General features: G+C 28.6%; 3 protein-coding genes and 1 long non-coding RNA gene across 4 annotated transcripts; 3 read left to right on the forward strand and 1 right to left on the reverse strand.

The window, feature by feature from the left end:
• Nucleotides 1–10,986: 10,986 nt before the first annotated feature.
• On the reverse strand, nucleotides 10,987–13,320 carry LOC126845674 (uncharacterized). The gene is made up of 2 exons (XM_050584488.1): nucleotides 11,996–13,320; nucleotides 10,987–11,200 (listed from the first exon to the last, which is right to left on the reverse strand). Exons 1-2 carry the CDS (start codon nucleotides 13,237–13,239, stop codon nucleotides 11,176–11,178), a joined length of 1,269 nt encoding a protein of 422 aa, XP_050440445.1. The 5' UTR covers nucleotides 13,240–13,320; the 3' UTR covers nucleotides 10,987–11,175.
• A 9,337-nt stretch (nucleotides 13,321–22,657) lies between these two features.
• LOC126845681 (uncharacterized) lies at nucleotides 22,658–24,248 on the forward strand. Its single transcript, XR_007686812.1, has 5 exons — nucleotides 22,658–22,710; nucleotides 22,875–23,043; nucleotides 23,351–23,409; nucleotides 23,581–23,755; nucleotides 24,142–24,248. It is a non-coding gene; the product is annotated as an uncharacterized LOC126845681 (long non-coding RNA).
• A 25,296-nt stretch (nucleotides 24,249–49,544) lies between these two features.
• LOC126845885 (uncharacterized) lies at nucleotides 49,545–51,318 on the forward strand. Its single transcript, XM_050584874.1, has 5 exons — nucleotides 49,545–49,621; nucleotides 49,737–49,911; nucleotides 50,012–50,070; nucleotides 50,242–50,419; nucleotides 51,215–51,318. The coding sequence occupies exons 1-5, from the start codon at nucleotides 49,619–49,621 to the stop codon at nucleotides 51,316–51,318; spliced, it is 519 nt and encodes a 172-aa protein (XP_050440831.1). The 5' UTR covers nucleotides 49,545–49,618.
• A 5,285-nt stretch (nucleotides 51,319–56,603) lies between these two features.
• LOC126845862 (uncharacterized) lies at nucleotides 56,604–60,466 on the forward strand. The gene is made up of 5 exons (XM_050584852.1): nucleotides 56,604–56,705; nucleotides 59,054–59,225; nucleotides 59,738–59,796; nucleotides 59,972–60,152; nucleotides 60,397–60,466. Exons 1-5 carry the CDS (start codon nucleotides 56,631–56,633, stop codon nucleotides 60,444–60,446), a joined length of 537 nt encoding a protein of 178 aa, XP_050440809.1. The 5' UTR covers nucleotides 56,604–56,630; the 3' UTR covers nucleotides 60,447–60,466.
• Nucleotides 60,467–69,149: the final 8,683 nt, after the last annotated feature.

A 69,149-nucleotide genomic window follows, 5' to 3' on the forward strand; every position in this document is an offset into this window, starting at 1 on the left:
TACAGAGTTCAGCTATAGGCTTATTTTTATTTATCACATAAAAAAAAATCTATATACTAAACAATATAATAATTTCAAAAAACAAAAAATGTGTTGGTAAGATGGTGAACGAATAACTTACCCAGAAAATAAAAAAGTTTAAATTCACCATCGGCTGCTAATGTAACGTATACATTATTCTCGGTTAATCATAATTTCTCTGAAACGTTCTTTTGACACAGGCAAAACTAGAAATCATTGCAAAAGTATTTACATTAAAATGTATTAAACTATGTTATGCTGTAACGAATTAATTGGTTGCAATTATTAATATTGCGCTGTTATGTACAATATTTAGGCCCAACGGGTAAAATAAAAAGCCATCTAAGTACTCCTCAGAAATGTGTTTAAAAAAAACACTACCCACCTTTCGATAGTAATTTAAGCACGAATGTGGTTGTAATTTATGTGATTATTAGTTATCCTCAGCTCACATACTATATATGTTACAATATCTATTATTAAATTATTATTATTCAACGTACTAGACAAGGATTTAGTTAACACTTTGATTTCGTCTTTAGTTAGTCTAGGAAAGTGATCAGTTAAATATGTTTTAACACTTTGCTTGCTAATTCTACTAGTAAAACAACTGGATAAACTGCTTGTTTGTTTACTATTTTGTATCTCATCAAAAATCCTGTTCAGTTCCTAAAATCATTAAATTTTTGTTTTTAATACATACTGTAAATAATATTATTAAATAAATAAAGTATCTCTAATTATTACTATTATATCATTTATTAAGTTTAAAGAGTTTTTTTAATAATTACCTTATCAGTAAGTTTTGCTTTCACTAACAGTTGAAATTGCCCCTCCGACATACCAACTTCTAGAAATCATTATAAAGGTATTAAACTTTACCAATCTATATTATACTTCAACGTATTAAACTTGTTGCAATTATTATTATTGCGAATTATGAACAATATTTAAAATACCTATTACATATCACCTAAAAACAAATTGAATTTAAACAATACTTGTGCACATTATTTTTCTACCTATTTACTACACATTTCAGCCTTTTAGACCTTTTAGACGCTTCTATCCTTAAGAGGATTTCAATTCCTGACAGTCTTTTAAATAGTTTTAAATAAAATTGATATTATTTTTTATAACTACAAAAAACGTTGATTCAAACGTTAAAATTGTATGACACACTAAAAGCTTAGTTGAGCTTGTAAAAAAATGTTAAATAAGAATATGTTGATGTTAAGTTAGCCATTTGGGACGATATTAAAAGTTACATGGTTTGGTATAGGTACATAGTTTGAAGTATATTTTTGGTTAAACATCAAAGGGCTTGCCCTGTGTACATATTTATAATATATATTATTTATCATATAACATTCAGCTCTCTAATTATTATTGTTGTACATAAATAAAATACATGGGTAAAACTGTTTTATTTATAAAACAACTATTTAGGAGTACTTGAATTTATTGATTTATTACACGTATGCAGTTTAAAATATAGCAATATTATATTCCGATACTTTAACAAGTCCTTATATTTTTAAAAATTATTATATCTAATAATACATAGTTGATGAATGAATAAATAATAATATATAATGACATTAATATTTAACAATAGTAATAGTAATATAATTTAAAAACTGATTTAGCCGGATTGTCGTTATGTGTACTAAAAAAAGTTATGTCAAACACTAATATCAAATTCCAAAACTCGGTTACGGTTCTCACTAACCACCTCATTCGTTTCGGTTGGTTCCTTCCTAAACAAACATAATATCGAATTTAAAACATAATTGTCATTAGTTTCATTGTTAGCTATCAAATATTTACAATTAATAAAAATAAATAGTTATAACAGTTAACCTGTTAGCTGTTATAACTATTTTGTTTAGTCCAATATTTTTTAACCAAAATTAAAGGAAAAGCCTATACAATTTTCTTATTCAATGTTTTAATTTTTTTTTTAATAATAACCCATTGTAACCACTTATTATTTAAAAAATACAAATATCAATCAATAGCTCTCGAGCCAACACAGCAATCGTTATGATGACAATTCTAACATACTATAATATATACCGGGTGATTCTTTTAACAACATTCTACTCTAGTTTACTCTTAAAATAATATAGAATGTTGTATTTATTTTTTTTTGAAAACATTTTTGTTTATAATGTACTACAATATTAGACAATATACACATTTTTATATTTTTTAGAGCTATATCAATTTTTGAAACCTAAATAGAAACATATATATTTGATTAACTTTATCAGTTCAGAAGTATTTGCTGAAAATTTTGACTAATCGATATCCAGCTCTGGATAATTACGTTTAAAGTTTAATAACTTTAAAACTATTTGTTAAAAACTGGTTGTCGATCGATCAAAATAGTCAGTCAATTATTTTTAATTCAAAAAGTAAACTAAATTTATATATCTATATATCTATATATATATATATATTTATATATATATATATATATATATATATATATATATATGTATTAACATGTTTAAATTCTAAAAGTTAGTATAGCTCTGGAAAATATTAGAAAAATTGTAAATATTTAATAATTGTATAATATTGTAGGATAATAACAATTTATGTTCCCTACAATTTTATTAGATATAGGCATAAATTATTTTCTGTTTTGTCGACGATCCGTACTATTGTTTTGGTTACAACTTTACATAATATCTTACATACTTAGTATCTACTTTTAAACTGTTAACCTGTCAATTTCCTGTTCTATAGTTACTTCTCCAGTTACATCTTTGTCTTCGGTTGATTCCGAACTAAACAAACATAATATGGAATTTTCAAAATAATTTTTATTAATACCATTGTTAAGTTATCTAAAATTTACAATTAATAAAAATAAAAAGTTATAACAGTTAACCTGTTATGACCTTTAGCTGTTATATCAATTTTGTCTTTTAGAGCTTTATCAACTTTTGAAACCTAATTTACTGAAAATATTGATTAGTCGGCAACAAAATTTCACCAGGATAATAACAATTTATTTTCTCTACAATATTATTGGAGATAGGCATAAATTATTATCTATTTTTTCGAAGACCCGTACTAATGTTGCTAATTTTCTATAATATCTTACATCCTTATTAGTACTTTTAAACTGTTCACCTGTCACTTTTCTGTCCTGTAGTTGCATTCGTTACTTTATCGTTTTCGGTGTACATTTTTCTTAAACTTGCTACAACGTCATCTTTAGTAGATGAAGTATAACGTTGTGGACAATTGTAAATATTTAGTTCATTGGCTGGCGGTTCCACGTCTTTCAACTCGCCTTCACCATATAAATGAATCAATTGTCTTAACCAGCCTATAATTGCGTCCAAGTGAAATTGGGATAAATCTTCATTTTTTCCGTTATCTAAATCGGATAAATACTCCGTAAATCCATCATCGACGTCTTGGAAGAATATTTCATATTTTTTAACAAAACTCCCTTTGTGATCGACACACTGATTGAATATTTCCTCGTCGACCATTTTCAACATTTCCTCTAAGACGCACACAACGTCGTTTATATGGTCATCGGTCATTAGGGAATCTGAATTTCCGGGACCAAAAATTACTTTGAACATTTCAAATTGGACAGCATAGTTGATCTGATATATCACTTGTTTTCGTAGTATTCTTGCCCACATAGATTCCGAAAAAAACAAAAAACGGATGAGTGAACCGTTTTGCGTTTATTTGATTGCTAGATCCTCCATCGTCTAGATCGGTATTTGATTTGATGCTGAACCGTTCTCCAAGTCTGTTGTATTCTGTTATATCGTGAATGATTACATCGTCATCGGGTTCAAACAAATCTGATCTTTCTTCCTCATAATAAATGTTATCAAAAAAATGTTCTCTACCTGCAACCTCTTCGCTGTCTTCTGTGGGTTCCGATTGAGTTGGTCCTTCATGATGTTCTTCACTTTCATCGGCGTTTTCCTTCAGAGACTCTAAATCGATTTTCAGTTTCTTCAAATCGTGCAACATTACGAACAAATATAAACTAGTCGCTTTCGAAACTGCACAGCCGAATCCTTGTCGAATTATATTTTGAACCTGACCGATACTTACTTTTTCCTTCATGAGGTCGTTAGTTATGATAAACTCTAGTGCTTCGTGAATATTGAACGTAGCATCTTCTTTTTTCCCGATCAAATCCAACAAAGGACGATTCTCGTCAATTATGTTCAGGTTTTGTTTAAGAATACTAAGCGTGTAATCATCATCATCATCATCAGCTAGAATCATTTTTATCGCATCTGTATCGAATTCTTCGATGTTATTTTTTATTTGAAGCTCTTCACCAAAAGTAGGCAAGCACAAAATAATAAGGGCACTTGATATACAAATGATTTTATACATTTTAAGAGCACGGGAAAAAACACAATAAATCACGACCACTGAAATGCTAGGAACGTTCCAAAATGATATGTGGTTTTGCGCTAGTGGTTTATTACAAAAAATAAAGTAAACATAATAGAATACAGGGTGGGGCGCGGTTACTTCCTTATTTGAAACTCGCACCACAAAGTGACTATTACTCCTAGAGTGTTGGTATCTAAAGTTTTTTTTATGACTAGTTTAATGTCAACAATGCAGTGGACAAAGGAGGAGCGCGCGTTCGCCGTGGAGGCCTACTTTTTCTTCGGCCGTTTGGTCATCACAACTCAACTTCAGAAAGCAATTCAACATCGCCCCTGTAGGTCGTGTGCCTGGTCGGAAATCGATTTGTTTATGGGATGACACGTTTAGGGATACTGTTAGTTATGAAAAAGAAATGTGATGGACCATCCAGAACCGTCAGGACGCCAGAAAACATCGGGAGGATAAGGGCGGCGCTTTTGAAATCCCCTAGGCAAACTGCACACAAACATTCGGCGGCTAAAGAGATTTCGGCCATCTCAGTGCATTGACGAGGACGGTGGCCACCTTCGAGATGTCGTTTTTAAAACCCAATGAAATGAAACTTTAAACGTACCCCTGTACAATGAAAAAAATATTAAATCGATATTTCCAATACTTTTTGCGTTATGATTTTTTAAAATAAGGAAGTAACCACGCCCCATCCTGTATTTTCAATAGTCACGTTGAATATTTTTTTACAAAAAAGGTGTATAAACATTGTATGATACTTGAATTGTCAATAGCCCTAAACACTTACGCACATTCATGTACAACTTGAACAAATAAAATATGTTTGCATCGGCATGATGTGACTATGCAATGTAAATCTGTAGATGTTTGGTATTTTTGTTAAAACTTGAATACCTATTGGTTAGAGTTGAGAATTTATTTATTATGTTTTACCAGAGTAGTTTTTAACTTAGAAAAAAATATGGTTCGACACTAGATAGGAATGATTTAAATATTTCAACTAAACAAAAAAAATTCTAATCACAAAATTCAACAATTGATAGGAAAATATATTTTTATCAAAAAAAAAACAATTAAGAGGACGCTACCCACCCGTAATTTATCCGCAAAAAATGGCTTTGCGGGGGACAAGAATGTGAAGGCGGTATTTACAGTAGCCGTATACAATTTTTACAATGGATAGAGAAGAACTTTATTTACGGGGTAGCGATTTTAGTTTTTTGATAACTTAATCACAATTAAAATTATTTCTTCGTGAAGATTCTATTTTTTTTTCAATATTCATTTGCTTATAAAAAAATATTTAGTATAGATATCAAACAAATAAAATCGCTACCCCGTAGATAAAGTTCTTCTCTATAGATTGTGAAAATTTGGTAAATCTACTGTTAATACTGCCCTCACATTCTTGTCCCGCGCAAAGCAGTTTTGATGGGGAAAAAATTGTAATTTATCCTATAGAAGTGACTGTGATAGTCTGACGAAAAAAATGGCAATCAATAAAGTATCCTCATTACTGTATTAATAAGTATATAATATAGTTCAAACTCTAATTTAAGATTTTTCGAAAAATTACATATACTTTACTCCTTAGAAATAGCCTGGGTATATTAATCCTCTTAATATACATTTGGATTTTTATGAAGCTTTGACCGTGCCAACTTATTTTTGGCGCAATTTATACAAAAGTCCTACATTTTTAAATACCTAATTTTTATAATGAATAATAGCCATTTCGGAAATGGAAAAAAATTTACTTCTTGGGGTAAACGATGACGTCTCGTATGGTGGCCAGATTTTGAATTGAAATTGTTTTCTTTAATTAAAAAAAATAAAACAAGACTTTTTTTCATTCGAAGTAGTGAGGATTATGGTCTGGAGCTTTCCAGCGGGCCTAAGCCTCTTCTATTCTAAATCTATGTTCTACTTGTATATATATATATAAAACAAATTATTTTCCTAATGACCTTTTGAGTGTACATATCAGAAGACACTAACATCATTACTGATTACCTCCTCAAACAATCCACCATGTCTAGTACTTGTAAACAATAATTTTACATGTTGTGTTATTGTATATTTTTATTCAATTGTATAATTAATTTTCTTTAAAAATTTTAAAAAAACACCATTTTTTTATGACAATATGATTTTTGTGCGTTGCAAATGCAACGGGACGCAATAAAAAAATCGATATTCTTACAGCTGAGAACTTCCTCAACAAATTGCATATTTTGGATAAAATTGAGTAAATTTTAACTGAAGTCTTTGAAAAAAAAAAACCTTAAATTTTTTTATGATTTATAACCGCTAGGGAATTAAATTAAAAAAAATATATTTTTATTTTATAATCTTTATATGTTACTTAAAAACCAAGCATTTTATTTTTTTTATTTTATATATTTCAATAGCCAAAACAAATTAATGAATTATCGGCATTTTTATTTTCAACATATTTTCAACTTAAGTATTTACTTTTCAAATACATAGCTATTCTATATAATAATAACAATAAGACATTGCATAGGATGAAATTCTGTTTTTATTAACAAAATTTGTTTTTATATTAAATGTCAAGAGAAATTGATAACAAAAAATAAAAATACCTTCTCAGCTCAGCCACAAAGTTAAAATATTTTTAAAAGAGATTTTCTTGTAAATCTATTTATATATATAAAATAATGACATCACAAGTTATGTATTTGGTGTTAAAGATGCCGAATTTGGTATCAGTTTTCAATTATTTTACCCTGTATTTTTGGTATAAGGTCATTTTGATACCTTTTCAGATCCGCACCGAAGAAACAGAACATACGATCATGTTTATTCGTTTAAATAAATGATTATTAAAATGATGTATACAATGACTATGAATTGTATTTATACAAGGTGATCATTTTAAAGTTATCCATTCAATAACTCATGGGGTTGAATCAAGTGCACCTGCTGGGAGTAGCAGGGGGGACAAAACTCCTCCCTAGCTTCTCTGCTAGTTAAAAACAATTTTATCCAATATCGCAAATTAGCAAAATGTATTACGAAATCATAAATATTCTCCTGCAGACAATTCTCTTGTGTTGAATAAGTTAATGCAATTTTTTATGTAAAACATAGTATGGCTTTTATAAAATGTGAATGTAAAACAAAAATTGTTGCTGTTTTTTCAAGCCGATATATTTTTTGCGTTTAATGTGAAAACATGTTTTTTTATTATTTGAACAATACTTATGCACATTATTTTTGTACTTATTTATGACACCTTTAGATTTTTAAAAGGCCTCTGTCTCTAGGAGTATTTCAATTCCTGACGAAGTCTATTTAAAATAAATCTAACATCTTCATTAATACATTTTAAATACAAGTAGTATATAAGAGTGGATTATTGGGGTATTTGGAAACAGATGAGGCAAATATAAATTTGTTCTATGCACATAAAAATGAATGTTACACAATTAAATGTAATTATTTATATTATATTGAATGAAAATTACAATTAAAAAAACACAAACATTAAAAAAAAAAATAAGTCGATGCTTAAAAGAATGCAAAAACAAACGACGTGTCATACTTGTCCTGTCATATTTTGGGGAAGGTATGAACGATAAGCGGGAAAGATAGATTTAACCGCGAAACAAGTAAAACTAACGTCCAAAACCGGCTCATCGTAACAGAAACTGTTATTATTACTAGTGTATTCTACTATTTTAAGTTTTTTTATTGTATAGATGAGAGAGGATCTCGTTTGTGAGATAATTCCAAATGTCAAAGTTTTAAATCAAGTTATTACCCGTTAAAAATCACGAGCTCTACTTTATATTAACTCGTATATTCAAATCAAATAATATGGTATAGTCTTTTATAAAATGTGTAGGCAAAATAATAATTTCTGTGGTTTTTTCAAACCGAAATATTTTTTTGCGTCGAGTACAAATAAAGGTGTTTTTCGTTAGAACAATTCTTATGCAAATAATTTATATGCTTATTTACTACACCTTTAGATCTTTAAAACGCCTCTATCTCTAAGAGGATTTTAATTCCTGATAGTCTTAAAAAAATTGAAATGAAATTTACTTTATTTTTGATAACTACAAAAAACGTTAAAATTGTATGGCATACTGAGAGCTTAACTGAGGTTGAGCTTGTAAAAAAAGTCAATTAAGACTATGTTGATGTTAAGTTAGCCATTTGGGATGATATTTAAAATTAAATAGTTTGGTTTACATAGTTTGAAATATATTTTTGGTGTTAAGTAAAAACACGTTTATTTGTTATAAGCAACGCTATAATAAAATGTACAAGATTTATCTGTTGTTTGTTTTTTTTAATACGATAAATTCGTACTTAGGTCACCATTATATTCGTTTAGTTTAACATGAAAACATGTTATTATTTAAACAATACAAGTGCAAAATATTTTTCTGCTCGTGTACTACAACTTTAGATCTATGAGAGGCCTCTGCCTCTTGGAATTTCCAACATAAATTCGTCCCATACATTTTTATTTATCAAAAAAAAAAGGCCAGTACAATTTATTACAAAGAAACGAAAAATTTGTTGGTAAAAGGGTGAACAATTACTTGCCTAAAGGCTACAAATGTTTAAGTCCATTACCGGCTCTATTATAGAAAACTATTTCCAAAAATCTATAAATTTCTATAATTTTTTATTTTGTTTAATTTTAAAAAAAAAAATTGAATATAGCCATTGTATTACGAATAGTTTGCTGAAATATTTGACTGACCGATAACCAGATTTGAATAATTACTTTTTAAGTAATTACAGGTTAAAGAGTAGGATGGGAGGGGGAGTGCGGCAGATTAATGCATGCAGATAAAAAAATAGCTCTACGCGCTTACTCTGCCGTACTTCACCTACCATTTTACCATTTACCTTATCATATTGGTAGTTCACGAACCCGGTTTCTTAAATTTTTTTTCGGTCTATAGTAAAATACGAATCTATGTATTTTGTATTGCATGTGTTAATGTATGACTAACATACACGTGTTATATTGTTACAAGTATTGTAGCAAATACAAATGGTGTATAAAAACCAATCACAATACTTAAACAAATGTTTTTTCACCAACGTATGTAAAAAAATATTACACATATGTTGTATTTTAATGTACAAAAATGTTATTCGCTATAATTGTTGGAACACTAGGGTTCTCAGGGCCACGAAAGAACATAGTGCAAACATTTAAATAGGTATCCATACAAACAATAACACAAAATACGCTAAAAAAAACACTTGCTTTTGATAAACAACATCCGTAAAATTTTGTATGGTATTATTTGTAAATTTAGCTATGGACTATCAAAAAAACTAACATTTGAATATTTTACTTTCAAACTTGTACACCTAGCTAATAAAAAAAGCCCAGTTTTAAAAAAGCCTATATTTGTATAAAGAAAAGCTACTAAGGGGTCAGGCCATAATGGGGATGGAGCATCTTAGGGCTGGGAGGTCACACGTATGAATTATTACAACTGAAAGTGATAAAATCACATTTAATTAAACCCTACGATGCGAATCTGTAATGTCGGTGGTCTGACGAAAGAAATAATTTTGGTAACGACAGAAGCCTCAAAACCATATTGAGTACCGAGAATGTTCCCAAATTGTTCAATTATTTAAAAAAAATCAACATGTATAATAATTTGTAAATGTATTGTATTGTAAAAGTTCAATTATATTGTAAGTAATTAACCAATGTCTGGCTAATAGCCTAGCTGCTGAAGCCATAATAAAAATCAAAAAAAAAATCTGTAATGGTATAAATACAATTATCGATCGAAGTATTGTACCTAATGACAATAATGTGCTTAAAAAATGTAATTTTATTATTTGGATCAATACGATTATGGTTTATCATCTGCCTTTAATACAAATTTTGATAGTTTTAATTAATTTTATATCTACACATTGAATGTATAATTTTAAATTATTACAAAGTAACCCCCCCCCCATTCGATTCGTAAAAAAATTTAAGCCAACTTTGAACTTTCTATTCCGATCCTAATCATTCCCTGTAACAAGGAGAAGTTTTCCATTTAAAATACATGCAATTTCCCTATTTTAACTTGATTATTGTATTACAAGGGCAAAAAATTAATGACGAAAAAAATTTAATTTTATGAAACTGTCGAGTATTAGTGATACTTTTAATCATGAATAAATAAATTATATTAATTCGTGCTTTTAGGTAAAAAAAATATTGACGTCTGCTTAGTACCGTATAGTTCAATAACAACAAAGAATGAGGATCACAATCCATAGCTGAAACTGATTGTGTCGAAATTTCATAGGGTATTTACTGATACCAAAAAAGAAACGATTATAAAGAATTTTTAAAATGAGCACTCAATAAATTTCAATAACTTTATAATTCTACTAAAAATTTATCGTGCTAGATTTTTTATTGTTACCTGTTTAGTTCAGAGTTTTAGATATGAATAGAAATAAATATATTTTTGTCTGTAAATGAATTATGAATTTATTGATTTATAACATGTATACAGTTAAAAATATAACAATATTATATAGGTACTTTAACAATTCCTGATGTATTTATAATTGATGGATGATTAATAAATAATATTATTAAATGATATTAACATTAAACAATAATAATAGTGATAAGATTTTAAAACTGATTTAGCTGGATTGTCGTTATGTGTACTAAAAAAACGTATGTCAAACACTTATATCAATTTCCAAAACTCGGGGACAATTCCCATTGACTGCCTAATTCGTTTCGGTTGGTTCCTTCCTAAATAAACATAATATCAAATTAACAACATAATTTTCAATAGTTTCATTGTTAGCTATCTGATATTTACAATTAATAAAAATAAATAGTTATAACAGTTAACCTCTTAGCTGTTATAACTATTTTGTTAAGTCCAATTTTTTTTAACCAAAATCAAAAGAAAAGCCAAAACAATTTTCTTGTTCATTGTTTTAATTTTTTTCATAAAATAACCCATTATAACCACTTAATAATTAAAAAATACTAATATCAACCGATAGATTTCTAGCCAACACAGTACTCGTTATGCGGATAATTTTAACATACCATAATATACACCATTTTGTAGTTATTTTTTTTTTGAAAATTGATTTGTTTTTGCTATACTACAATATTAGAGAACATTCAAAATTTTATATTTTATTAGAGCTATATCAACTTTTGAAACTAACTAACTTTATAAGTTCTCTATAATCAGTTTGGATAACTACGTTTTAACTATAATAACTTTAAAGCTACCTATTTGTTAAAAACTGGTTATCGATGAATCAAAACAGTCAGTCAATTATTCCTAATTTAAATTTATATAATATACCTATAAGTATACATATAATAATATATATATATATATAATAATAGCTATACCAACTTTTAAAATTTAAACGGTAACATATAAATATGTATATATATATATATATTATATATATATATATTATATATATATATATATATATATATATATATATATATGTATTTATATGTTACCGTTTAAATTCTATAAGTTGGTATAGCTATTATTACTTTCAAACTGTTTACTTGTCATTTTCTTGTCCCGTAGTTGCATTATCGTTTTCGGTGTATATTGCTCTTAACCTCGCTACTACGTCCTTTTTAGTGGATGTTTTGTAACGTTGTGGGCAGTTGGAAAAATGTAATTCATTGGCTGGCGCTTCTACGCTTTTCAACTCGCCTTCGCCGTATAATTGAAACAATAGTCGTAGCGCCTCTGCAATTGCGTCCAAGTGAAATCGGGATAAGTCCTCGTTTTTTCCGTTATCTAAATCGGATAGGTACATCATAAATTTTCGACTGACGGTTTCGTTGAATATTTCATATTTTTTAACTAAACTCCCTTTGTGATCGACACACTGATTGGATATTTCCTCGTCGACCATTTTCAACATTTCCTCCAAGACGCACACAACGTCGTTTATATGGTCATCGGTCATTAGTGATGCTGAATTTCCAGGACCAAAAATTACTTTGAACATTTCAAATTGGACCGTATAGTCGATATTATATATAACTTGTTTTCGTAGTATTCCTGCCCACAGATATTCCGAATAAAACAAAAAATAAACCAAAAACGGATGAGTAAATTGTTTTTCGTTTATTTGATTACTTGGTCCTGCATCGCTTGGATAGGTTTTTGATCTGATGCCGAACCGTTCCCCAAGTCTGTTGTATTCGGTTACACTATGTTCGGGTACACTGTGATTGGGTTTAACCAAATCTTCCTCAACATATACTTGTTCAAAAAAATGTTCTTCTCTACCTGCAACCTCTTCGCTGTCTTCTGTGGGTTCCGATTGAGTTGGTCCTTCATGCTGTTCTTCACTTTCATCGGCGTTTTCCTTCAGAGACTCTAAATCGATTTTCAGTTTCTTCAAATCGTGCAACATTACGAACAAGTATAAACTAGTCGCTTTCGAAACTGCACAGCCGAATCCTTGTCGAATTATATTTTGAACCTGACCGATACTTACTTTTTCCTTCATGAGGTCGTTAGTTATGATAACCTCTAGTGCTTCGTGAATATTGAACGTAGCATCTTCTTTTTTCCCGATCAAATCCAACAAAGGGCGATTCTCGCCAATGATGTTCACGTTTTGTTTCAGAAAATCAACCGTCTCATCAGCTTCATCATCAGTATCAGTTAGAATCATTTTTATCGCATCTGTATCGAATTCTTCGATGTTATTTTTTATTTGAAGCTCTTCACCAAAAGTAGGCAAGCACAAAATAATAAGGGCACTTGATATACAAATGATTTTATACATTTTAAGAGCACGGGAAAAAACACAGTAAATCACGACCACTGAAATGCTAGGAACGTTTCAAAATGGTATGTGGTTTTGCTCTAGTTGTTTCTTACAAAAAATATAGAAAACCTTGTATACTTAAATTTTCAATAGTTCTTAAACACTAACGCACATTCGTGAACAACTTGAACAAACAAAATATGTTTGCATCGGCATGATGTGACTATGCAATGTTAATATCTGTAGGTGTTTATTTATTAGGAGACTTTGTTATGAGTACAAAAATTCTTGTGTGAACAGTTACATGTTAGTCATACATGAACGCGTGCAATAAAAAATACACACGAAAACAACAGTATTGAGTTATTGAAGTTTCAATCTTAGGACGGGACGAAAAGTGGAGTGCAATGTATAAGTTTTATCTTCGCGCACTTCCCCACCTGTCATAACTTTAAAAATAGTTGATCAAAACTGGTTCATTAACCAGTCAACATTTTTAGTAAAATATTCTTAATTTAATAAGTTAATACAATATAATATATACAATACCATATCAATTAAAAAATTAGATATACAAAAAATTAGTTTAGGAGGGGGTAAACACAAAAGAAATAAGATCACATTGTATAAAAATGATATAAAAAAAAAAATGAAATTTCAATCAAAGATTGTTAAAATGTATATTACCATACATTTTTTTTTTTTAAATACAATCTAATAAAATTAATATAATAATCAAAGGTATATTATATTCGATGTACCTAACGACTATGTCCTTAAATCTTACGATTGTACTGTTAGTGTAAATGAAACAGATGCATTCACTGTCTCACTAGAGCCGATAGGAAAGTCAATTAAAAATATTGCAATTAATTCATCCCCTGGGATTTTTTTAAGATCTATGGCCTAGATAATAACAAAATTAATTGCCCCGAAATTCTTAATGTCATTATCATCTTAATATCTCTTTAGTGTCCATTTTATTCTTACGTTCCACACCTGTATTCTACACCCCTGGCCATCGGCAGAACTTAACAGTTTCCGGTCCGGTAACAACGTTAAATTTTTTCATGATTTGTTAGATCGGCTAAATGTTTATATTATGAAGTATTTTTTGTTTAATACTACATTTTTAAGTTGTTTTAAGACACTCTAAGCTATACCTTATATTTCCCCATATATTTTTTTCTGTACACATTTTAATGTTTTTATTGATGGTTTGTTTGAACTAATTACTTTGTTACTTAATAAGCACTAATATTGTAATTGTTACTTCTAGTAAGGTAATTATCAAATTGACGGTATACGCTAATAGTCAAATTGACGATTTTCAATTTATACAGGTGCATTTTCTACTATTCCATAAATGCATTAATGCAAAATTATACATTTAAATAACGCAAAAGTCATACAATGTTTTTATTATTTTTATTTAAGCATTACTGTAAAATTTGAAGACTTACGGTTCTACCTACCGGAGTTTAAAAACTAAAGGAAAGACATTCAAGACTGCTTATAAAATATATGTTTGAGTTTTGACAAGTAATTTAACTAAAAAAATCCAGGAAATATTGTAAAATAAAAAAAACATTTTTAATTTTAGTCAAAACTTAACCATAACTATAATCAATTTGAAAGTTCTTTTCGTCAGCTTTTAAACGCTGCTAGCTAAACATTTAGATAAAATCACATTCAACTGAACACTTCTATGTGAATCTGTACACGGTAGAAATACAAATAACGATAAAAGCTAGTGCTATCACGGCAATAATATGCTAAAAATTGTATTTTTAGTAAAAGCATTGGCACATTTATAAGGGACCAAAAGGGACAATTGATTGCTCTGGTCGAAAATATTTTTCTAAATTCTATACGAGTGCAGACTGTACAGCTTTTTTTTTGTTGTTGGTGACATCGAGACGCAAAAGTTAAGTAAAATACCACATGTGTTTTGCATATATTTTACCAAGCCAAGGTTAAACGACAAAAGGTATTAACACCAACAGTAAAAATAAAACAGTAGGTACTAATCTGGAGTAATTAGTTAAAAGATTACCACAGTAGATTAAGCTAATTACACAGTAGCTCAATCCCAGTAGATATAGGTAGCTGGTTTCTAATTTTTTAAAGGATTTTTTTTCCTAGCTTTCGATACTTTTTTCAGCTCTGCGTGGAAGCGTAATATAATATACATTTTTTTATTATAACCCAAAACAAAGTGCGGCAGCTAAGGTTAATTTTTATTTTAAATCAGTAAAAACGTGTTGTTTAACATTTTCATGAAGCTTTTATGTTTGAATATAACATTAAAACAAAAATAACTACCGACACACCTTTTAGAATTTTAAGAATTAATACATACAATTAAAAAAATAATCTTACTACCTTGTTTTTTTAATTTTTTTTTTAAGTCATACATTAAACACGGTATAAAAGTTTGGCTTATTGATTATTTATCTTTTAAATAGGCTTTTAACTAAAACGATGGTAGGATGGTGAAACAATTATGAAACTCTGAAAGAATGATAAAACATTTTTTATTTACAATGCGATAATAATATAATATTAAAAATGTACTGGTAAAAGGTGGAAAAATTGACTTGCATAGAGGCGACTAATGTTTAAATCTACCGCCAGTCTTTCAGTAAACCACTTTTTGCTAATTTTTCAAATTTCGTTCTTGACATATGACGATCTAGAAATCATTATGAAAATGTACCAAATTAAGTTATCATGTAGCGAATAGACTGGTTGCAATTATTATTATAATTGCGTTTTATGTACAATTTGTGACCATAATATCTGCCATTATCAAAAGTCATCTAAAAACAATAATTTGGTTTGACTGATTGTTTGTATTTAAATAATCTAAAATCGTATATTTATAAAATTTAATGAAATTATAGATAACTTAGTGGTTCGTGAGTGGTACTTTAAAATATTTTGATGTACCATTAAATTTATTGGTTCTTTATGCGATCCTGCATAATCGTTATAAAATTGTTTTGTAACATAGTTGGAAGAAAAAACAAAATAAAAGCGTTTCATTTTTTTATAACTTTATTTCCTAACTATCTTATCTGACAAATTCTGCATAATATTATGAGTATTGCTCGAAATTTTTGTAAACAAATTACATTATCTATAGATAATTTGTTATGTACATCTAATGATACGTTTTTACTCATCATTCATATTTATATTGTACAATATCCATTATTGCATTATTATTATTATTTAACATACCCGTCAAGTTGTTTGTTATCCTGTTAACTTCCCCTAAAGTTAGTCCATAAACGTGGTGTTCAGAGGTGTCCTTTAATAACCAGTCTCTCACTCCGTCTTTGGTAACTATTCCGTTTCTGATATCGCTAACGTCTTTATAAATTCTATCAAGTTGCTAAAATCATTTCATTTATATTTGTAATACTCAATGTAATTACTACTGTACGATACATAACGTAACTCGAACTATTACTAGTATATTAATAACTAGGTTTATAGAGTATTATATTTATATGTTTTTTTTTATAATATATATTATATATATATATATGTATATATATATAAATTGTAATGTACATATTATTATGTTATATCACAAATTTACATAAAAAAAAAATCATAATTACCTCTTTAGTAAGTTTTGTTTGTATAAGTTTTTTAAATTTCTCATTTGACATCGGAATATCTAGAAACCAGTATAAAAGTGGTCATACTAAAATTTACTTAATTGAACTTAATATTATGCTGCATTTATTTATTGTGGCGTTTTTGTACAATATTTGGCCATGGCGGGAATGTAGTATCATAACTTCTGTTTGTCAGTTAATTTAATTTTTAAATAACGTAAAATCGTGTCCTAATGAAATGTCATAAAATTAATATTGCAATATTAATTGAAATCACTCTAACCCCGTTATGAAATCGTTTTGTAACATAATTTGTAGAGAAATAAAATAACAGTGGGAATCGGACGTCCAGGTCGCCCTTACAGAGGGTCATCAAATGTGGGGGTCATTTCACTAAAATTTCATGTTTTTTCAAATCTTCCAAAATTAATTTAGTAATCTATTCACCAATAACTATTAAGTACCTTTAAAAGGACTAAAAAATAAAAAAATAAGTAAAAAAATACTTTTTTAAAAAATAGTAAAAAGTGAACTAAAAAGTAAAAAATAATTTTATCACAAGAACAATTTACCAATCAATTGTGTCACATTTTAAATAAATAAATATCGGTGATATTGAATTGAGTCCCAAATATTGAAATGAGTCCCACGAATATTTGTGGGTTGTCGGAATTGAGTCCAACAAATATTTTTTGGTTGTTTGAGTTGAGTCCCTTCAGCCTATTAGCGTTATGGAGGAGACACCACATGGAGGTTGGCTGATTAGTCTCCCAAAAATGTGTGTGCTTGCTTACAAATGCTTTGCTTGTTTATAAATGGTCAAAAAAAACTTTCAATTTTAATAATTTTTAAAAATTATTAAAATAATGTCTGAGTTTAAATGGTTGCTGGTAAAAATTTAAATGAAACAGATTTTAAGTAGTCAAATCTGCTAATTTTTTTATTTTGATGTTTGATAATCTGCTCCCGTAAAAATTGTTCTTTTTCCAATGTTTTTTTTACATGTTTTTGTTGTTGCATTGCTTCGTAATTTAATATAGGTATCTGACTGTATGCCTAGAAGAGTGACGGCAAGAATAAAAATATTCGGATGTCCTGAGTGAAACAATGCGTTTAATTTTGCATGAAGACTTTCACAGCTGTTAGTTGTCCGATTAGTGCTTGCTGAAAAAACACACCAAACTTTGGGAGGGGGGGAACTGTCCAACTTCATTGTTTATTTGGGACTCAATTCAATATAATCCGTGCAAATTCCCTCCTAATAATAGCAAAGGAGACTATGCTTACGATCTTATCTATGTAATCAATTCAAACATATTAAGATAAGAAACGGGACTCAATTCAAATAACTAAAAGTAGGATGGACTCAATTCGATGTTATCCATAAATATTTATCAGATAACGTTTTATATTGTAAGTTCTTTTGTAATTTAAATTTAGTTTAATATTTGGGTGTGACACAAATATTTCACAATACTTAACTCAATGAATTTGGACTTTGTTGAATAGGGCCATCGCTTTTCTTTTTAGTCAACAATTAAAGACGTTTAACATTAATACAAATTGTAGTTCATTTTCGGTTGTTTTTAAAGTAGTTGACATTTTAAACTATAAAATGTGATACAATTGATTGGTAAATTGTTCTTGTGATAAAATTATTTTTTACTTTTTAGTTCACTTTTTAATATTTTTAAGAAAACTAAGTTTTTAAAAAAGTTTTTTTTAATTTTTTTTTAAATGTTGGAAAAAACCCGCTACCTCTATTCATTAATAATGTACAACATCAAAGTTATTATTAATCAATCACGTAATATAGTTTTGCACATATTATATATTTTTAAACATCTATTGCTAAAATATTATTATTTCACGTGCCTGTCATTCTTGAAATTATATAGTGGACCTCCTGTTCAGTTAGATTATGTTCCGATCCCATGCTTTTAACACTAAAGTAGTGTTCTACAGCAAGCTTGGTTACGTTTCCTTTTTTAATATTGGTAGGAGCAGAATCAATAGAACATGATTTTATTTTGACACATCTATCTTCGTCTTGAACCGCGTTGTAAAGTTTGTCAAGTTGCTGAAATCATTACCTTTTTTTTTTTAATACACAATGCGAATACTCTATTATAGAAATAATTTTTTCTTGAGTTATTACTAGTAGGTATATTACTCAATAGGTTTATAAAGTGCTTATTTTTTTCTCTTTACGAATCATGTATTTAGATAGAAAGAATTCACAATTACCTCATCAGTAAACTCTGCGTTTGCTATGCAAATATAAAGAAACATGTACAAAAAAATAATAAAATATTTTAAATTCATTATGATATTTTTTTTCAACGCTTATGACACTTGAATTAAATTAATTTTTTGCAGTTAAATAAAACCTAAATGTTTTACTCTTTTTAATATCTCAGTTGTAGTGATTTCAGTGTAAAACTTACTGATAAAACGCATATTTTTTTGGCCAATAAGTTGAAAATTCACATTGAAATATAAAACAAATAATAGTGACTATGGCCTACAAGTCATAAAAAACAGTAGTTGTTTTGCCGTTTGACAAACGCCAAAAAAGTATTACTTGTTTACACAACTGTCTTGCAATAAAATATTATGTACAGTGACGCAACTACTACCATTTTGCAGGCCCGGGGACTGGTGTTAATTTTTAGAGGCACCTTTCGACTTATTAAATAATTGATTTTTCGGGCCCTTAATTACAACAAAAAGTTATTTGAAGTTATTTCACACTTAAAGTTTCTCATGTATCATTATATCTGTTTGAAAAAAAAACAAAACAGAATTTAAAATACTACCTATACATTTTATAAAATCCACATCATATCATCTGAATATTCAATTAACGTTGATAAGTCAAAAGGTCTTCAGAAATATTTATGGGTACTAAATATGTACCAACACAATGAGATAGCAGAAATGGAGATGTCATTATTTTAAAAAGACTTATCAGGAATAAAAATCCCCCTAGAGACAAAGGCCTCTTAAAGATCTAAAGGTACAGTAAATAAGCAGAAATACTCGTATAATATGCATGTGTATTATTCAAACAATAAAAAACATATTTTTGTACTCAACGAGGTATCTAAAGTATGTGTTAAAGTTTCTAATGTATACATATATTATCTGTAAAAAAAAAAACAACAGAATGTATAATATAAGCATCATTTTAACAAGTTCAAACTAAAATCTTCAAAAAGAATTATTCATGGACGCAATTTGTTTATAACCCATTATCTTTTATACGAATCTACTGGTTGTCTCTAGATTTATTTTTAAATTCTGTTTTTACCAAATAATTTTTTAATAAAATATAATTATCCCCAATTGAATTAACCTGACATTTCAAATTTATTTCTTAGATATTTATTATTAATTAAAATGTATAAAGTTTAAATCTATAAAACAGAAATGGAGATGGCATAAATTAGAAAAACTCGTCAGGAATTGGAATCCATTATCAAGTTGTAGTACATATAGAGAAAAATATTTTGGGCATGTATTGTTTAAATAATAACATGTTTTCATATTAAACTAAAAAACATGAAGGTTATCTAAACACGAATTTATCGGTTTGCAGCGATACTACCAAATAATATGATTTAATATAATGTGTATTATACGAATGCTTCTTCTTAGGATACTAACATTCGATTTCTGGCTAGAAACAAATAAAATGTCTTGCCAACAAAAATACAAAATTACAGTTCTTTTAAAGTAATATATTAGTTTATATCTAAAATATTATTTCAAAAATTAAAAACTGTGTCATTATGAAGGGTTGTTTGTAAAATAAAAACTTTAACAATCCTAGGCATTTGTACTACTTGAACCTCAAATGTATTAATATCGCACTTTATAAACAATGTGTTCATTTTAAAGATTAAATATGATGGAACGGGTTATCAGAAATGTTGAAGATGTTATATTTATTTTATATAGACTTCGTCAGGAATTGAAATACTTATTGGGACAGAAACCTTTTAACGATCTAAAGGTGTAGAAAAATATCGAACATAAGTATTGTTCAAATAATAAAAAACATGTTTTTATACTAAACACAAAAAAAAAAAAAATAAGGTTACCGAAGCACAAATATATCTATAGACTATATATATATTGAAAACAAAACAGATATTATAATTTTGTCAACACATTTTATAAAAGTCATATCATATTAACTGATTTAATATACTATACGAATAAGGTTCTCTTAATAAGATAATAACGAATAATCGAGTTGATCCTAATACTAAAAATATATTTTTAAGCACAATATTGTCATCAGTTACAATACTATTTTATAAATAACATTTGTTCTATAAAATCGCTTTTCATTAAGGCCCCTGGATTCCGACCGTTTTTTCAGCCAAAGCACATAATTTTGTGTCCATCGCACAGGCCGAACCAATCATCCGATAAGCAATCTAAAAACCGATATGAATTTGTCATGAAGTTTACTTGAGATCGGTCAGAGCATTTTTTTAAATTTTTAATTTCAACCCTTTCCAAATTTTATTTTAAAATTTGAAATTTTATAAAATGTTCAAACATGCGATGGACAAAGAATGTACTATTATTTGACTAAAATGGCTTTTACTCGTAGACAAAATAATTTAAATTAAAAATAATACCATGAAGTTTGTACAAATTAACTGGTTAATTAATTGACGTTTTCGAAATTTTGTAAAACCACTTTTCTCTTAAATATTGCCTATATAAAACTCCTTAAAAATGGTCGGTATCCAGGGGCATGTACATATGATTTTATTGATGGTATGTTAAAACTAATTATTTTAGTTTAATTATATTATGCAATATAAATAATCCATTCCCAATTGAGCGTAATATTTCAATAAGCAAAAAAGTTTTTAACATATTTATTTTTGGTTTTCAACTAATTTGACTTTTTGCCAATAATGTATGTAAGGGTATGAAAATGGATAAAGCATTTTGGACCGAAAAGTGCACACAAAATTTTTATTTTATATTTTTTAAAGTAGAGGGCATAACTATATTGAATCTGAACGAGCAAAATCTAGAGTATTATAATGCACAATTTAAAATCAAAGAATAATAATTTATGTAACTGTAATAGTATTATAATATACAAAAATTACACTTTTAAAAAATGTGTGGTTTTCATTTCATTTAATAGGGAAATATTGGCTCAAGTTTTTATACTAACGTTGGGTACAAGACAGAATTTTTTTTTTTATTATAAGATAAATTTATTAATTTCTATAAATATTAGAATATTTTAAAAAACCCATGTTCCATGCTAAAATACATAATAGCATAATTTTTCATCTGATCTAAAAAATTATAAAAAAAAACCCTAACTTAACATGGGCGTAGTTCACCAGTGTAATCATAAAAAAAAATCTAATACAAATAATAAAACGTCAAAAATATTAATACTTATATGGAAGTGATTTGCAAGGAAAATCAATTTTCTATGAAACGTTTGGTTTACAAAAAGCTGATAAAATACCATTTTGTTATAAGTTGGTTATGTAAACATTTAGCTGTACATTTTTCGACTTTGTCAAATGGCAAACCAACTACTGTATTTTATGTTTCATACGCTATAGCCTCGATTATTTATTTTTACAAACAAAATCCATATGTATTTATTAAATTTTACACTGAAATCGCTAGAACAGCAGCCATTAAAAATAATAGAAATAGTTTATGTTTTAAACAACTGCAAAACATTATTCGAGTAACGTGTGCGTTGAAAAATACAATAATGAATTTTAAATATTTAATTATTTTTTTGTGTACGTTTGTGTATATTAATATAACAAATGCGATAATTTTCGAAAATGATCAGGTAATTTTTAATTTTTTCTATCAAATTATATAATTTATTAAAAAAAAAAAATGAAACACTATTCCACCTATCGAGTAATATACTAGTGATAATTCGAGACACTAATTTTTATAATAATTGTATCATTCACATTGTGTATTAAAAAAAAAATGTAATGATTTTAGCTGCTTGGCGAACTTTATACAAAGATAAAAAATGAAAGTATGAGACTATATTCTAGTGATAATGTTACTAAGTCTGTAGTTAACACATACTTAAGTAACCCAAAAGCACGCAATGATTGGAGAATGAAAAATTGGGAAGCCAATAAGATAATTAATTCCATGTGGAGTAGTACGTTGAAAAAAAATAGTACAGTAATAGATATTATAAAATATTATATATATATAACATGTGGAATGTGTAAACTACTAATCACTTTGAAGTTGTACATAAATAAATATTGATAGGTATTAAGTAGTGTGTTTTTTCCAACATTTCTGAGGAGTATTTGGTGACTTTTGATATGTAATAGGTATTACATTAGGGTTTAATATCCAGATATAATTCATAAAACCCAAATAATTATAATTAACACCACGCCGTATGTTACAGCATAATTAGTAAATTTTAATGCCAATACTTTTATGATGATTTCTAGAGGAACCTATGTCGAAAGTGCAGTTTAAATTATTAATAAAATCATTATTTACTTTTGAGGTAATTATGAGTTTTTCATCCAAATATAATATGATACCTTAAAAAAAAAATTATAATAATTAAATACTTTATAAACTAGTGAATAATATTATAGTAATAATTCGAGATACACTTATTCTGCAATAGTAGTGTTCACATTGTACATTAATAACAAGAATTTAATGGTTTTAGCAACTCAACCAAATTTATAACGAGGTACTTGAATTTAATGCGAAAATAGAGTATGAATTTGGTGTTCGCATGAAAACAAGCATTGTTGACAAGCAAGCAGTTAAAAAATACTTTTTTCTTCACCCCCATGGACTAGTTAAAGAGGAAATCGAAGAGATAACTGAACATTTGCTTGGTACGTTGAATAATATTAATTCACTCGTAGATTTTGTAACCTATGTAACATGTGTAATGTGAACAACTATTACTTACTTTAATGTGGTACATAAATTACTATCGAAGCTAGAAAATTGTATAATTCTTAGACTAATTTTAATTAATATTGAAATATTCCTTTTATGACGTTTCCCATGACATTTTTTTTAGACACGATTGTAGCTTATTTAAAAACTAAATAAGCGGAAAAACATAACTATTGTTTTTAAATAGCTTTTGAAAATACTCGTTGTGGCCAAATATTGTACATAAAAATGATATAATAATAATTGCGACCATTCATTTTTTTACAGGATAATATAGTTTGATACATTTTAATGTGAATATTTTTATAATGATTTCTAGATAAACATATGTCAAACGAGAAGTTTAGATATTTAATGATATTTAGAAATCCTTATGTACAATATAACACCAGCCAGTAGTGGATTTAAACATTTGCAGCATCTAGGCAAGTAATTTGTATTCAACATCAACTGTAATTACAAATACAATTGATGTGTATTTAATAAAAACTACATTTATTGCATTAAAAATAAACAAAGTTCCTAAGAGCATTATAGAAAATTACTGTTTATCTGCTAATCTTCGGATACAAAAATCGTATATATAAACTCACCCCAAAAATACAGTTTATAACTCTTATTAAATTACCCTTTGACTGTAATACATTTCTGGTTGTTTTATCAGAATACATAAGCTGATAGTTTATCTACATATGTAAACAACTATATGAGAAATTGCTTTTTAATGTTCTTAATTACGATAATATATTATGTATTGTCCACAATGGCAACAAATTTTTTACACAGAATTTACTCTAACCGTATCGAATTACAAAAAAAAATATTTTATGCACATTTTACTGTTTTCTAAAGAGTATAGTTCATTAATTTTAGTTATAACTCAAAATTATTCTTAAAAGTTGCTGACTTCCTAAACCAATGAATAATACATGTTATATAATTTATATTTTGTGTTATTGTCGCATAGTAAATTTGTTTTTCATATCAATATTTCAGGGCTACAAAATTACTACAACATACTATTGTCGTTCACTGTATTATTCAAAAAGTCAAACTATTTAGAGTATTTCAATTTTCATTTATTACTATTTAAAAATAAAATTAAGGTACTATGAAGTTAGCTTATTTTTTGTACAGTATGTATTTTTTCTTATAATTTTAAAGGGTTTGTGTGTATGTGTGGGTTATTTTTGTTTTAATCAATTACTGTATTATTTGTAAATGTTATTATTGAACATTAAAAATTCATAAAAATGTTAAATAACTCGTTTTCTGTTGATTTAATATATAAATTAACCTCATCTGCTGCGTCTTTGTTTCTGATAATAATAAAATATATGCCTCATACAGAAACGAAATGTTAAGCAATACAAAAAAGAGCAGCGTTGCTAAAAATAGTAGGAGTGAAAAGAGGTTATAGACTAAAGAAAGAGTAGACTTTGTCTCAATGTAGAAACCACTACATTGACAGGCTGACTTTTTTGGGAGAAGGACTTGACCCTTTTTTCATGGTTAGGTTTATGTTGGGAATTATAGGCACTATTATTTATTATAAATCTTAAATGGAGTTTTTTGTTTCTTGTATTTTTAGCTTCGATGCGGAGCAGAGATACTATTGGTCTTACAATGATGTAAGCTGTTTTTGTGTAACACCACTGTCATTTTTTTAATACCGGACCAATTTCTTAGAGTAGCACAATCTATAAAACACTTTTTTTTGTGTGAAGTTGGTAAAAGTTAAAAAAGTTCACTTCATCAATCAACCAGTTTTCGCAAATTTCGTATAATGTAACATGAAAACTTTTAATCTTAAAACAAATCAAAAATTACAAAATCCCGCAAGTGTTTTTTGGACATTAATTACTTAGAGTGATCCTTGTAAGTTTGCCAGTACATTGGAGTCGTGGCATAGGGACGCCTGAGCATAGTCGGGTCCGGTAAATAGTAGAGACTACGAGGTCACTGGATTATAGGAATTATTACTATATATTTTAACTATTATTATATTATTTTAAAGTGATTTGTCACTTTCAGTTGTAATAATTCACATAGACCTGTGAGCTCTTCCGCCCACTATATGTATACTTAAAACAAAATAAAACTGTTATCATGGATGGCATACGTACTCAAACTATTGAACATTTGTATCCACACAAACATTAATACAAAATATGCTAAAAAAACTAATTTTTAGTAAACAACAAACCGTAAAGTTCGCATGGTGTTGTTTGTATATTTTGCAATCGTATGTGCAGATATATTATTTTGTGCGCAGCATTTTACGAATCATGATATATTATTAACTTTGTTGATACTTACATGCACGTGTAGTGTGTAATTTTCAAAAAATGGTTACTTTGTGATAATGTAAGACAAGGCAATCTTAGAACCAATATCTATATGCATACAGTCTGTACATAAAAAATCTATTAATATTGCCAAAGCTCGTAACCCCCTAAAAAATGAATTCATCGTTTTCATTTGTATGTACAAATTATTTTACCACTTTCGGTAATCTTATAATTCCTGAAACCCGTCATTTCTTCAAATCGTAATATTTTTTTTTTACAGTTGTATTAGTTGTATATAGCATTGCTCACTTCATGTTTTACAGTCAGCGCTCCGTGTCAGCTTTTTAGATACGAGCACACATAAGTCATAATGTGCACTACACATTTGATCAAACACAAGTTTCCTAATAACATGTTTTTTTGGGTCACAAAAAAACCACTTCAAGCTTACTGACGGAATCAATCGTTTTTCGTAGCAACTAAACGGCGTAACGCCATTTTGATATGTACAAGGCGGTGCATTTAACGTAGGATGACACTAAATATCTTTTAAACTGATAATTAGTAAAATGATTGCAAATATTGCTAATGTTATATCACAATTTTATGAAATGACTAAATATTAACTTTTTTTAGGATTATCCAAAGCTCTGTCAAATTATGACCATTAAACGTTATTTAATCAACGATTAGAAAACCACAACCAATGTTGTTAGTATTGATAAGATATCATTTTATTTCTTAAATAGAGAATGAGCATTAAAAAAAATGCTAATATTTTGGATACATGGCAGGGGTTTAGACCGTGATTTGGTCAATCTAACACACTAGACTCGGCCATTGAACGACTTAATTTTGTAACATAAAAACGAAACGTAATTTTAAATGTGTACCAGCCCAAAAACGTATTCATGTTAAAATCAGCTAGAATCGGGTAATTATACTTAAAGTAATAAAATAAATTCCAACAAAATAATAGAGCAAAACTATTTATAATTTAATCAAAACTACATTTGTATGTGACAAATTACACATATAAATATATTATATTACTTATTTAATAAAAGTTAATAGTTACTAAAACTGTACTGGAAAAAAAAATTCAATGACGATGTATTCAACTTCCTTCCTAGTAAAGTTGCACTCTGCGAGTACAAAATAATATTATTAACTTTTTAACAAACGAATCAGGTCAATTTAATAGCAACTGAGTTATTTGAGATTCGATACACTTGCTAAAAATATTTTTATTTCAAATAATTGTGACGGAAGAATAACAATGTAAATTAAAATTTTACATTGTAGTAAAGTTCAAAAAATTTAAAAAAAATGTTCAGGAAATGTTCTAGTATTATTGAATATTTATTCATACGTTTGTACAACTAACCATACAATTTAAACCACTTTTTATTCATATTTTTGACACACTTTTTGTTCATATTTCAATGTATAATTTTTTTTACCAAGTTTCAGTCTGAGAGCCTTAACCTTCGTTTTATGGAGGAGGTGTTACGGACGCTGTCCTTCACCGCGCCTAAACACACACATATCCACATAAAGAGCACGTATACATTATATTAATGTGGTAAAGACAATGTTAACATTAAAATACAAGCGCAATGCCGGAAGTGTGATTTAACCCTCGTTAGCCACAACCGATATAGTATTGCAAATATACAATCGCATGTCCGCTGTGGCATCCGGGCACGTACATGATTAGATTACCACTACACACCCATATAAATAGGAGTAAATCACAGGCTTCAGACAGACGAACTAGAGCACTCAATTGGACAAGTGGTCTTTTCATTGTTTTGTTTGTACACTTGTTGTTTTACTCTAAAATAAAGTATTTTTAAAACTGGAAGTGTTTTTTCATTATAATATTTTTTAAATAAAACATCTCCCTGCATCGACGAGAAGACTACAAATAATCTTAATAACCTAGATTAATATTTCAGGCTATTACACAGACAAATATGGCGTACAATTGTAGTATATTATAATACAGTATTGAAGTTACAGTTTTCATAGGGAAGTAATTGTTTGTATACAAATATTTCGATGCATATTTTGATTTATATTTAACTGCATACATCAGATAGAGTCCCAAGTCCAAATAGTTGGTACAATAGCTTTCTTCAAAATGTCATCGTACATGAACCCTAGATTTTGGAAATACTTTTGAGTGATTTCGTGTGCAAGTGAATCTATTCGAGCTTTGACGAAATCTGATACAGAGATGTAATGGTTTGAAATTTCTTGTTTGTAAGCTTCTAAAAATATGTTGTAAGTCTGCATACTCGTATCCGGAAACTCGCATCTTTGGAATACAAGTCCCATTAAAACTTGTATATTATCTTTAATGAAAGCAGCTAAACTATCCAAGTTTTCAAAAATTATATTAGTTAAGCTCTGCTCTATATCTATATTGATGTTAGACAGTAAATAATATCTAATCTCAAATAACTGATCTCTGAACTCTTTAATTTTACATAACTGTTCATAATCTGGACACAATTCGTGAAAATAGTCTAATGCGCAGTACATGAGTTCAAACATTGATAATGAGTCTTGCGCTCTCTTCAAAGCACAATTATAACAGTGCGCTAACTCTTGGCCATCAGATATGAAATTTGTCTGACAATAATGTAAATTATGTCTTAATATATTTAAAAACTTAAACAATACTTCCACATACTTACAAAATAATAAAGTAACAATCATAAACAATTTTGCTTCGACATTTTTGTCGTTTACTGCCGATTCGTGTGGGTAGAGAGTTTTTAACAGATCTTGTGATGAAAATACAAAATAGTTGTTGTATTTCACCATGAACATACCTCGGACGTTATCGATTTCTTGCCATCCGTTAAAATTGTACAAAAGGGAATCAAGACGGGCTATTAGCAGTTGTCTGGGATTATACAAACTAAACGGCCATTGTGTTACAATGAGTGGCACAAATGTTGTCTTTATAGCTGTGATGTATTTGAAACCTAGTTTGTCGTAGTAATTCTGAATAACTTCATTTCGGAGACTATCCATTTGAGTGGCGACGTACTTGTTTATATCCGAAAAGCCGTATTGGAGTTCCATTGAGTCGATGTCATTGAGTAATATACAATTTTTTTCTATGATAGCTTTTAGTAATTGTTTATTATTATTAACAAAATCTGACAATAAATCTTGACCTCTGATAATCTCACCAATGCAAATATTATCTTTTTTACTAAAGTACTGCAATGGTTTTTCATGAATACTAAATTTCAACAATGCAATGAAAGTACTAACTGTATCGCTGAATATTTTTGCGTTGCTTTCATATTCTGGACACAGCTGTATGATGTAACTCAATGCGCTGTGCATTTGGAAAAACATTGGCAAAGAGTCTTTCAATTGATCAAACGTTTCAATAGTATAATCCATGCACTTACTATAGTAAGTGTATTCACTAATTGAGTTCTGTGTTCTCTCATTTTGGCAAACCGTCAAAAATTGTTCTATTAAATTCAAGTACTTCATAAGTACGTCCATATACTGACATCCTAGCAAAGTTGCAATCATAAAGTATTTTGCTATGGCATTTTTCTCAATTACCAGTGGTTCGTCTGGTTCACGAGTCTGAAATAATTCTGTCGAAGTAAACACAAATGTGTCGTTTTCACTTATCTCAGTTATCCCTTTAACGTTTTTTATCTCTCGCCATCCGTTATAATTAGTTAAAAGAACATTTAGCCGGACTGCAAGCACTTTATCATTGCACGAAACGAATGATTGGTGAGTGCAAGTTAGCAACGATATCAGCAAATGTAATATGATGAAATACGGCATTTTAGATTAGAATGATGTGTCTATATTTTACAGTACACCGATATTCTAAGTTGTATAACTATACCTAATATCACACTGTTCTCACGTTATCATGTGTTCTCACTTTTTATTCTGTACACATTACGTACATGTAAACAGGGTGATCGAAATTATACTTTACAGAAATTTGCTCTATGATAAAAATTGTGTTAGTCATAAAAGTTTCAAATGAAATCTTTATTACACTAATAATTATTATTTTGCATGATAAAGCAAACAATTATGTTAAGTTTTTTTGAAGTGTAAATTTAGACAGCAACTTTTAAAAAATAAACATTATTATATATATTTTATTTACTATTTAGAAACCGAATGATGTATGCAAACTTTGACTAGCCAATAATCAGACTTGAATAATTTTGAGTAATTAGCGTTTAAAGTCATTGACAAAGAGGATAAGAGGGTGAATTGTAATGTGTGTTTTTATCCACTCGCATAACTCGCACACACTTCTTTCCATGAAGTATTAATTGAAAACCGGTTACCAATAATTATTTTAATTAAGTTACTATTATTTAAATCATTTTATACATTTATGCTACTATTTAACTTAAACGCTATGTACTAATTTTGCTTTTTTGTATAATAAAGTTCTTACTTGAAAATGTTTTAGCTAAAACAATTACTTTAAAAAACAAATTACTGCAAACTATAATTTGTATCACCCTTTATAAAAATGTAAAAAGACTGTTTGTGATCTACAAATAATCATCATAAAGTTAGCCTAAATAATCAGCTGTATTAATATTTACACAGGCATTAATTAAACAGTGTGAACACGTTTCAGAAGTATGTTTTTGCAAAATATTTTAGTTGCTAGAATATTGTATTTAAATGTTTTGAATACTATAAATTGGTGTTCAGAAATTGTTTTAGCGACAAATTAATTATTTTTGCAATATTATTTACAATGAACTTATCATTTTATTATTAGAGTATTTTTCAAACATTAAAACTCATATTAACATCTCTAACTAATACGTATACCGGTTTCAGTGTCGTTGCTGATAATAAGGTAGTGTACCACAGTATTAACGGGTTAGTGAAAATAAAGTTAATTAAATGATAAATTAATGAATCAAAACATTATACTTTAAAGTAAGAAAGAAGTAAGGAAAGTAAAAAATTATTTACTATAAATAGAACACTAACTTAACTATTCTTACGGCGATGGCCGATGGGAATAAACCTAGCTTGGAACTTCCTGAGAATTTGTAGATAATTTTAGTTTGTAGTTCATCAAAATCGCTCTAAAGTAGTTAAAAAAAAAATAAGAACAAATAGGAAAAATAGGTACATGTTTCCACTAATTATTATACATATACCCTATTCTTCCCAAATCAGGAAAAAAATATAGCTTAAGCGACGTATATTTTTGCCGCCCTTCGAGTCTGGATACTAGGTCCGCTGTAGTTCTTCAGTGTAGAATTTACCCGAAATCGGGTTGCCTTGGTAGTTTTCCAGATAGTATGTTGGTGGGATCACGTGCTAATATAGTATCACGGCAGAGCCGCACGTCGGATATATAGTGATAAAGTATACAGTTGCCCACTGCCGGTTGCGCGGTAAAGATAAGGGGTCGGATCGGGGGAATCCCCACCATTGTTATGTCTAAGCAGCTATACTGTGTCATGCGATTGTTGTGTATTGTGCTGTACCTTGTGGGGTGTTGTTTTTGTGTTTCATTTGCTAATGACAATACTGACGGGTAATACTATATTATTAATACCATATTTTTATATAATAGTATAAAAAAAAAAACTACCGACATCCCAACAAAAACACTTCGTTAACTCAGTGTAAATGGTAGCTAAGTAAAAAAAAGAAGTCTTGGCTAGTTTACCTACGTTTCGGAACACTTCCACGTTCCATCTTCAGGGCTGTGGTTCGATGTTGCTCGTACCGCGCTCTCTAGCAGACTGACCGATTAGCTTCCGTGGGCGTAGGTTATATACCATACCCCCCACCGCATTCTCCGCTTCCTCTTGCCGCTGCCAGCTGTTTTCTACGGCCACGCCCCTTCGCCTTGGCCGGCTATCGCATGACTCTGCAAGTGGGAGTGGTTAACCTCAAGTCATGTAAATAGTGTAAATATAATACCCCACTCAAGTTTCAATAATTTTTTAAAAAAGAAGTGTTTCAACATAGGCCCTAAAATACGTGATATAATATAGGAACTAAGTGAATACCGTAATGTAATATATTTTTTATAAATCGTTGTCAACAAATAAAATCAGTCGGCATATCAAACGAGTTATGAAAAAATCGAAATTTAGTTTACTTGGCTGGAAGTTGCATTTTTTGGGGTCAAAAAGGGCCAATCTCACTTTTGGCTAAAATGAGTTAGTCAACTAAATACAAAATTAATACATCCTCTCTATACTGTGAAAAATGGCACTCTGAGGGCAACAAATAAATAACTTATGAAGGGTTTGGTAAAGAAGTTAACATAGAGCATAATAACAAATTAAAACTTAAAAGTTCATGTTTAAAAGTTACAAAAAGTGAGATTAGCCCCTTTTGACCCAAGTTCCAGAATTAAACACAGTGAGATTTTGACGGGTTCATAATAAAAGAATCACCCGGTAGTTTATTATAATAGAAAATGTACAGTAGTTTATTCAAACAATTATTACACAGTTAATCATTGACTAGTAATAGTATAAGAAGTTTACAAAAGTGTTCAAAATATGGTCTGGTTTTTTGGTCCAAAATAGACAAATTAATATAAAGGGGACCAACATTTGACAGTTTTAATCTATTTTGGCTATATATTACTGTGACAACAAAAATAATAAAATAAGAATTTTCGGTGTTGAAGTAAGATTTGTTGTGTCGACTAAATTAACCGAAATGGGCTTTACATGTTATGATTACATTCAAAATAGTATAAATAATAATAAATAAAAAGTTCACTAAATCCATACTGGTAAACTAACCATGTAAATTCTGCAACTTATTCAATATATTTACACTACATCGTCTATCGCCAAGGATAAAATTATTTTATCGATAAAGATAATATTTTATATGAGAAATACAATTAGCATGTAGCAAATCTAACATATTAAACAGTATTCCTCGTACAATAGCGTTTTTGTGCTACTAATGTTGATTTAATATATATATATATATATAATGTACATTGTATATTCTGATTTCGAAGATAACATTAAGGCAACTAAATTAGCTGTACATGATTCAAAATTATTAATATATATCATAAACAGAATATAGGTAATTATACCTTTACAGGGTGATCCACTTATCGTGAACTACTCAATATCTCGTAGGGTTTAATAAGAAATTACAATATTTTTTTTATACAATGTGACTGGAAAGTGTACACAAAATTTAATTTTTGGTTTTATAAATTACATCGGGTATGATTTTGTAATTAATTGCGTAGTACCATTGTCAAACCATTGAAATCTTAGCTCCGCATCAAAGCTATTAGGCATAATATGGATAAAACTCGGTTGAGGTGAATTGAGGTTGGGAATTCCAAGAGACAGAGGCCTCTCGTAGATCTAAATTTGTAGTACATAAGCAGAAAAATATTTTGTGCGTGTTTTGTTCAAATAATAACATATTTTCATATATTAAACAAAAAAAATATGAAGGTGCCCTAAATACGAATTTATCGGTTTGAAAAAAAAAAACAAAAATAAATGATATTATATAACTAGTACACATTTTATAAAACCGATATAAAATTATTTGACTTAATATACTATACGAGTGCTTCTTGATAGGATACTAACAAATAAACATGTTTCTATTTAACACCAAAATAATATTTCAAACCATGTAAATCATGTTTGTTGTATAATAATATTGCTCCTGAAACGAATTCTTAATATCGTCCCAAATGGCAACTTGACGTCGACATGTTCTTAATTAGCTTATGTAACAAGATTACACTTACAATTAGTTAAGCTATTAGAATATCATAAAATTATTCGTTTTAATCAACATTTTTTGTAGTTATAAAACATTAGGTTCGTAACTTATCATAACGTAATCTATTGAGTATTAAATTGAATTAACGTTTAAATCTATTTGCTATACCATTTTTGTCAAAGATTTTTAACTAGCTTGTAGTAAATCGTTGATAGCTAATTATTTTTAATTATTTTACAATTTTGAATTTTTAAAACCTATTAAAAAAAAAATTGATAGTTGATCATTTCTACCTGTTAAATATAATACACGTGTATCTATTGAGTATTTTTATCATAATTAAATAGCAAAAGAAATAACTAAAATATTACTGCCATAAGACACTGTCAAGAATGTAATACGATTTGTATAGAAAAGTCTTTACACATAGTGCTACGGATTAACGTTGATAAGCCAAAAACATATCATTAACCATTTTCTAGAAAAGAGGTGGAACCTTATTCTTTATTTCGTTTTTTTAAATCATATTTTAAGGTTTAAGTTCTGATAATTAAATTAATAGTAGATCTAAAGTGGGGCTAAAATATATATCATGTTCTCAAAAATCTGTAGCCTAACATTATTGTTATTAATGGAAAACCAAAAAAATGGTATAATTACACTGTGCCTGTTGTACATCTTTGGGTTTCTATGGGCGAATATCAACAGTTAGAATTTTCAGTAAATTATCCTTAATAAAATTAAATTCTTGATTAAAAAAAAAAAGAAATATACGGTTGCTTAAAAAGGTATTAGTTAAAAAGTGTGGGTTTGTTAAACGGAAAACAACTACTTCTTTTTTATGACTCATACGCTATAGTCTCGATTATTTATTTTATATTTCAATGTGAATTTTCAATCTATATTGAACAAACAAAATACATATGCCTTTATTAAGTTTAACACGGAATTCCCTATAACAGCACCCATTAAAAATAATAAAAATCATTTGCGTTTTAAACGAGTGCAAAACATTATTCAAGTAACTTGTAAGTTGAAAAATTCAACAATGAATTTAAAATATTAAATTATTTTTTTTCATACGTTTGCTTATATTAATATAGCAAATGCATCATTTTTCGAAGACGATTTGGTAATTCTTAACTTTTTCTATCTTATTATAATATGATTTATTAAAAACAAATTAAATACTCTATAAACCTATTGAATAATTCTATTTTTTTAATATTCACATTGTGTATTAAAAATAATAATGTAATGGTTTTAGATACTTAGTCATCTTTATTACAAGTTAAGTGGAGAGGACATTACCGAAGGGAAAATTTATAAAGTTACCAGGTCTGTAGTAAAATCATACTTAAGTGACCCAATAGTACGCAGAGAATGGAATATTGAGGATTGGGAAGCCTAAAAGATAATTAAATCCTTATGGAGTACGTTGAACAATAATAATTTAGTAATTGATACTGTAAAGTATATAACATGTGAAATGTGAAAACTAATAACACTTTTATGATTTACATAAATAATTATCGATAGGTATTAGGTAGTGTTTTTTCCAACATTTCTGAGGAGTATTTATTCTATTATGCATAAGAGGTCTGGGGCAGGTTCGAGGCGGAGAGAGATAAGGCTGCAGTGTACCAACGCTGATTCAAACCACGGCGACTAGCGGTTTGTTTCTACGGTCTGGGGAGAGAAATAGCCACCTGAACTTTTCTTTGAGGTCAACTTGATTGTTAAAGTTAGGTCGGTGGCCAGCTCTAAGTCCAAAATTGCCAAATCTAAACCGTCTAAGCCCTGATTAGCGGGAGTTGCAAAAGTTCTATCTTGTTTTTGTCAAAAATCATGTTTCAAAACAATTTTATAACGGTTAAACTAATTGTAATTAATATTGAAATATTCATTTTACGACATTACCCAAGATTTTTTTTAACACGATTTTAAGTTGTTTAAAACTGAACTACCGGGAAAAATGTTTGGTTCTAGGTGACTTTTGATATGTAATACCTTAAATGGCCAAATATTATTCATAAAAACGCAATAATTATAAATACAACTAGTGATGGGAATCGGAAAATCCGGATTTTCACAAAAAAACGCTTTTTAAGCTACTTAAAAATCATTTAAGTGTTAAATAATTTTACAATATAAAGCTCTATATCTAAGTAACATTTTTTTGATAAATATGTGAAAATAAAACAAAACACCAAGGAGATAAACTGCTTTTGAATTTCGGATTTGTTGAAATAGGTACACATCTTTATATTGTAATAGTATTTAACAATTATATGATTTTCAAATGACTTAAAAAGCGTTTTTTTGAAAAATCCGGATTTTCGGATTCCCATCACTAAATACAACCATTACTGTATTTGTTACAACATAATATAGTTTGGTAAATTTTAATGTAGATACAATTATAATAATTTCTAGGGGGATCTATGAGGCAGTCTGAATTTATGCCATTAGTAAAAGCATTATTTACTACTGAGGTAACTATGATTTTTTTATTTAAATATATGGTACATTCAAAAAAAAATTATAATAATTAAATGCTTTTTAAACCTATTGAATAGTACAATAGTAGTATCCCGAGATAGGTAATAAAAGTAATACTCACAGTATGTCTTCAAAACATTTTGTCTATTATTTTAGCAACTCGACTACATTTATAATGAGGTAAGTATTTACTGTGGACAAAAAAAGGAATTATTTGGTATTCACGTGAATACAATACGCCAAAAAGTTAACAAGCAAGCAGTTAAAGAATACTTATTTAATCATCCATATGGACTAACTCCAGAGGAAGTCGAAAAGATAACTGAACACTTGCCTCGTACGTTGAATAATATTAATTTAGTAATAGATATTGTAACATATATCATATGTGATAATTGAACAACTATTAATCACTTTAATGTCATATATAAATTATCATCGTCAGGTAGTGTGTTTTTTTTAATTTATGAGGTGTACCTTTACCTCTCTAAGAAAATAAAAATTAAATTGAAACCTAAAACTAGTGCTTCAATACATAAAATATAATAAGATCACTCTAAATTGGCGTCCATTAAAATTTTGTCAAGATTTGATAATATTTTTTAAAGTTTTAACGTGTTCATGTTAGAATATACAAAATCTGTGAAAATCACAGTTATACTGAAATATTCATTTTATGACGTTCCTCATGACATTTTTTTTACACACGATTTTAGAGTATTTAAAAACTAAATAGTCGGGAAAACATAATTATTGTTTTAAGATGGCTTTTTAAAATATAGTCAACAATTTTACATAAAAAGTCAATAATTATAATTGCGACCAGTCATAATATCGTTACAGCATATTAATATAGATCGATAAATTTTAATGTGAATACATTTATAATGATTCCTAGTTGGTTATTTGTCAAGAAATAATTTTAAAAAATATATGATTTTTGGAGAACATTTTCTACAATACAGGACGGGTTATACGAATCCAGTACCAATAATGGAAAATTGCAGATGCTAGGCATGTAATTTGTTCATTCTTTTAATAGTAAATTTTTCGTTAATATATTATATCGGTTGTTATTTTTTTTTATGTGATAAATAAAAAATTAAAATTGTGTTACATTTTTTTGACTTGTCTTAGTAAATCATTATTTTTCCAAATAGTAAATACAACAAAAAAAATTCAGAACGGTGGGATCGGGCTTGATGGAGACTATTCAAATTGGGGTGGTGAGGAGAGTAGACGTTTTTTAATACTTTAAGAATATTATATACATTGGTAGAAAATTGGAAGTGATTTTATAAAAATCGATCCCATATTCCGTATTCCTAAACTGTACAAAGAAGCTTTTTGGTATCCAACCGTACTTTTATAAACTTCGTCAGTGGCCGTCAGTGTTGTTGGCGTATTATATGGAAGGCCAATTAAAATCCGAGTTAGCAGTATGTGTTTTAATCCACTAGACTAATATGCATGTGCATTTTAAATAATCACACTGACTATAATTTTCGATATGATCATTGCTCCGATATTTGCATCTGATATCCATTGATTGTACTGATTGACAAAAGAACAACATAAAACAATAAATACATTTCTTGAGTATTGAGGAGTGCTTCATAGTTTAAGATTCAATAACTACTGTGTCGAAAGTCTTCTATACTTGGTGCTTCTTGAAGTAAAGAAATATTGTTACTAAAGAAACATGAATTCATCATGTAATAATGTATTCATTTTAGCGATTGGACTCTTTACAACAAACGTTCATGTTGTTGTTGCGTTACTTCAAAGGAACCATTGTTTAGTTTATATTTTTTTTCAGACCACATTTTTTTATTTTAACAATATATGAATTTTGTTATAAATTTGTGTACTGCAAAGCATAAATATAATATTAGATAAAATATTTTTGTTATTGTACAATTAAAAAAAAAAAAATCAAATAGGTTTTTATATTAATCAACCAACGAAAACCGTAATCATAGTAAAACATTTATTATTTGGTTTTTAACCATTAATTAGTACGTACGTTGATACACGATTGGTTATTGTCATAATATAATTAGATTTTGGGTATCATTTGCTTTAATTATATGTTGCCATAAAAACACTGAGATTACTCTGGCATAATATATTGTAATACTTAATAACATATTTGAATAACTAAAAATCTGATTTGTACCCACCTGCTTAATAATGAAATTTTGTTTTAAATAAACTGGTAATTTAAGTGACACGCTTTTAAAAAATAGGTTTCTTAACCATTTAAATACTGGGACAAACTTCACGGGTATCAGCGAAACTGCTATTGACAACATTATTATGGAAATTATACTGAAACTACGTTTCTCAAAAAAAATAAAAGAAGTAGATGATGAATTTGTTGGTAAAATAGAAACCCAGTGACACTCAGGTTGATTTCACCTAAATATAAACAAATGTTGTAGCCAAGATTTTGTTTTCGGGGAGGACTAATCAATGATTTGCAATAATAAAAAAAATTACATTTGTACTGTAATTTAATATAAAAAATTATGGTTCTACCGTTTGTTTTAATGTAAGTGAAATAAACCTGATTTTCACTGGATTTTTTTTTACCAATAGATTGTTTTACATCATCATTGTCAATAGTGAATAATATTTTTGAGAGTTTTATGCTTTAATAGTAGCAATATATTTGTTATCCGCAGTCTTTATGTTTTAAGATATTGCTTCTAACGTCGTATAATTTTGCCATATCACAAAGAAACAATTTTTTAAAAAACACACCTGTATAAACTAAATATCCCCTATATTCATCATATAAGTGGTTTTATAAAATGTTAGTACTAAATAATATATCAGCACACACTCTGTAAAAAATGTGGGTTATGTTATTTCTTTAATTTTCGTCTAGCTTTATTATTGATTTTTTTATCGAAAACAATTCGATTCTCATAGTGACATTTGCGGTGTTAACAATTACACACACTTTTAGGTAGGTATCATGAACTTATATTATGTTCTAACATATTTACCTTCTTTACGGTTGTTGTTTTTTGAAAACAAGTTTTTTTTTAATGCCAAATTTGTATTTGTTATAATATTTGTAACAATAAGGTACTATCAAGCAAGCAAATTCAAACGTTAATAAACACAAAAAATAAAAGAAGGTACGGCCAAAAAACATCCGGTTTTCCATAAAAAAAAACATTAAAACTATAAAAATTGTATATGTACTATACGAGTATAATCGCATTAAAGATTAAAACTTAAAAAACGGGCGATGCAAACAGTCATATGTATTTTGTCTAAATAATCAAACTATACAAAAGGTATCGTAGGTTTTAACAGGTATTATAACTAGAGTTCAAAATGTTAGTAAAATGTGTAATTTTCAAGGGTTGTTTATAAAATAGAAACTTTAATAATCCTTTCATTTATACTACTTGAACTCTGGGACAGAGGCATTTTAAAGATCTAGAGGCGTAGAAAAATAATGTACATAAGTCTTGTTCAAATAATAAAAAATGTGCTTTTATACAAACACAAAAAAATTTTAAGGTTACTGATTTACAAATATAACGGTTTGAAAATACAACAGAATTTAGAAACATTGCCTACACATTTTATAAAAGCCATATCATATCAGTTATTTGATATATACAAGTATATTAAAACTCAGTTAAGTAGGTGAAAGGTCTTCAGAAATAACTATTAGATATTTAAATTATAATAAATTCGCTTCGTGGCTAATCTACAGGTGTCACATAAGGAAAAACTAGTTTAAAAATCTCTATATTTATTACGACACCTTATACATTTTTCACACATGGCATTTAAAGTGTTAAAAAGACTCACGAGGAATTGAAATTTGGATGAAACTCGTTTGGAATGAATTATTGAGGTTAAAAATTCCAAGAGTCAGAGGCCTCTCATAGATCTAAATTTGTAGTAGATAAGCAGAAAAATATTTTGCACGTGTACTTATTCTTCAAATAATAACATAGTAACATGCTTTCATATATGAAACTAAAAGAATATGATGGTGACCTACTTAGTCAAGTAGAACTAAGTATCCTACTTGTTTAATAAATAAGACAAAATATGTAAGCACAATTGTTTGTGTCTTAATATTTTAGCTGAATAAAAAACATTCAACCGAATAAATTTACTTTACCGGTCACCTTTTTTTGGTCATATTGTAGTGTTATTTACACTGATTACGTATCAGAAATCAGTAGAATTCCTTAGTTCAAAAGTTATAGCTACTAAAATGTCGAACTTTATAAGTATATAACAGTAAGCAGTTAATGCGGGGGATATTTTTGGATATTTGAGTCCGACAGTTTTATTAGAACCTTAAGCCTATTATTTTGAGGGATAGATTAGGTGAGGGAGGTTAGGTTCAGTCTCGGGCTTCTAGAGAAATTTAGTTTTTTTTTATATATTTAAGCTCTATGCTAAACTTTAAAGGTATTAATTGATTTTTTTTAACACATTATTTTTAATATATACAGTAAATACAGTATAAGTGTGTATGTATTGGAATAATTCATAATTATTAAGGGCATTATATAAAGTTTTGTATTCTCTTTACTCGTTAAAAAAAAAACAATGTTAGTTGGGTTTTTCGTTGTATATTTTATTTAATGTATAGTTCAATGTTATTATATTTCAACCTCGCTTTATTTTTTTAAAAAAAAAAAGTGGAAATAAAATCGATGATTCCTAAATTAATTTGGATACGTTCACCAGTGTAACCATAAGAAAGAAACCTAATACAAATAATAAAACGTCCAAAATATCAATATTAATATGGAAGTGATTTGAAATAAAAATTATTTTTTTATAAAATATTTTGGTTACAAAAAGCTAAAAAATAACAATATATTATAAGACGTTTGTGTAAACAGGTATTAGGTACATATTATGGGTTTGTCAAATGACAAAAACAACTTCTGTGTTTTTATGACTCACACGCTATAGCTTCGATTATTTTATTTTAATGTGAATTTTTAACCTATATCGAACAAACAAAATACATACGCGTATATTAAGTTTTACACTGAAATCGCTTTAACAGCAGCCATTAAAAATAATAAAAGTCATTTACGTTTTATATAACTGCAAAACATTATTCGAGTAACTTGTGCGTTGAAAAAATACAGTAATGAATTTTAAATTTTTATTTTTTTTTTTATATACGTTCGTCTGCATAAATATAGCAAATGCGTCAGTTTTCGATAACGATCGGGTAATTTTTATAATTTTCTATCTAATTAAATGATTCATTAAAAAAAAATTAATTACTCTATAAACCTGTTGAAAAATCTGATAGTAATATTTCGAGACACTAATTCCAATAATTTAGTGTTTACTTTGACTATTAAAATTATTAATGTACCAAATGATTTTAGCTACTTGAAGAATTTTATAGAAAGTTAGGTTCGTTATATCGTACAATTACCAAGTATAATGTACAATCATACTTAAGTGACTCAGAAGTACGCAAGGCCTGGCAAATGAAAGATTGGGAAGTCGAAAAGATAATTAATTCGATCTGGAGTACGTTAAATAATAATAATTCAGTAATGTATATTGTAAAATATATAACATGTGAAATATAAAAACTAAAAATAATTTTAATGTTGTTCGTAAATAATAATTATGGATAGGTCATAGGTATTAGGTTGTGTATTTTTTCTAAAATTTCTGAGGAGCATTTTTACTACTATGCCAAAAAATGGCCCCCTGAACATTTCTCTGTGATCAACTTGTTTGATAACGTTAGGTCAGCGGCCAGCTCAAAGCCCAAGTATGCCAAATCTAAACCGTCTAAGCCCCGACTAGTAGGAGTACCAGACGTAAAAAAATATTTAAAAGGCGTCTTTAAAGATATTTAGGAAGAACAAGTCATAAAAATATAAAACGCATTTGTCTTGTTTTTCTACAAATCGTGTTACGAAACAAATTTATAACGGTAAGACTAAATGTAATTAAATATAAGTAATACGACATATTTCAAGAACTTATTTTTCAACTCGATTTTAGGTTAATTAAAAACTGAACCAGCAGACAAATAAACTAATTGTTTTTAGGTGACTTTTGATATGTAATACCTTAAAAGGCCAAACATTATTCATAAAAACCCAATAATTATAAGTACTACCACTAAAATTTGTTACAACACAATATAGTTTGGTAAATTTTAATGTGTATACTTTTATAATGATTTCTAGAAGCACCTATGACAGAAGCGGTATTTATGATCTTAGTAAAAGCATTATTTACTAGTGAGGTAATTATGATTTTTTCATCCCAACATTTGATACATAAAAAAAAAAACGTATATCATTTAAATACTTTATAAAGCTAGTGAATAATATATATACAAACAATTTTATTTAAAAAAAAGAATAAATAAAAAGTGGGCTGCTGCACGTCATATTTTGTGTTGCTGGTCGACACAGCATACAGATTTTTAAAGTGAAAGTAAAAAAAAAAAAATTCTAGAATTAAAAAAAAAAAAAATTATTTAAATTATTACAATGGAGATATGAATTTAGTGTGGATAAATATGAAATCATGAGTATCGATGACGGTTTATTATAAACAAAGTGTCTTTTAAACTATTAAATAATAATGAATAGTAATAATTCGAGATACATTATTTCTATAATAGTAGTATTTACATTATATGTTAAAAATACAAATTTAATGATTTTAGCAACTCGAATACATTTATGATGAGGTAGAAAAGAATAGTGGAAAAAAAAAGAAATTATTTGGCCTTATTGTTGACAAGTATGCAGTTCAAGACTACTTATTTAATCATCCTTATGGTCTGACCATAAACGAAATCTTAAAGATAACTGAACACTTACCTGGTATGTTGAATAACATTAATTCAGTAATAGAAATTGTAACATATATTTTATGTAAAAGGTGAAATAAATTATTACTGATAGGTAATGTGTTTTTTTACATTTCTGTGGAGTTCTTAGAATAATTTACAGATGTCGTCTATAAAGATAGATAGGAAGAACTAGTTATACAAATGTAAAATTATTTTATTTTATTTTTCTACGAAATATGATAAAATTAGCCAGTACAGTAGGGTCGGGGCATGGTGGTGACGGGGAGGTCACAGGTTTACAGTAATTATTACAACTATACAAATAAATGCTTCGATAAGAATCAGTAGTTGGTATTCTCAAACCAGCCAAGTCCAAACCAAGTACAGTAAGAGTGTGTAATTAAAGTGAGGTGCAGTATTTACAAATTAACATCAAAGCGTTTAATATACAATGGTTTTATTACTTTTATATTGATATTAATTCCTTTAGACCTGTGACCTTTCTGGCCCCACAATGTTTTGATCCCATTTTACTTCGAACTCACTGTACTGGCTTACTCGGATAAAATCACTTTCAAAAAACCGCTTTGATGCTAATTTATCAGTTAAAACTTTTTGACAATCACATTATTATCTAGATACCTATTTTATAAAATAGTCACGATCGTAGATTATTAGCTCTGGAAAATTGATAACTAGAACTATTATAGTGTGTATTTTGTCAACTCATGTTATCTCACGAAATGTCTGTCAATTTTAAGTTACTTAATTAAATTTAGTTTATCCGCCAAAAAAAAGGAGCTCTGTTCAAGCCATTTTTGACTTAATAAAATTCATATTCAGTTAATCGTCTAGAGTTGACAAATTGGTTTTGGTCGATTAATGAAAATTGATAATTTAATCGTCAAACTGCGTCATATACATTTTACTCTATAATAAAAGTTACAAACAGAATAAAAAAAAAACGTTTTTGAAACTTTAAAACTCTAATGAGTTATTTTTTTCTTTCAAATTTTAACTTTGAAGCAGTAAACTTTTAACTTTTAGATAAAGTATTTATGATTTATAAAGTTGCTACTCGAAAGAATAAGTCCAATATTAAAAAAGTGTATACAGACACAAGCTAAACAATTGTAGCAATTGTAGGCAATAATAATAATTGCGACCAGTCATTTACAGCATATTAATATAGTTTGGTAAATTGTAATGTGAATATTTTTATAATGATTCCTAGAAGGTACTATGTCAAAAAAGAAATTCACAAAAAAAATGATTTTTGGACTACATTTTCTACAATACCGTTTCATTCCGTGGTATATTGATTCTTAGAAGATAGATTAACAGGTATCTTAAAAGTCGCTTAAAAATGTGGTTAATAACGATAACATATTGAGTCACAATAGCAAGACATTTTGTACACCCACAATCAACCCTTTTTTTTTACGCTGCTGAATGGTAGACTTAACACGCCGTTAAGCATTACTTCAAGGGATTACCTCCTACATCGTTTTTTGTGAAATCACACAAAACACATACAAGATATTTACATGAAAAACACAATACAATGTACAAATTTAACAAAATCGGAAAAATCCAGTCTTCTTGTTTGTTTGATCTTCACTCAGAATTACAGATGCTGCAGGACTTGCCGTCCCACTCATTTCTCTTTGGCTTCAGCCCCGTGTCGCAGCCACCACCAGGCACTATCCAGGACCAGGTTTAGCTGTCACTCTTCTGTACGCCTAACACTTTCCTCTCCCTGGACAGTGTTCTGGATGGCGTTCTTCCCGATCTTCTGGCATAGGATACAGTGAGGAGGGGCATTGCAATTTCTCACAATGTAGCCCTCCCCGTCGCAGGTTATGCATATTTTGGTCCCGTCGGGACCTTTGTAATTCCCTGATTTATGTCCGTAAGCATGACACTGGAAGCAGCGGTCCAATTTACGCGCCTGAAATCGGACTCGACACGAGATCATATGACTCTTTTGAGCAACTGGATTGAGGCTGCCTCTGTTAGTGACACTACTGCATTCTGTGCACCTCCGTAGTTGGGCACGAGTCGCCGTACCGCCATCTCTTCTTTATTTGCACCTTCTCTGCAGATTCCCGCTAACACATCGTCCACGTTTGTCAAGGCATTCAATGCCAAAGATTTCTATTTGTATAGGGCTCGCAAATTCCCGGATCATCGCGTCCTTGCCAATATCTTTTCGGCTTCTTTTCTACGCTTTGCAACCCTCATCGCCTTCCCTACCGAAAGGACGATATGGTCCACCTTAGTTCTTCTCATCCCGTCACGGATACGTTGATAGCTTTCCGGTCGACCCCGGCTGTAAGCTTCTTCACCTTATCCTCGTACGAAGGGTTTTCTTTTTTCAGAGCGATTACTACGCCCTGCTCCTTCCCACGATAAACCTTCCAACATATCGAAGTACAAAAAAATACAATTTTATGCTCATTACTGTTTTCTAAAGAGTTTTTTATACAGTAGTTTTATCACTTTTAACTATACCGAACAATTAACATTACAAAACTGCTGACTTCCCCAACCAAAGGATATGACATTTTATATAATTTTACATATATTGTGTAGTACTATCGCATCATACATTTTTTTTATATTATTCCAGGGCTACAAATTTACTACAACATCCTACCGACTTACATTAAGATATTTAATTTGTCTATACAAAAAATAAAATGTATGGTAGTATGCCATTAGGTTTTTTTTTTAAATGTTATTAATGAGTTTTTTAAAATTTTAAGGGGTTTTTGTTTTTTTTGTTTTAATCGATTACTGTACTATTTGTGTAGTTTTTACATGTTATATTTAAATATTAAAACTTTATAAAAATGTTAAATAACACGTTTTCTGCTTATTAAAAATATCGTCTTATAAATACCACGTCTTCGTTTCTGAAAACATGCATATATAAATACGTATAGTATTTATTTTTAAGTGTAGAGATATTGAAGATATTATCAAAATTGGAAAAATTAATTCCTTTAAGATTTAAGAGCTGATAGTTATGCCGAAGGTAGATTTAAAGTGAGGCTAAAACATATACCGTTTTGAATTGGACTCAGCCCCCACCTTTAACAAATAATAACTAACCCAATAATGTCCACATTTTTCTACGTCAATTTAAAGATAAATTCCTAGGCAAATGACATCATTACTAGTCTTCAATAGAAAACAATAAGCTGAGAGAGATCACAGTTAATATTGCACCCTACCGATGTCCACCTGAATTCCACCGGCATAACCAAACCATTGTCAGCCAAGTTAAGTTAGGCCACACACAGCTAATTAATTATTCATTTCTAATGAACAGAGAACCAAAACCCCTCTGCCAAACTTGCAATGTCTCACTGAGCATTCAGCATATACCTAATAATAGACTGCCCGGAATACTCATCAGCTAGAAGTCAACACACACGACATCCCAAATACACTAAAAGATGCTCTCGAAGAATATAATGTACCTACATAAAACCCTTTTATTTGGTTTAATCGGTTTTTCACTAAATATTTTTCTTTTGAGTTATGACACTTTTTTATGCAGACCGTACTGTACTAGCAGTCTATTATTTGTAAATAATATTTTTAAAAAAAAACCAGTACAGTGGGGTCGGTGCATAGTAGGGATGGAACATAGTTGGGTCGGGGCATATTGGGGACGGGGAGGTCACAGGTTTACAGAAATTTTTAAATCTGAAAGTGATAAAATCACTTTCGAAAAAACGCTTCGATGCAAATCGGTAGTTAGTATTTTCAAGCCAGTACAGTCCAAACCAAGCACAGTATAAACCAGCAAAGTTAGAAAGTCTTAAATGAAGGTTCTGTATTTACAAATGAGCATCAAAGCGTTAATTTGAAAGTGACCGCACTTCTCCTCCCATCCTAACATTTAATCTAATAATACGGTTTGTTAAATAAAAAATGTATATATATATATATATATACTTAATCACTCAATATCTCATAGGATTTAATAAGAAATAAAAATAAACTTTTTTATATTGTTGTTATACAATGTGCTCTCAATTTTTTACAATTTATTTTTTAGGAGTTTTAAAGTTAGGATGGGAGGGGAAATGCGCGCAGATAAAAATAATACTACACTCCAGCTTTCCTCCTGCCCTAAACTTGAAACTTCAATAACTTCAAAAATAGTTTACCGAAACTGGTTATCGACCAGTCAAAATGTTTAGTACATAATTCTCAATTGAAAAGTTAATAAAATATATAAGTTACCATTTAAGTTTCTAAGTTTGTTATCAAAAAAAATAAGTTGGGTGGGGGGTAAAAACAAAAAAAAATTGTGAAAAATTGAGATCACGTTTTGTAAAAACGTTATAAAAAAAAATTAAATTATTAATTAAACCCTGCGAGATATTGCGAGATTCATGATAATAGAATCACCCTGTATATACTCAAGGTTAAATATTAAAAAGTAATTTTATTTACAAGTTAATGCACTTTGATTTCTCAGCGGCAAACTGCATAAATACCACAAGAATGAGTTTGGATTTATATCTAAAGAAAAACTATTTATTAAGCATCAGTTTGAAAAATTGGCCTAAACACAATTTTTCGAAAGTAGGTTTTCTTGTTTTTTTTTTTTTTAAATAGCCACACCGCGTTACCTAGCGTGTTAAAATATCGAATATGAAACTAGCCCGTTACTGATATAAATTATGTTGGGAAAATTGTGGTGGGTTTCAACATCACCCGTGTAATGAAATATAATTCGAATGCAGCCGTAATTAACATATATATTTTTCAAAGTAAAACAATTATTGATAAGTGTACATAATATTATTACTATACCATTAAAGAATCAGTGAAAACAATGTTTCGTTGTACCGTATTTTTTAAATTTGACTTTTGAATATTTTGCATTTTTATAGGTACTCGCATACTATATTCCAATTATATAGTATGGTATAGCTGTTGTAAAATGTTTAGGCAATATTAAAAATTCTGTTATTTTTTCCAGAATAAATACCTAGATCATATCTACAGTAACCCAATAAAATCCACTTCGATATAATTTTGGGGCCTCTACACATGTGTATATTCGATCGAAAACAATTGTTTTAAAATTTAACCGTACTATCTAGCGCGTAGTCTGGTAATATTTATGAAAACATAAGCACATTTTTAAGACTTGTTCAATGCATAATTCGAAGTACATTTTTAATGGTCGTTTTAAAACTTATTGTACAGATGATAACAATGTTTGTTGAACAATGCATTGTTAATAATTTGAAGAATACTCCATATATGGATATTGAGGAAAAGCTTATGGGAAAGGGTTTATAATGGTTCTTTAAGATTTTTACTATTTATCTGTTGAGCTATTACTAAGAATGAAAATTATTTGTTGAAAAGTTTTATATTGCCCTTTATTTAAGTTCAAATGTTTGCCTTTCTTAGTTCGTAATTTATATTACTCGATTGTAAAGATTAATGTGTTTCATATAAATATTTTTAATTTAATATAATTAATATTTTAATATAAATAGTTTTTATATTTCTTAAAAATAAAATGATTTTTCGCTGTAAACATATGTCTGCTTTATAATGCCTTTAAGTAGTAAAAATACATAATAACTTGTTTTCCTACATACAAAAATGGCTCACGTTAAGGCTATAATACTAGTACTGAAAAACATTACAATAATGTAAAATATGTTTTATATTATTATTATCAATAAATATTATTTTTCTGGTAATGAGAAGTTTTTGTTTGTATTCTACAGGTTTCTGCTGGTTGGTGCACTCATTTTTCACTTCACTCGTTTAAAACATAGAGTTTAACAACAGTGGAAAGAAAATCAACGATTCCTAACTTAACTTGGGTAACTTCACTAGTATAACCATATGAATGATGCCTATTATAAATAACTCATATAAATAATATTAATAACAATAATAAAAAAAAACCGTCCAAAATGGCAAAAAAAATAATTTTTCTATAAAAACGTTTGGTTTACCAAAAACTAAAAAATAACATTTTGTTATAAGACAGTTGTGTAAACAGGTATTACCTACATATCGTGGATTTGTAAAACGGAAAAACAACTAATTTTCTTTTATGACTCACACGCTATAACTTCGATTATTTGATTTTATATTTTAATGTGAACATTTAACCTATATCTAACAAACAAAATACATATGCATTTATTGCACTGAAATCGCTATAATAGCAGCCATTACAAATAATAAAAATCATTTATGTTTTAAACAACTGCAAAACATTATTCGAGTAACTTGTGCGTTCAAAAAATACAAAAATGAATTTTAAATATGTAATTGTGTTTTTATATACGTTTGTTTATATTAATATAGCAAAATATGCATCAATTATCGAAGATGATATGGTAATTTTTAATTATTTTCATCTAATTATGTGATTTATTAAAAAATAATTAAACCTATTAAATATTACTCAAGACACTAATTTATGTATTAAAAATAACAATGCTATGATTTTAGCTTCTTGATAGATTATATAGAACGTTAATAAGGGAAATGGGGAGAGACAAACATTATCCTAACCATATTACCAAGACTGTAGTTGAATCATACTTAAGTGACCAACGAGTACGCAATATATGGAAAATGAGGGATTGGGAATTCGAAAAGATAATTGATTCCATCGCCAGTTGGAGTACGTTGAATAATAGTAGTTCAGTAATAGATATTGTAAAATATATAACATGTGAATTGTGAAAACTTATAAATGTGGTTACTTTTATAATGATTTCTAGGTGGACCTATGAAACATTTTGAGTTTGTAGCATTAGTAAAATCATTATTTACAAGTGAGGTAATTATGATTTTTTTTATCTAATATATGATACATTAAAAATCAAAAATTATAATAATTAAATTATTTTTAAGCCTAGTGAATAATATAATAGTAATTACCCGAGATATATTATTTCTATAACACTAATACTCACAGTATGTATTACAAATACAAATTTATTGATTTTAGCAACTCGACTACATTTTTGATGAGTCACATATTTATTGTAAGAAAAAAAATAAATTCTTTGGTTTTCACGTGTTAACAAAACGCAAGGTTGACAAGCAAGCAGTTACAAAATACTTATTTGATCACCCATATGGACTAACTCGAGAGGAAATCGAAAAGCTAACTGAACATTTGCCTCGTACGTTGAATAATATTAACTCAGTAATAGATATTGTAACATATTTAATATGTTAAATGTGAACAACTATTGATCACTTTGATGTCATACATAAATTATCATTGATAGGTAGTGGTTTTTTTTACATTTCTGAGAAGTACTTACAATATTATACAGAAGTCGTCTATAAAGTTAGTCTGGAAGAACCAAGTTATAAAAATGTAAAATGCTTTTATCTTTTTTTTCTAAATATGATGCAAAACAGCCAGTACAGTGGGGTCGGCGCAAAATGGGGACAGAGCGTAGTAAGGTTAAGAGAGAGTGGAGACAGGGGGTAGTGGACACGGGGAGATCACAACTCTAAAAACTATCGTACTCGTATGAGTTTTATTTAATTTTAAACTTTGGAGAAGAGAACTTTCTCAAATTTTAACATTTAAATACAATTTGTGGTTTATAGAGTTGCTACTCGAAACAATTGGTTTAGTATTAAAAAGGTTTATAGAGACACAACAAAATGTCCACAACATTGTAAAACCCATATTTTAAAATAATTAGACTAATTTTAATTAATATTGAAATATTATTTTATGGTGTTCCTCATGGCATTTTTTTTTTTGGACACAATTTTAGATTATTTAAAAACTAAATAAGCGGAAAAACATAATTATTGTTTTAAGATGGCTTTTGAAAACTACTGCTATGGTCAAATATTGTACATAAAAAGGCAATAATTTAAACTGCGACCAGTTATTTTTTTACACTGTAATATAGTTTGGTAAATTTTAATGTGAATACTTTTAAAATGATTCCTAGTTGGTTATATGTCAAAAGAGAAGTTCTTAAAATACATGATTTTTGGAGAACATTTTCTACAATACAAGACGAGCCTAACACTGATGGACTATTGCAGATGCTAGGCAAGTAATTGGTTCACCATTTACCAGTAAATTTTTCATTTCTTTATAATATATTGTATTGGTTGTTAACTTTATTTAATGTGACAAATAAATAACATCGTGCCGTTATTTTAAGTTAAAGATTTAAACATTTTTTTGGTGCTTTTCGAAAAGGGAGGAATAAACTTTTTACATTAATGACTGAATTAAGTGTATATCAGGTACGATATTTGATCTATGTAGACTTGCCACGTGAAAAAATGTGTAGAGGGTTTTAGAAGATGTCGTGAGTCCAGGCAAAAAAAAATACATTAATGTAAAAACATATACGTTCCAGAGTAGCAAATTTCGTTGAAAAGTGTATACTAAACATAGTTTATGTATATTTAGTAGTAAAATCTCTTAATAAAAACTACAATTGATGCATTAAATACATAAAAAATATCTGTAGATCTTTAGCTGAACTCTGCAATATTACTATATCGATTTATATATAAACTAACAAATCAAACAATTACCAAAAAATACATTCACTCAGAAAGAGTTGACATGTCTTTTTTTTCAGCTTTTTATGATTTGTGACCGAGGTCCGAAAATTTGACTGAAGGTAGATCTAGAGCAGAGTTTTAAAATTAAAAGAGAAACGGGGGAATTTACCCTTTGATTGTGGTAATTTTCTTGTTGTTATGTTAAACGAGAGAATAGAGGTAAACGGTTAACAGATAACTGAGAAATAGCTTTAATATGTGGTTAATAACGATTACTCATTGGACACAATAACAAGATCACGATCAACCCTAAACATATTGAAATAAAAAAAATACTATTTATGGTCATTGCTGTTTTCTAAAGAGTTTTTTTTAAAGTAGTTTTATCTCTTTTAGTTATACCGAGCAATTATTCTTAAAAGCTGCTGACTTCCCCAACCGAAGGATATGACATTTTATATAATTTTACATATTGTATTGTTATCACATTATACATTTATTTTCACATTAATATTTCAGGGCTACAAATTTACCAAAACATACTATCGTCGTTCACTATAATATTAAAAAATTCAAACTATTTAAAGTATTTTATTTATGACTTTTTATATGCTGTTAACTATTCTGATAATTCTAAAGGATGTGTATGTGTGTGGATATTATTTTTGTTTTATATCAAATACTGTGTTATTTGTGTGGTTGTAAATGTTGTATTTAAATTTTAAAACATCCTATCGACGTTCATTACCTATATTAAAAAATTTAATGTATTAAAATTATATAATTTGATTATTTTAAAAAAAACTTCAAGGTAATATGCTGTTAGCTTTTTTAAATGTTATTATTTAGTTCTCAACATTTTAAAAGGTTCCCGAAGGGTTATTTTATACTTTTTAAGGCGCATAAAAACGTTATTTTTAGATTACTTTTAGCTTCGATGCAAAGCGAGAAGGTATTGGTTTTACTCTGATGTGGGCTTTTTTTTTCGCTGTATACACTGTAACTTTTTTAATACTAGACCAATTTCTTCGAATAGCAACTCTATAAATCACAAATTTTGTCTAGTTTGTACTTTGGGGGGGTAAAAGTTGAAAAAGTTTAAGCCTTCACAGGCGAAAGTTGAAAAAACAAAAAAAAAACCGTACGAGTTTTTAAGTTAGAACTTTTACTGGCTATAGTATCAAGAAAAAGAGTCGGATCGAGATGAAATGTATAAGAAATATTTATTTGCTATGCCCGCGCACGTCAGTTTTGTCAAATTCAAAATATACCCATTTCTTGCCCCCCTAGGGGGGGTACAAGTTTTTTTGTTTTTCGGGGTTTTTAGCCGTAATTTTAAAACTTTTGGGTTGAAAATTTGCCAGTAGTTGGAATTTATATGTATCCATAACATATTAAGCGGGTGAAAAATTCGGCACAACAGTTTTTTTTTAATTGCCGGAAAACCGTGTTTTCGCACATTGCGTATATTTTAACAAAAACACCTAAAATCTTTAAAAAAAATTGATCAAATCATTAAAACAATTTTATTTATATCTATGCAGAATGATACTATTAGGTTTTGTGCTCAAGTACCACTTTTGACTTTAAGTTTACACAAATTCAACTTTTTTTTTTTTTTTTAACTAAAAACCCAGTGTACCAGATGTGAGAAACGAACAGACACTAAAAACTATCAGTTGGTAACGTCTATCCGTGTTAGATTAGGTTAGGGCCCAATGAACGGTATCATAATATTGTGTTTATTACATGATATCACAGGCGACTAAATCGTGTGACTGATTATAGTAGACACTCGATTCATTGGGAAAAAAACCTTCCCGTGTACTTATTAAGACACTTAATGATTCTGATACGACAAAACCACTGTCGTTATCTCGTTATTTTATAGCCTGCGTTATATAACCTTACCGAAGGTTAACTATGAGTATTTAATGTCCAACTACCTGCAAACAATGAAGGGGACTGTTGTTTTTTGGATTCAGATTAAGTGTTGGTTTTTATGCAGTATACCGCCTCAAAATGTTTTTTTTATTACACAATTTTTTTAAAGGAAAACTAATGTTTTGTATATTGTTATACTGTTATTCATTTAAAGAGATTCACGCTTGATTTTTTAAATTGTCTAATATTAGATAATCTGCTTCGTGCTAATTTTATTTTTTTAGTTTATTAACTTGTAGCTCTAATTTTGTAAAAAATATTTTATTATTTTATTACTATGTACTATTACTATTAAGATAAATTTTAATAATAATTAAGTCATAAATGATAATACTTTATTTTATGACTAGATCAAATCTCGTGAACATTTAGCATCATGATACTGCTCCTATGCTATTATTAAAAAAACACAATTTTTAAAATCTCCATAAAAGGTTATTGTTAAATAACAGGCAACAGCCGACCGCTAGTGGCTATACACGTTAGTAATATTTAACTAATAAGTAATAAATGTAGGTAAAATTTATTGTTTTCTCTATCACAGTACCAGTATACGATTTATTTTAATTTAAATGTAAGAAAATCGATTTTTCTTTAGAAAATAACAAGAAATTAATATACAGGATGAGGCAGTAAAACGGCGATTTTCTTATGTATTTAAATGGTAAAACCCGTTTCACTATCCCACCCTTTACATTTTAAGGATCTATGAAAAGGTTTTTTTAGTTGCATTTTATTTTGTACATCGTCAATCTAGTAAAATAGAAGTATAATATAGCTTTGAAATAATATAATCTTGGAAGTATAAATAGTTTGTGTGAAATTGCTTTAATGGAAGTATATAATACATAAATATTAATTTTATTGAGAATAAGCGATTATAATTTAAACTATGGAGTACAAACGATTGAAACATGAATCGTCGACCATTCCAACAAAATATAACAAGACATTGTATATGTGTTATTTCGTCCACTGAGTTTTTGCAAAAAAAAAAACCAGTACAGTGGGGTCGGGGCATAGTGGGGACGGAGCATAGTTGGGTCGGGGCATATTGGGGACGGGGAGGTCACAGGTTTACAGGAATTTTTAAATCTGAAAGTGATAAAATCACTTTCGAAAAAACGCTTCGATGCAAATCGGTAGTTAGTATTTTCAAGCCAGTACAGTCCAAACCAAGCACAGTATAAACCAGCAAAGTTAGAAAGTTTTAAATGAAGGTTCTGTATTTACAAATGAGCATCAAAGCGTTTATTTAAAAGCGATTTTATCCGAGAGGACTAGTACAGTAGAGTATTGGCATAATGTAATCAAAGCAATGAGGAAACGGAGTGGTCACAGGTCTACAAGAATTATTATAAATAAAAGTGATAAAATTGAATAAAATCGCTTTTAAATAAACGCTTTGATGCTCATTTGTAAATACAGAGTCTTCATTTAAAACTTTCTAACTTTGCTGGTTTATACTGTGCTTGGTTTGGACTGTACTGGCTTGAAAATACTAACTACCGATTTGCATCGAAGCGTTTTTTCGAAAGTGATTTTATCACTTTCAGATTTAAAAATTCCTGTAAACCTGTGACCTCCCCGTTCCCAATATGCCCCGACCCAACTATGCTCCGTCCCCACTATGCCCCGACCCCACTGTACTGGTTTTTTTAATCTACTTTTTTAATGATGCATATGCTATAGCCATGATTTTTTATTTTTGTTAATCAGTATTAATTTTCAACCTATTGACTACATAAACACTGAATTGTGAATTGTGATTGGAAATTCCGAGAGACAGAGACTTTGTCAGGAATTGAAATATTCCCAGGGGCAGAGGCCGCTAAAAAATCTAAATGTGTAATAAAGAAGTAGAAAAATAATGTACACACGTATTGTTCAAATAATAAAAAAACATGTTGTCGTACTTAAGGCAAAATTGTATAGGGTACCCGAAACGCAACGGGTTGATATCTCATAGTATAAAAACTCTTAGGGAAAATTATTTTTCAATAACTGATTAACACCTATAAGATAATGGGTATCTTTAAAACGATGACCTAGAAATTCAGTTTTAAAAAATATTTTATCATCGATGCTAATCTGAGAAGTTATTAATCTTTAATTGAAATTATTTTTTCTTTACACTTATTATCACACCAGAATCTTTTTAATAAAAGTCGAAGAAGAATTACCTTCCATCAACATACGGTTGACCGGGCCAAAATAAGTTCTGCCGATGCCTAAGGGTGTATAATACAGGTGTGGGAAGTATGGGAAAGAAGGGATATTAAAGGGAATGGTATTAAGAATTTCGGGGCACTCAATTTTGATATTTGCAATATATACTCTTTAGGCAAACTGGTTCGGGATATCCCAATATGACGTATCTTTTTTCGACTGCTAAATATACAAAAAAATCATTATTTCTTAAATTTTCTAATTCAAATTAAACTGTACATTGTAAATCGGCTAAGTTTTCGAACACATTTTTTAAATGCATGTGTTTTTGTTGTATTTTGTATATGACATCATCAGTACAATACTAAACTATTGTTTAACGATATTATATTTTAATCTTGCTTCGTTCGTATAAAAAAAAAATAGTTTCACAACAAAAACGTCTGGTTTACAGAAAGCTAAAATATAACATGTTTTTATAAGACGGCTGTGTAAACAGGTGATAGGTACATGTTTTGGGTTTTTCCAACGGCAAAACAACCACTGTTTTTTTTAAGATTCACGAACACAACCACGATTATTTATTTTAAAAGTCAATATGTATTTCCAATCTATTGACCCAAAAAAATTGAAATCGCTAAAACAGCAGCCGTTAAAAGAATAGGAATCATTTTAGCTTTATACAACTTCAATACATATTCAAGTATCACACCCGTTGGAAAAAAAATCACAATGAACTTTAAATATTTTGTATTCTTCTTGTGCGTGTTTCTTTATTTTAACACAACAAATGCATTTTCTGATAAGGTAATTTTGAAATTTGTTTATCTAATAATACGGTTTGTTAAATAAAAAATGTATATATATATATATACTTAATCACTCAATATCTCATAGGATTTAATAAGAAATAAAAATAAACTTTTTTATATTGTTGTTATACAATGTGCTCTCAATTTTTTACAATTTATTTTTTAGGAGTTTTAAAGTTAGGATGGGAAGGGAAATGCGCGCAGATAAAAATAATACTACACTCCAGCTTTCCTCCTGCCCTAAACTTGAAACTTCAATAACTTCAAAAATAGTTATCCGAAACTGGGTATCGACCAGCCAACATTTTTAGTACATAATTCTCAATTTAAAAAGTTAATATAACATATACATATACATTACCATTTAAGTTTCAAAAGTTGCTATCAAAAAAACTAAGTTAGGAGGGGGGTAAAAACAAAAAAAAAATTGTGAAAATTGAAATCACATTGTATTACAACAATATGTAAAAAAATATTTTAATTTCTTATGAAATCCTATGATATATTGAGTGGTTCATGATAAAAGAATCACCCTGTATACATTATAAATATACAGCGTCGTCATACCGGAAGTGATGACTCATCGTCAATACGTTTTGTAAATTTTAACAAAATGTTTTGTAATGGAATTCTAATTTTCAACATTATTATTGCCTTCCTAGTATTAAATTCTTTAGAGTTATTTACATTTTTTAGTAATTTTACAGATTTGATGCTGTGTTTAGTGTCCAATAAATGTTCCAAAAAACAGGAGATTTGTGTACATCTTGGTTTTTAATGTTCCTTATGTGTTCTTCAAACCTAACCCCAATATTTTGTTTTGTCTTACCTACATAGCATATTTAATCACGTCATTCTTCACATTGTATTTTATAAATCCCGGATTTTTTCTCTTCTCCTGTTTTATCTTTGGTACTACTTAATAAAAATTTGAAGTTATTACTTTTAGATGCAACTAGAGTTATACCGTAATTTTTAAAAATGTTTGTTAACCCCCTTGAAATACCTAAAAATTAAACCACACCCGATCTTATACATTTTTCATTGTCTCTCCTACTAATCGTGCTGGCTGTTCTAACTTCCCTTGACCGTTTGAGCTTATTAACTAGTCTAAAATTCATATTTGCATCATATCTATTAAATTCAGCTATTTCAGTTAATAATTGAAGTTCTTTATCAGAAACATTTTTTAACTTAGGGATGTTGACTAATTTTATGTTGCCAACTGTGATGTGAATTATTCAGAATGTATCTAAATGTGTGCGTTTTATTACGATAAATCTCAGAACCTAAATTATTGTCCATTCTTTTAATTAGTAAATCAAGGAATGGCAACTTTCCATCGATTTCTTTTTCATACGTTAATGAAATAGAAGAATAATGATAATTTATATATTGAAGAAAAACACCAATATTGAAATCTTTCTCTATTATAGCTAAAATGTCAACTACATACCTAAATCAAACCTTTTAAAAATTATTATTTCTACTTTTAATACTTGTTGCAAACCTTCTCATAACAACTTCCGCTAAAAAAGTTGATAATGGATCACCCATAGCTGTGCCTTCATTTTGGGCAAAGAACCTATTCTGTAATTGAAATACATTTTGACTCATACATAATTTTGTTAAATTTATTAATTCATTGATTTTATCTTTTCCAATATTTTAATATTGTATACCTACAATAACGTCTTATATCGGGATTTTTGGCGGTGTGAAACTTATTTTTAAACCCAGCTTTAGTGTATCAACTTCATTTGTAGAGAACTTAACATCAGAAAAACTGATAACTAAGTTATTTTCCCATTCTATTGCCCAGGAACTACTGCTACTGTTAACTTTATTGTCCCCCCTTCTTATTTGTTCTGAAATTAAATTTTAAAATGTATTATTTAAAGTATTTAATTCAACCTCATATTTATGTTCGATCACACAAAACATTTTTTCTTCAAAAATGTCCCAACGTGAACGATGTAAATACTTAGCTAATTTTAAATGGATTTGAAATACTTGGCTAGCTTGCTTCTATTACGATAATGTTTGGCTATTTCTAGTTTTAAGAATTTATCCTGTGCGTAACCTATAGATTTGGAAAAATTAATATTGTTATTTGACTTCTGAACAATCTATCAAATTTCGGTGTGACTTTAAACTGTATACATTTTTCTTAAAAAAATAAGTATTTGGCCTAATTAACCGTCTCTTCGTCTTTGTTTACATGAGTGTATTATATTCTATAATCCTACAAAATAATATAGAAGTAATAATATTCGTGACGCATTAATTCTATAATAGTAGTATTCACATTTTGGATTAAAAATACAAATTTAATGATTTTAGCAACTCAATAAACTTTTTGAATCGGCAACGGAAGCCTACCCAAACCCCCGAGGCAGACAATGTTTAGGCATTACCCGAGAAATGATAACAAATTACTTATCAGACGAAGCAGTATACGTGAAACATGGAATATCAAAACCGGAAGCTAGTCACATAATTGAGTCGATGTGGCGTACGTTGAATAATAATAAATCAGTAATATATATTGTAAAATATGTAACACGTGAAACGTGAAACCTAATGATCACTTTAATGTCGAATCTCGGCCACTGGCGGTTTGTTCCTCCGGGCGGGCAACTGCCTGGAGAAAAAAATGGCCACCTGCACCTTTCTCTGGAACCAAGTTCAAGTTAGAAAGAACAAAAAGTTACAAAAATATAAAACGCTTTATATCTTGCTTTGACTAATCATGTTACAAACAATTGCATAATAACGGCTATACAAATTGCATTTAATACTGAAATATTGATTTTACGACATTACCTAAGAATTTGTTGTTTAAAAAATAAAAATCGGACGAATAAAATGATTGTTCTTCGATGACTTTTGATATTTAATACCCTTAATGGCCTAATATTGTTCATTAAATGCAATAATAATAACTGCAACCACCCCTCAATTTGTCACAGTATAATAATTTAGTTTGGTAAATTTTAATGAGAATATTTTTACAAAAATGTCTAGCTGTAATTATGACGAGAACAGAATTTAAAAAATCAATAACATCAAAATTAAGTTATGAGGTAATTTCGAATTTTTTCTATCTAAATATGTGAAACATTAACAAAACAATATATAACAATTAAATACTCTATAGACCAATTGAATAATATCATAATAGTAATAATTTGAGATACATTAGTTTTATAACTGAATTGTTTACATTATGTGTTAAAAATAAAAATTTAATGATTTTAGCAACTCGTCAACATTTATCAAGATGTAAAAAATAATCCAGAAGAAGAGGCAATATTTGGTTTTATCCCGTACCCGAACCAAAGAGTTACCAAGCTTAAAGTTAAAAACTACTTACTTAAGAATCTCAATAAGTATGGACTAACTATTATAGATCTCGAAAGGATAATTCAACCCCTGTCGAGTATGTTGAATAATAATAATTCAGTAATATATTTTTTTATTATGTGAATAACGTATAATAACTAGATAAATTATTATTAATAAGTAGCTTGTTTTTTTACATTTCTGAAGAGTACTTGAAATATTATGCAGATGACCTAATATTTCACATAAGAAGCAATACTAATAATTTCAAACAGGCTATTCCTTACATTATAATATAATTGGCTAAATTTTAATGTAAATACTTTTATAATGATTTCTAGAGAGTCATATGTCATGGAAAACATTTATAAACTTAATTTTGTTAATGTGAGACTAATGTATACGCTACCAGCCGGGTGTGGAGTTAAACATTTGCAGCCTCTGGGCAAGTAATATGTTCACTGTTATACCATTACATTTTTCGTTTCTTAATAATATATAATTGTTATGGTTGTTGGCTTTTTTGTTTTATGATAAACAAAAATAAAAATTGTAAAATAATTTAGGCTTGTCAAAATTAATTATTAGTTTTCCAAATAGTAAATAGAAAAAGAAAATTCTAAAATAGTTCGATCGGTCATAATAGATAACTGAAGGTTATTACATTTGATATAATTTTACATAGTGTATTATTTTCGCATATTAATTTATTTTTTATATCAATATTTCAGGGCTACAAAATGGCTACAACATACTATCGTCGGTCACCATATCATTCAAAAATTCAAACTATTTTAAGTATTTCGTTTATGACTATTTAAAAAATAAAACTAAGGTAGTATGCAGTAAGCTTAATTTTTTAATTTTATGGATTAATTCTCATAATTATAATGGGCGTGTGTGTGTGGGTTATTTTTGTTTCTATCGAATTCTGTACTATTTGTTTGAAATGGAAATATTATTATAAAACATAAAAACTTCATAAAAATGTAAAACAACTCGTTTTCTGTTGATTAAATATATATATAACTATATCTAATTATGATTAAAGCTGGATTAGTGACTATATCTTTTATATTGAACCTTAGAGGTATACTTTCTATATTTAGAAGTGAACCACTGGGTGAATATAACTAGCAAGTGGTAAGGCGAAGCCTCCAAATAAACACACAAAAAGAATTAATACTTTGAAAGCAATAATAATAACAAAAAAAACCTCATGTTTCATAAAACACAATTATTATCGTATACCGTACAATGAATGTAAAATTAAACGCAACGATTTTCCCTTAGTCTCGACTGAGAGAATCCTCCTAGTATTATTTTTCATTTGCCTTAAATAGTAAGAATAGTTGCTATGGTTTTGTTTATGCTACATAAAAAATAATGTGGTTCATTTGTACGATATTTTATTGAATTAGCATAATTGTCAAAATATTATTTACACTATGAGTGCTTAATTTATTTTCTTATATTTTACTACATGCTACAATACAAATATACAAAAAAAAGTATTTTTATTCAACTGTAGAGCCGAAAATAGTATCAAAATCTATAGGATCTTTGCCCTTTTTTCATGGTTATAGGTTTATGTTGAGAAATATTATTAATTTTATTTATTATAACTTCTAGGCAGAGTTCTTTATTTCTTGTTTTTTTAGCTTCGATGGGGAGCAGAGATGCTATTCGTTTTACAATGATGTGAGCTTTTTTTATATCTGTATGCACTGTAACTTTTTTAACACTGGACCAATTCCTTAGAGAAGCAGATCAATAAATCACAAATTTTTGTTTTAGCTTCGATGCAAAGCGAGAAGGTATTAGCTTTACTCTGATGTGGGCTTTTTTTTTCGCTGTATACACTGTAACTTTTTTAATACTAGACCAATTCCTTCGAATAGCAACTCTATAAATCACAAATTGTATCTAGTTTGTACTTTGGGAAGGGGGGGGGGGGTAAAAGTTGAAAAAGTTTAATTCTTCACAGACGAAATTTGAAAAAACAAAAAAAAAACCGTACGAGTTTTTAAGTTAGAACTTTTACTGGCTATAATTTCGAGAAAAAGAGTCGGATCGAGTTGAAATGTATAAGAAATAATTACTTTGTATGCCCGCTCACGTCAATTGTGTCAAATTTAAACTATACCCATTTCCCACCCCCCTAGGGGGGGTACAAGTTTTTTTGTTTTTCGGGGTTTTTAGCCGTAATTTTAAAACTTTTGGGTTAAACATTTGACAGTAGTTGGATCTCATATGTATCCATAACATATTAAACGAGAAAAAAATTGGGCACTACAGTTTTTTTTTAATTGCCGGGAAACTGTGTTTTCGCAGATTTCGTATATTTTAACAAAAACACCTAAAATCTTTAAAAAAAATTGATCAAATCATTAAAAAATTGTTATGTATATCTATGCAGAATGATACTATTAAGTTTTGTGCTCAAGTACCATTTTTGACTTTAAGTTTACACAAATTAAATTTTTTTTTTTTTTTTACTTCAGTTCTTTCTGGATGATTAAAATTGAGAACTGATATTAAATTCGTAATCACCGACCCCAAAAACATATAATTTGACCACTTTTGATGTCTTTTACACAAAAATCCAGAAAAATGTTTTAGCTTCGATGCAAAGCGTGAAGGTATTGGTTTTACTCTGAAGTGGGCTTTTTTTTTCGCTGTATACACTGTAACTTTTTTAATATACAACATATGTTGTGGTTCTTGAGAGACAAAAAAAAATGAATTAAATTTATAAAAAAATAAACACATTTTAACGGATCTTTTAAAATTTATTTGAGCATATCAATACATATTATTATTATAGTATAAGTAATATGCATTGTGTGGTCTATAGCAGTTTTGAGTTTGGCATCATGGAATTATTTCATTACCATTTCTGAAAAACTAAAGTATTATTAGTTTAACATTATATTAAATATATACCTATATATATATTTTAACCCCTTCATGCATGACTTTTTTTTTTCTCCAAAAAAATTGTACTGATTCTAAAATATATCAGGATTATGGGAAAAATATTAAAAAAATTATTTGAGCACAACTTCCCCTTAATTCTCCTCAAAGTTTAATTCGTGCCTAATATGGCACAACGCGCACCAAATGTATGTTTGTGCCACTTATGGCATCATGCATTAAAAAACACAACTTTTGTTTGTGCCATTTCTGGAACAATATGCACTCAAAACAAATTGTTGTCATAATTGGTATTCATTTTTTGGCATATTTGTGGTATATATATTATACAAGATAATTAAAAAACATGATTTGTGTAATTATCATTTTTTTTTTTTTAATAATGTAAGTAACAAATTATAATAACTTTTTATGCATGTTGTCCCATATTGGGCACACAATAAGTTTTTGTTGTATTTCAAAAACTATTATACTTAAAAAACTGTTCTTACTTTTAAAATATTTTCTACAAAATTTCCTACAAGGTAGTAATTTTTTTTTTTTAAATTCGGTAGTTTCAATTTTTTGTTATGATAGCATGAAAGAAATAGTTTTTACCCGACGCAGTGATAATATTTTCAGTTGTTTATTGGTCATCTATAATTCACAATTTTAATGCTAGTTGGAGGTACTTGACATCAGAATGGGTCAGTTTTTTGTGCCAAATTTGGCCATCTATACAGTTATGTCATAAATTCATTTCCAAAGCAACAAATAACAAAAAACTAATTTGTGCCGTATACGGCACAACATGCACGAAGGGTTTAATACATTTCTAGTATTCAACTAAATTTTCGTATTTTCAATTATTGTCAATGCTATTATAGGTACTGCTGTCTTATATTATAAAACTACATTGTATTTTTTACTAAATATAGTTAAAAAATAAATTAAAAAATACCTATTCATATTTAATTAATCGTTTTACGGGACTAATTTTTATTTAAATTAGTGACAAAGATGATAATATATTATTGTAAAAAAAGTTGTTATAAAGAAATCAATAAAAACTATAAAATCATAAAGATATTTTAGAAGGAGTCTTAGTAAAAGTGTGTCTAATAATTATACAAATCAAATTTATACATGGAAAAAAACTAATAAATTACTAGTTAGACTATTACTAAATTAATAGTTTTTTTACCAAATATTAAGCTGATAAAAGAATTTATACAGTTATACCAGCTAGACATTTATTGTGTTCCTATAATAATCATAATTGTAGTTGGTCCAACTATGTATTTTTTCTGTGTTATGCAACAAAAAATATTTAAACTAGTATAAAGTATTGCAAATTAGATTTGGTTAGGTTAAGAGACCATTAGTTTATAGAATGCTCATGTCACAATATAAACATATTATTATTTTGATTACATTAAACTAAACTCTTTTTAAAACAACATCTACTTCAAAAGCTTCTGGTATTAAATTTGTCACTTTAAGTGTAAGCGTAAAAGTTATTTTCGGTAAATGGAATAATACACATTTATACTATACATATATTATATGCATACAACAACTATTAGAAACGAATTGGTTAAATCCAATCGTTAGGGTTGTAGTTTGAGATTTTCATATTGTATTTAAATTTTGCAAATTTGGCGTAGCTAAAAACTTGCCATGGCTTGGTTAACAGCGGAGCTGTTGGTCTTGGCGACAGTCTTGATGGCTTTGCCGGATTGCACTTGTCCGACGACAACGATGTTCATTGATACCTTTTCTGCGCCCATTTTTGGTTTTTGAGTTGGTTCTTGGAGAACTTGCAAAGGAAATACTGAAATAACGAAATCAGTTTTACTATCACATATAACAATATTCGAACAATAGTATTACATTATTACACAAAGAAAATATTGCCGTTTAGCACTTACCAAAGTATAGATTTTCACAAAACAACGTGTTATGCTTGATCTGAAATGCCGCACACCTATTTATACAAAATATATTTGAATTGGCTGATAACGCAATCGATATGGCGTGGTCTCGTTACCGTCACCCGATCAAGTGGCGCCACATTTTCCGCGTTCAAAGTTCGACACGGAAGACGGATTATGCTAGCTACTCACAATTACACACTTAATTGTGGTCAACAACAAGTGCTAATATTCACAATAGCGACGCAAACAAAACATATTTATTTCAGAAAAACAATAACGCCAAATGCTTAACGATTCGGTAGTTAAATGTTGTTGTATAGGTATCGTTAACAAGCTATTGCATTATGTTGCAGTAGACATCGTCAAATTATGTAAATATCTCATGGAGAAAATTTTTATTGAAACGTAACAGCAAAATCACTCTAAAAGGTTTTTTATAATGTAATGAACGATTAAAATATCGATTGCTACAGATTAGGTTAGATTATTGAAAAGAAATATTATTAACAATTTGTTGTTTAAAAATATTGAACAACAATAGCTGTTCTCTACAATAATAATATGCAAGGTCTGCAGTATTGCCGGAATTTTTTTAATCCTTGCACTTCCACCGACAAGTACTACATGATCTATAACAGTATTTTTCGATTTAGCATCAGTCATCGCTCTTTCTACTTGCTCAAGAGTTAAATTGAATAAATCTCCACAGAGGTTATCAAAACAAACAAATGAAACCATTGTCTGGAAATCAATTCCATCGTTTAACGCATCAATAGAGTCCATGAGTTTGTGCAAAGATCTTTTGGCTTTCTCCGTAAACGCCTTAGAGCTATCGGGCGGCCCAAAACATCTTTTATGTTACTAATCTATTGTCAAAAATCTTCGCCCCCTAAATAAGTATCACCAGCAATAGCATTCTATGAACATCAAATTTTTCTTTTTCTAAAATATATACATCAAATGTGTTTTGGTCGACCTCTATCTATAGGGTGGCCATTAAAATAAAATAAAAACACTAGACTGAAGCGTTCGTTAGAAAGTGATTTTATCATTTTCTTTTACTTAGAGTAATAATTCTTGTAGACCTTTGAACTCGTAGTCCCCACTATGGCCCGACCCCACTGTACTGTTTTTTTTTAAATTTTAGGTGTGAATCAATAAAACACATTTTGTTTTTTTTATATTGCCTTATCGCTTAGTTTAAAAGATACATACGTTCTAAAGTAAAATATTCAGTTGTTTTTTGTTCGTTATGGTTTTTTTTATACTACATACTAGGTCGTAGCTGTTTAGAACTTGTTGTTGTAATTGGGTCACAACGCAGATGTTCTTTTAGTGTTTATTTTCAGCTATTAGTTCTGTACTACGTATAGTTAATCGAAATAAAGAAAAACAACTCTTTGTAAGAGTTATTATAAATCAAAGTAATAATATTCCACAACAAAAACCAAACCGTGAAAAAATGGCCAAACTACAGACCGTCTCCCAAAAAAGTCAGCCTATCAAAATAGTGAAATCTACATTATGGCCGAGTCTACTCTTTCTTTAGTCCATAACTTTACTTCACTCCTACTTTCATGAACAACACTGCTCTTTAGTTTTTATCACATAACACTTAGCCAGTTTCTGCATGAGGCATAAAACATAGATAAGGTGTTCTTGACCCAACCCGTTACAAAAATTACATTTTCACACTCATGTATAGATAGATTAGTTACAGTGCAATTTGTGCACTATTTAAAAACATAAAATACTTATGTGGAAATTAAGTATCAACTGTATTCATCATATAATATGTTTTATATAATGTTAGATTTACAAGGTAATTTATCACAATTAGTACATAAAATGTAATAAAATTATTTATGCACACTGAGACGAGGTACAAAATGTACATTGTATTAAACTAACATTTTTATTTCTAGCTAAATTTGTTAAATAGTACAAAAGCAAACGTTACGTTTTGTATCTTTTTTAAAAAAGTGTATACTAATACAATATTTATGGATTTTTTTTTAAGGAAAAGAAATTGTTTTTGGGTCATACCTTGTTTTATTATAAATATTTATAAACGTTTGGATTTGCTTGCATGATTGTATCATAGATATTGTTACAAATACATATTATAGCGAACATATTTTTTTATAAAATTCAACAATGGTATTTAAACAAAAGTTTTTTTACCTACGTATGTATTATGTTCTAGTTGATAAAATTTTTTTATCGTGTTCATATTTTCCGATCTCTTAATATATTAATTTAATTCGTCTTTGGTTTTTTATTAGTCGTAGTTAAGAAAATAATATTGTTTTAAATGTTCTATATAATCAAATAAATGTAATATTAAGTAATAATTATAAATGTTTGAATTAGGACACTTAAAGAAGAAAATATTGTTGCTTAATGTACTGTCTACTTAGAAAATACAATAATCTAGGTTTATAGTGTTGAAGTCACTTTTTAGATTTTTTCGTTATAAACATAAATGTTGACCATAACTCTTAAACCCTGAAACTGAGAATAAAAATTGAAAAAAAAAAAAAACACTTTCACCCCCCCCCCTCCTATGGTGGGCGCAGGGTTGATGAAATTTAGGTTTGAGTTAATGTGTAAACATAGGCATAACTCATCAACATTCTAAAAAAGTTGTTCAGCCGAGTCTGCAACCACGAAAGAGCATTTTCATGTCTCGTTGAAGTACCGAATAAATTTAAAATAGTTGTGGAATTATAATTAAAAAAAAAATTACATGGAGCTTCCAGTTACAGCATAAGGCCAAGGAGATAAAAAAATTATGTACAATCAAGTTTCTGGCTAAAATTGTAGTGTTTATTATCTGGCCAAAAGTAACTTAACAAAGATAATTAAATTATTTTGAATTTATTATTTAGTTCTATGTTGAACGTTGAACGTACAACATATCTTATCTTATCTCATATCAGGTAACGATTTTTTTGGTAACACTTTTTTTTGGTTATGTACCGGCTAATTCTCACCCCTATCTCCTACCCCTATCTCCCGTCTCCAACCCATCTCCGCGTGGTAACGCTTTTTTGATAACGCTTTTTAGGTAACACTTTTTTCGTTACGCTTTTATGGTAACGCTTTTTTCGGTTATTTGCCAGGGTTAAAACATGAAAATGTCAAAAATATTGACTGATTTCGACCGTTTTTGTGAAGATATAACAAATCAAATTTGACGGTTGAATAACCGGTCAAATCGTTCGAGGATTTTCATTTAAAAAAAAAAAAAACGTTGACTATAGATTTAGATATATAAACCTATTTTCAAACTAATTTCAGTCTTAGTGTACAAAACTGTTATTTGCTATAATTATTGAAACATCGGGGTTCTACGGATATGCAAGAAAATAGTTCAAACATTCGAATAGGTACCTAAACAAATAACAAAACAAAATACGCTAAAAAAACACATTATCTTGTTAAACAACGAGCCGTCAATTTTTGTATGGTATTCTTTGTAAATTTACTCTATACAAAAATATTATATTGTACCGTACCATTTTATAAAACATAATAGAAAAAAATGTATTATACACGAGTTTAATTTTCAAAAAATGGTAACTTTGTAAAATTTTAATATTAGACGACCTTAGAACCAATATCTATAATATGTAACATATTTTGACATTTTCATGTCTTAGCTCTGGCACATGACCGAAAAAAAGTGTTACCAAAAAAGCGTAACCAAAAATAATTAATAACGAAAAAAGCGTTAGGACATGGAGATGGGGTTGGGGGTGGGAAATGTGATAGGGATGGAGGTGGGAATGCCATGGTGGAACCCCATGGGTTGGGGGTAGGAGATAGGGAGTAAGAGAAAGGAGATAGGGGGTAGGAGATAGGAGATAGGGGTAAGAGATAGGGGACAAAATGTATTCGGTAATTCAACGAGGCATGAAAATGCTCTTTCGTGGTTGCAGAATCGGCTGAAAAACTTAATAACTACAGAAGTAGTCAAACATTCCTAACGGCTAACTTAGGTAAGTATGCCAGTGCGACCATATGAAAAAAATAACATGTTGTTATAAGACGGCAGGGTAAACAGATAATAGGTACATCAATGGGCTTGCCAACCGGCAAAACAACTACTGTATTTTTTTTATGATTCATAGGCCATAGCCACGATTATTTGTTTTTAAATTCAATATGAGTGTTTAACTTATATTCAACAAACAAAATACATATGGGTTTATAAGTTTTACACTGAAATCGCTAAA

This window comes from Adelges cooleyi, unplaced genomic scaffold, assembly GCF_023614345.1.
Source record: "Adelges cooleyi isolate 19-005CV unplaced genomic scaffold, UGA_ACOO_1.1 ACOO_flye_CR_arks_rails_tigmint_CR_PRNA_8, whole genome shotgun sequence".
Lineage (NCBI taxonomy): Eukaryota > Metazoa > Arthropoda > Insecta > Hemiptera > Adelgidae > Adelges > Adelges cooleyi.

Bases quoted from the DNA above. Each gene is read 5' to 3' on its own strand.
- LOC126845674 (XM_050584488.1), bottom strand. From the start codon at position 13,239: ATGTATAAAATCATTTGTATATCAAGTGCCCTTATTATTTTGTGCTTG. The intron at 11,201-11,995 runs GTAAACAGTTTG...ATGTTTATTTAG, and splicing joins ACGGGACAAGAAAATGACAA to GAAGGAACCAACCGAAACGA.
- LOC126845885 (XM_050584874.1), top strand. The intron at 50,071-50,241 runs GTAATTATGATT...TATTGATTTTAG, and splicing joins AATCATTATTTACAAGTGAG to CAACTCGACTACATTTTTGA. The intron at 50,420-51,214 runs GTACGTTGAATA...AATGATTCCTAG, and splicing joins GCTAACTGAACATTTGCCTC to TTGGTTATATGTCAAAAGAG.
- LOC126845862 (XM_050584852.1), top strand. From the start codon at position 56,631: ATGAACTTTAAATATTTTGTATTCTTCTTGTGCGTGTTTCTTTATTTT. The intron at 59,797-59,971 runs GTAATTTCGAAT...TAATGATTTTAG, and splicing joins CATCAAAATTAAGTTATGAG to CAACTCGTCAACATTTATCA. The intron at 60,153-60,396 runs GTATGTTGAATA...AATGATTTCTAG, and splicing joins GATAATTCAACCCCTGTCGA to AGAGTCATATGTCATGGAAA.